At 35.5% G+C, this 72,089-nt stretch overlaps 2 protein-coding genes across 2 annotated transcripts; one reads left to right on the top strand and one right to left on the bottom strand.

Annotated features, from left to right (window-relative positions):
• The first annotated feature begins 2,795 nt into the window (after nucleotides 1-2,795).
• On the top strand, nucleotides 2,796-17,655 carry LOC121384629 (proprotein convertase subtilisin/kexin type 5-like). Its single transcript, XM_041515092.1, has 8 exons — nucleotides 2,796-2,840; nucleotides 3,531-3,735; nucleotides 4,619-4,772; nucleotides 8,209-8,334; nucleotides 9,277-9,552; nucleotides 11,993-12,136; nucleotides 15,113-15,226; nucleotides 17,132-17,655. The coding sequence occupies exons 3-7, from the start codon at nucleotides 4,643-4,645 to the stop codon at nucleotides 15,223-15,225; spliced, it is 789 nt and encodes a 262-aa protein (XP_041371026.1). The 5' UTR covers nucleotides 2,796-2,840; nucleotides 3,531-3,735; nucleotides 4,619-4,642; the 3' UTR covers nucleotide 15,226; nucleotides 17,132-17,655.
• Nucleotides 17,656-19,308: 1,653 nt separating this feature from the next.
• Nucleotides 19,309-71,832, bottom strand: LOC121383603 (A disintegrin and metalloproteinase with thrombospondin motifs 16-like). The gene is made up of 33 exons (XM_041513693.1): nucleotides 71,757-71,832; nucleotides 68,366-68,521; nucleotides 65,742-65,804; nucleotides 65,250-65,312; nucleotides 64,594-64,656; nucleotides 64,084-64,158; nucleotides 61,281-61,420; nucleotides 60,389-60,530; nucleotides 59,404-59,561; nucleotides 58,197-58,280; nucleotides 57,324-57,448; nucleotides 54,720-54,863; nucleotides 53,487-53,621; nucleotides 52,859-53,018; nucleotides 51,371-51,472; nucleotides 50,383-50,534; nucleotides 50,032-50,095; nucleotides 48,241-48,349; nucleotides 47,150-47,292; nucleotides 45,277-45,397; nucleotides 42,482-42,559; nucleotides 34,829-34,983; nucleotides 33,065-33,339; nucleotides 30,515-30,719; nucleotides 29,653-29,809; nucleotides 29,016-29,141; nucleotides 28,124-28,510; nucleotides 26,395-26,580; nucleotides 25,689-25,814; nucleotides 24,871-25,044; nucleotides 24,243-24,422; nucleotides 22,559-22,743; nucleotides 19,309-19,494 (listed from the first exon to the last, which is right to left on the bottom strand). The coding sequence occupies exons 1-33, from the start codon at nucleotides 71,830-71,832 to the stop codon at nucleotides 19,333-19,335; spliced, it is 4,671 nt and encodes a 1,556-aa protein (XP_041369627.1). The 3' UTR covers nucleotides 19,309-19,332.
• Between the last annotated feature and the right edge of the window lie 257 nt (nucleotides 71,833-72,089).

Below are 72,089 nucleotides of genomic sequence, written 5' to 3'. Positions count from 1 at the left end.
TCTTGCGGTAGCTGCAATATAGTGCCATCTATACCAGAAATAATGTCACATTGCCTGAAATAATAATATTGTGATGCACCATGACATTTTGGGTCCAAGCTTGAGGTCATATGGGGGTAAATTGAAGTAATAAAAGTTGCCTTATATTTATTATTAATTAATTAATTAAGTAGCTACATTGTATATGGAAAATGTGAAGGAACACATTTAGGGTATCAAGGCTAATGAGGGTGCACCATGGCCAATAAAGAGAGACCATAGCAGATGAGGACATAAACAAAATATATATACCCACCTTTTCTGTGCAATCCATGCTTTAAAAAAAAAAAAAAAAAAAAAATTCCAAAAGAAACCTGCATTGCCACATTAATTGTGGAACTTTGGTCTGATCAGAGACCGACCATATACATAATTTTTTTGCATAACCATGGCATCTGCATATCCATCACACGACAGAAGAGTAGTCTGTAATAGGTAGATAGCATCTGCATATCCATCACACGACAGAAGAGTAGTCTGTAATAGGTAGATAGCATCTGCATGTTCATCAACAGACAGAAGAGTAGTCTGTAATAAGTAGATAACATCTGCATGTTCATCAACAGACAGAAGAGTAGTCTGTAATAGGTAGATAGCATCTACATGTTCATCAACAGACAGAAGTGTAGTCTGCAATAGGTAGATAGCATAGCTGCCATCAAGTATTTCTGCACGCAGTCTGCTGTCAAGGAAACACCAATACGTGATCTATGATAAAGTTGTTGTTTCTTGCTTTAGGTGTACCGCCTGTACGGTGATGAATATGATGGAGTGAATCCCCAGGTCTCGTATGAATACTACGTTCCCAGTCAACAGTCGCGAGCTGCTGGGAACAGGTGGAAGACAGTCGATGGTGCTTGCAGTGTCACCTGTGGTCAGGGTAGGATGATGTAGCTTTGTCATACACATGTACATACCTGAACACTCAGGATAGTTAGAGAATAATTAACGAGCTATGAGGAGTTACAAATTATCTGTCCCGAGTGAATGAATGTTGTTGGCAAGGGTTATTACCACATACATTCACAAGGGACAGATAATTTGTAATTTCTCGTAGCGCATTAGATAGAGGATAATAAACGAGTTACGAGTTATTATCAAATTTATGTCCCGAGTGAAATAATTTTCAGTTGTCACGAGCTTTAGCGAGTAACAAATGAAAATTATTTCACGAGGGACATAAATTTAATAATAACTGGTACCGAGTTTGTTATTCTATTTATTACCTCAGCTACTTTTTCTTTAGACGCCTTTATTTTCGATGCACATGCACGAAAGGCCAACCTGTATAGAAACGATGTAAACCACTTTGCGCACTTTTCTGAGAATGGCTATAACTTTTTATTTAATTACATTCATAAATAATTTTAAAAAACCAAAAGTGTTCTTTATTCTGCTACAAAATCTATAAGGAATTGCATTAAAATGACATTTTGTTATAAATTTAACACCAAAAATAGAGAGCCGTAAACGCAAACTCTTTTAAACTACATGACGTCATTTTGTGTGTTTGCCAAATCGTGATGACGTCATATTTAGTACCGACAAGGTCATTGGTTTGTGAGCGTCAAATTGTCCAATAGTATTGTTCGTTAGACCAATGCAGAATATTTCCCACTGAGAAAATATGGAAAATATTTTCCCTTATGAGTGACCGCTGGGGTAATAATTCTTTTTATTACCCATTGTCATTTTAACTGCTTTTTAATATAAAAATTCCTCTGCTATTTACCATAAAGCCATAAGCCATTACATCATATAATCTTACGCGCTTTACATGATGTAATATAAGTGACATGGCATGATGCCATTCTTTTTACAGCCAAGTGTTTACAAAATAAAAATAATACAACTATGGTTGCATTAGACAATTTGTTTATTGGCTACTAAAGCCATTACTTATGAAAATATATCATTTCATGTGTATGAAACAAATGAGTCACATTTTTTCTGTAAATCTTTGTTGATCGTATAACTTATGTGTAATCCCACTCATGATTGGAAACATTATATGAATGAAAGGGAAGTCCTGACCATGACAACAACAAAAACATCGTGATTTTTAAGCCAGCCAATCAGTGGCTGTAGAAGCAATCTGCACACTGTGAAGAAGAGATCAAAAAAAATATTACCCCATACATTTGAGTCCAAAAGGGTAATAAAGATGAAATATGTTTTAATCATATTATATTCATTGTTCACAGAATAAATGAGCTTTAGCTATTATTAAAGCGTCATTCAGTGTTATGAGTGTATTTCATTTGTGATCTCTTTCACTAGCAGGGCCATACCTTGATAAAAATCCTAGCGGGGAACTACTTTTTATAACCAAATGAAACACTATACAAATTATAAATAAACCCTGAGATGTGTATACTATTTCTGGAGTAAAAAAAAAGAAGAAAAAAAGTGAGATTCTCAAGGGGGCAACTGCCCTCCTGCCACCCCCAGGAGGGTACGGCCCTGATGTGATGTAGATTACAAACCATAGCCAACGGATATCGAAGAATGGCAGGCAACAGTAAAAATTGGTTTTGGATCATCGATTCTAAACGAATACTAGTATATAATAACAATATACTCAAGATTGCAGGTTTAAACTATGTAATTTTGATATGCTAGTAAACACATAATGCAATGTTAATACTGAATACTAAAAGATTGTTTTCTCTAGGAATCCTGACGGTGGACGCAGTGTGTGTTAATCCATATGGAAGAGAGATTGATAGTTACCACTGTAACCTGCACAACAAACCCAGCACGTCTGGTAAACCTTGCAGCCGACCTGCTTGTCCTGCACAGTAAGTTCGTTCACTAATAATCACTGTTTAAAACACTAACATTGTCCAGATTTGTCAATAACCAGAATGCCATTCCATATTGTTACTTAAAGTTACATACCCCCCTCACACACACATGCACACATGCATGCACGCACGCACACCACGCATGCACACACAGGCATGCGCACACACACACACAAATATACGCATGCACACACACATAGACACGTGCACACACACACACACATGCAAACACATATATGAGTCATCAATTTTTTTCACTACAAACAGGTCAACTATAGTTCTTCCCACCAGGAATGCCTTTTATCATACTATGGAATTTACTACAAATTATTTATTTCTGAGCTGATTGTTTTCTAAATTGCACACATTTTTATAGGAGGATGGGATGGACTATAGATGCTACTACTATTACTCGGGGTTTAAGCTGGACCCAAAAAGGTGTTGGCAAATTTAGTATAAAAAAAATCTGGAGCCAAATTTTAATTTCAGTTTATCAAAAAAATATAATGAAATTAAGCCATTTAAAGAAAAGCATTTAACAATGAGGTTAACTTCAATTCAGATTTATCAATATGTCAAATGGCTGCTTAAACTCTGCTACTACTTTTATTGTGTTTAATTTTAACTCTATTTCTGGTTTATCAAGACAAGGTAAGTAAGTGATAATTGACTGTGATTCTGTAGGTGGGTTGCTGGTTCGTTCAGCGAGTGCTCCAAGTCATGTGGTGGGGGTGTGCAGACTCGACAGGTGCAGTGTGTCCAGGTGGCTGGAGGAACACAACACACTGTGGCGGCCAGCAGGTGTCCAGCTGCATCTAAACCACCACACAGCCAGACCTGTGGTACTGCGGCATGTGCTGGGGTGTGGAAGACTGGAGCCTGGTCTGCGGTAATTGGGGTCTAGTTAATATTTATTGTGCATCAGTTGTCATCAAGGGGGCAGGCGTGGTCAGCCTAGGGTCGATCCTCATCGGTGGGCCCATTAGGCTATATCTCATTCCAGCCAGTGCACCATGACTGGTATATCAAATGCCATGGTATGTGCTATCCTGCCTGTGGGATGGTGCATATAAAAGATCCCTTGCTACTAATGAAAAAGTGGCAGGTTTCTTCTCGAAGACCAGACATCAAAATGACCAAATATTTGACATCCAATAGCAAAGATTAATAAATCAGTGTGCTCTAGTGGTGTCGTTAAACAAAACAAACAAACAGTTGTCATCATCAGACTCGATCATATCAAAATGTGTGCAAGTGCGAATAATTTTGACATGCTCATATACCACTAGAGTTTCGAGCATGTCTGTCCTGGGGCCTGTCTCTGGATAGCCAGGGGCTTGTCCTGGGACAGATCATTACAATGGCTGTGCACACATGTACACTAATTCATTTAGCTCAGCCTGTCCTTGCTGTAATAACATATTTCTTAATAAGTTGACCTGGTCTAAATTCTTCCTTTGGCCAATACATTTCATTATATTTATAATCCACCATTCCTTCTGATGTCCTTCTATCAATGTTTGTTAATAATACTAAAGTAACAGCTCTAATGCAGGAGGGTGACTAAGGAACATGTTGTAGTTGAAGAAACTAGTTTCGAAGGACTGGCCAAAATTTTACATGTTTATAAATGCTGCCACTATTAAACAAAATCATATTAAAGGTTTAATTGAACAGCAAACTACCTAGTTTGTTTTAGAACACTGCCAATCATTCTCTTGTTTTTTTCTCCTAACTTAAAATGTTTTAGATATTTATTTTTAATCTTTTAGTGTTCTCAAACGTGTGCCCGAGGAATGAAAACTAGAACAGTAAAGTGCTATCAAGATGCAAGTTCCAATCAGGTCACGGAGTCATCATGTGTTGCATCTGAGAAACCTGTCACCAAAACAAGTTGTATAGCAGCTCCGTGCAACCCAGACATAAGTAAGTTATATAGGACTACTACACAACCCAGACATAAGTAAGTTATATAGGATTGCTACACAACCCAGACATAAGTAAGTTATATAGGATTGCTGCACAACCCAGACATAAGTAAGTTATATAGGATTGCTGCACAACCCAGACATAAGTAACTTATATAGGATTGCTGCACAACCCAGGCATAAGTAAGTTATATAGGATTGCTACACAACCCTAACATAAGTAAGTTATATAGGATTGCTGCACAACCCAGACATAAGTAAGTTATATAGGATTGCTACACAACCCAGACATAAGTAAGTTATATAGGATTGCTACCCAACCCAGACATAAGTCAACAGGACTGCTATGCAACCCAGACATATAAGTAAGTTATACATTGGATTACCATGCAACCCAGTCATAAGTAAGTTACATGGATATAGGATTGCTGTACAACTCCGACATATGTTACATGTATATATCATTGCTATACAACCCAGACATAAGTAAGTTATATAGGATTACCATGCAACCCAGTAATAAATAAGTTATATAGGATTGCTATACCACCCAGACATAAGTAAGTTACATGGATATAGGATTGCCATACAACTCAGACATATAAGTAAGTTATATATGATTGCTATATAACCCAGTCATAAGTAAGTTATGTAGGATTAATACACAACCCAGACATAAGTAAGTTATATACTACTCAAAAGAATTTAAGGGTCAGACGATATTTTCGACATTATTTTCTGAATGTCAATTATATTAGCTAGACCATAATGTCACGCATGGTATTGTTCCATTTTGACGAAAGTGGGTCTAAGCAACCCATAAATGAATTAAAATCCACTGTCATTGACACTGTCGACTAGTTCTAATGGCGAAAACATGCTTACATTTGCACATAAATTAGGGCGAAAGCGAAAGGTCTGCTAAGTGCCCATAACTTGCTTTTTCACAAAGCGCTTCATTTGCACGCTTTGCACGTGTATTCCATGTTCCCAATGCTGAACTTCCGTATAATTGGAGCTTGTGTTCGTGTACGGTGCACACTCCAAATTCGACAATGGTACGACTTCAACTGACTATCGAAGATCGAGGAAGGGCTATTGCTTGGCTTCAGGATGGCAATACGCAAAGAAATGTTGCTCTGAGACTTGGTGTCAGTCAGAGTGTCGTTGGCCGACTGTGGCAACGGTACCAAGCAACGAATTCTGTTCGAAATCGTCCACTTTCGGGAAGACCCCGAAGCACTACAAATAGAGAGGACCGCTACATCACCAATATGGCTCTACGTCAATGCACAACCACTGCACGCCGATTACGTGACAATCTGCGGACTGCGACTGGAACTCAAGTGTCTGATCAAACCATATGCAATCGTCTGAGAGCCAATAATCTACGCTGCCGTCGCCAGGCTGTTCGACCACCACTCCTACCATGTCACAGAACGGCCAGACGTCACTGGTGCACGCTTCATCTGCGGTGGCAACGTGTTCAGTGGGGTCGAGTGATGTTCACTGATGAGTCCAGGTTTAGTCTCCATTTCAACGACGGTCGGGTTCGTGTCTACAGACGTCCTGGGGAGCGCTTCGCTGACGTTAACGTTAGACAATGTCACCGGTTCAATGGTGGCAGCGTCATGGTGTGGGGCGGCATCTCTATCCACCACAGGACCCCCCTCTATGTGGTGGATGGCAATCTGAATGGAATCCGCTATCTGAATGAGATTATCCGGCCGTTGGTTCTCCCAGGCCTTCAGCAGATTGGCGGCGGGGCAGTTCTGCAGGATGACAATGCCAGACCCCACCGCGCCAGGGTGGTAACGGACTTTCTCAGACAACAAGGTATCGCCAGGATGGATTGGCCAGCATATTCGCCTGACTTGGCCCCAATAGAGAACGCCTGGGACGAATTAGGCAGGAGAGTTCGGGATAACCATGCCCCTCCGGCCAACCTTCATGATCTGGGTCAACTTCTTATGGCAGAGTTCTTCAGACGTCTGATCAACAGCATGAGGCAACGATGTGTCGAGTGTATTCGCGCCAGGGGTGGATTCACACACTATTAAACGAATGTTCTAATGTGTAAAATCCATGTTTGACAACCTTCAACTTTGACAGCATGTCATGTGACTTTCTTGTATAGTGACGTTTATTTGTGGTTTTTTGTAAATATGGAACAATAAATAAAAATGTTGGTGTAGTTTACATCATCAATCTAATACACTCTGAAACTTATTTGGTTATAAATTTTTGACCCTTAAATTCTTTTGAGTAGTATATATGGGATTACAAAACAGCCCAGACATAAGTCATATAGGATTGACATACAACCCAGACATAAGTAAGTTATATAGGATTACTATATAACCCAGACATAAGTAAGTTATATAGGATTACTATATAACCCAGACATAAGTAAGTTATATAGGATTACTATATAACCCAGACATAAGTAAGTTATATAGGATTACTATATAACCCAGACATAAGTAAGTTTTATAGGATCACTATACAACCGAGAAATAAGTAAGATATATAGGATTGCTATACAATCCAGACATAAGTAAGTTATATATAAGATTACTATACAATCCAGACATAAGTAAGTTATATATAAGATTACTATACAGCCCAGGCACAAGTAAGTTATATATAGGATTACTATACAATCCAGGCATAAGTAAGTTATATAGGACACAATTAAAATGTATAGCAGCAACATTGAACTAGACACCATGCAACCCAGACAATAATAAATATGTTACAACTCATTACAACCCAGATATTAGCTATATGCATATTGGTAGCCTTGTACATGTATTATAAACATAAACTTGCTGATTTGGAAACAAAAGGAGAACGAAATATATTTAAACTTTCAACCATAATAAATATGAAAAGATATGCATCCCATGACTGCACCTTAGGTCTGCATGAGACTATGAATTGCTGTCTGTCAACTTTGTTTATAAATTTCAACAATATATATATATATAAATCATGCAAATATAAAAATTAAATCATACATTTGTGAAAATGTTCTACACTAAATTGACACATGTATAAATCCTGAGTTAACAATCTACTGATATGTAATTCCTGCTATATCATCATTTTAGCCTTTTGGCAGCCAACCAAAAACCATAAACGTGCTCTGCTGAGAAAACGTACTTAACCTGGAAGTGTTACCCAAACATTTTCTGAAGGCCTTGGCATATAGAACAAGAAAATGTAAGTTAATTCTCTAAAAGAGAAATGTATGCGAACTATCCCCCAGAGCCTATACTACTATAGACCATGATGGGCTGTGAAATGGCAATACCAGTACTTTCATTTTCATTTATAATGATACCAATCCAAAAACGAACATTATAATCCATGCTACTCTGCTTTTAATATAAAGTCAAATAAACATTTTAAATGATGTGTTTATTTTTCAGCTGGAGATAAATGCAAGGACACCCAGGATTGCAAGGCATATGGCGACAATGTATGTTCAGAATATGGTGACTGGGCAAAACAGAACTGCCAGGAGTTTTGTGGATACTGTGTTAAGAAACCCTCTGGTTAGAACATTATCGCAAAATCTGATATAAACTCTCAAACTATTAGCAATTTACATTGTACTACACCGGACACTCATGAGACCAATTAAAAAGTCTGGTTATAAGGGTATCTGGTTTATAGCTATTTATAAAGGAACCGTGAAATATGTCAGGTTTTGAGGGAATTCCAGTTTAGAGGGCTTTCATTGTATTATGTTTGGGGGTTTTAATTTTAAATACTTAAAGTAAATCCAGTCAACCATTACTCAATATTGAAATAGTGTATGAATATATGATTTTGGGTCTTTTTCAATGGGAATGTCAGTATTGGAATGGCATCATTTTGCATATCCCTCTTTAATAATAAACTAGTGAATAACATTGTTTGTTTTCAGAATACTGGACAATTTCCAGTGTCAAATTGCTATTTTGTTTGTTTGATGACTGAATACATATGTCAATTCTAAATTATGTTTTCTTATATGTCAGTATACATGTAGGTAGTCCCATGATCTTATTAATATTTATCTAATTTGTAAAGTTATCAAATTCTGAAAGTCTATGATCTGAAAAATATCACATAATGTTATTTTACTGAATATGTTATCTGTTATATGGTAAATGCTTATAAGATATTAAATGAGCCTGTTTCGTATCATGTTTATTCACAAGGGACATAAACATGATACCAAATGGTAGCGAGTTTAATACCCTATTTATTACCCATAATTGATCTTAATTTATATCACTGAACTCATTTAGTTGACGTTCCTATATAATAAGTTTGTAGTGTGCCAATCAATGACATCATCATGTGATGTCAAAGTGTTATGTCTCATTTGGCGTTCTAGTGGGATGTATCACTTTGTACCAAGATATTTTTAATCATATGGATAATAAAATTTATTATGCTATAACACTACCGTGATACAGCACACAATACAACTGAAACACTTTATTCAGCAGGACAATCATCAACTGCCTGCAGTGATGTGGCTGACAACTGTGCTGGCTATGGAAAAGAAGCTTGCACTAAGTTCAAGGAATGGGCTCATGCCAACTGTGCTAGATACTGTGGTTTCTGCGGTAACACAATAGCCACAACAGCAGCTGCACCAGCTGCCGGCAGCACCTGTGTTGATGCTAAACCGGAATGTCACGCCTATGGTGACAATGTGTGTACACAGTACAAAGAATGGGCTGCACAAAACTGCAAAAAAAAGTGTGGTCTCTGTGAAGGTAAGACAAAAACTAGCAAGCTAGTAGTAAATAGTGCGACCACTTTGCCACTGCAAACCACTAAATCTAATTTCAATGAAAACTGCAAGGATCTGCAACCATGTGCTGCATATGGGGCAAATGTTTGCACAGCATATGGAGAATGGGCCAGAATCAATTGTAAAAAGCATTGTGGTTTGTGTAATAACAGAGACTTGACCCGTCACATTTTTATGGAACATTCTTCTTCTAACACCATGCACCAAACAAAGGTAAAATCCACGCAGCCCAATAATAATGTTGAAGTGGTGACCACCCTGCACATGTCGACAATGAGCACACACAGTTCTGACTGCGAGGATCATCAGGACTGTGCTCCATATGGTACAGGTATTTGTACACAGTACCGTGATTGGGCAAATCAAAACTGTCAGAGATTCTGCAATCTTTGTTCTTCAAAAAGTGTTGTAGTGACATCTACTGCTTCAAAACTGATTGACACTGATTGCAAGGATGAACAGGACTGTTCAGTCTATGGAACGCAGGTGTGCCAGGAGTACAGCCAGTGGGCAAGCATAAACTGCAAAAAAACATGTCACTTCTGCAGTGAGGTAACACTACCAGCCACTTCGGCCTTGCCCGACACAACAGCTAGTAAAGCCATGCTCACATCTGACAACACCCTATCCACAGCAAAACACACAAAATGCAATGATCTTAAGAATTGTACACTGTACGGAACTGGTGTTTGTCAACAGTACCGAAATTGGGCTCTTGAGAACTGTAAAAAGTTCTGTGGTTTCTGTTCTGAGATGACAAGTCTTGGCCAGACACCTGTCATCACTGAACCCACTAAACAACAGGCTATCCAAGATCCCAACTGTAAGGACACTAAAGACTGTACAGTCTATAGCAAGAAAATGTGTACACAGTACCAAGACTGGGCACATCAGAACTGCAAACAATACTGTGACCTCTGTGGACAAACTACAACAAGCCCTAGTAGCCTTGCAAAACATAAAATTACAACTGCATCATACACCTCGCCAGATAAGAACACTATCTGCAAGGATGTACTAGACTGTAAACCCTATGGCAAGACTGTGTGTACACTTCACATGGACTGGGCACTTAATAACTGTAAACAATACTGTGGATTCTGTGATAAACCCAAAAGTTCAAATAAACCTCCTGCATTTAAAGTTACATCACTGATGAATGCATCTATGATGACTTCATCCAAATTACTTGCATTTCTTATGGAAAACAACTGCAAAGATCTCCAGAATTGTGGTGATAATGGTAATAACATATGCCATCAACAATGGGCATTTCGTAACTGCAAAAAATCATGTAATTTTTGTAATAAGTCACTTTTATCCACCCTACCCATAGTCCAGCCAACCACAGGATCAAGAGGAATCCACAAAACCTGCACAGATCTCACAGATTGTTCTGCCTATGGTGAGAATGTTTGTGTCAAGTTTGACCAGTGGGCAAAGCAGAACTGTCAGAAACACTGTGGTTACTGCAGCTTGGCATACAGCAGCACAATGAAAGCTAAACTCCCTTGTAAAGATAGGGTTGACTGCAGTAAGTATGACATTGCAACCTGCCAGCAATACCCAGACTGGGCAAGACAAAACTGTCCATTCCACTGCAGCCTCTGTGAATCTGAGGAGAAAAGTACAGCGTTTTCACCAAACCCAACAGCTGTGGTGACGAGTGAACTGGTTGTATGCAAGGATAAACAGGACTGTTCTGCTTATGGTTCTAGTGTCTGTAAGGACTACAGTGACTGGGCATCACAGAACTGTAAAAAATATTGCAACCTTTGCAGTGTGGATAATAGTCAAAATGGTAAATATGGTGGCAGTGGTCTTAATGGTAATGGAAATGGAAATGGTCTTAATGGTAATGGAAATGGTCAGAATGGTAATGGTAATGGAAATGGTCAGAATGGGAATGGAGATGAACTTAATGGTAACGGAGATGGACTTAATGGAAATGGTCTTAATGGTAATGGAAATGGTGGAAATAGTATTAATTCAGGTGAGAACATATGAGCTACAATTTTACTATCATATCTTGTCCAGATAATGTTCTTACATTAAAATATTAAATATAAATGTTAATTATTATAAAACAGAGTAAGCTGTTAATGGTCAGATTACAGCATAGATATACATGTATATGCATTAAACTGTTTCATTATTTTCTTTTCTTAAATATTAGAAGTGGTTTGTATAATGTAGCTTAGAGGAATAGCACAAATGATATATTATAAGCTGAGATTTACTGCTGAAGATGGTAGCCACCAATTTAATATGTGTAATGTGATAAAATGGTGTTCAGAAGGCATTCCTTTCTTTACTTAAATATTGTGAAATTTGTTTTTACAGTGTGTTAAAGATTTGCGCAGTAAAATGGAAACATGTGTTGACCTGACAATTGTTTCTAGTTGCAGATGATGACTGCAAGGATGAGGTTGCATGCAATGGCCATCCCACTAGTGTGTGCACAGAATACAAGGACTGGTCAAAGCAAAACTGTAAAAAGAAATGTGGTCATTGTGGTGCAAATAAAGGTACACCAGCAAATAAAGGTAAAATAAATGTATTACAAAGCGAAGTTAATCAAATTAAAGATTTTAAAAAAACAAACTTTACAACATATATCTCTGGATGCAGATCTAAGGTTTCTCTATGGAACAAACTGTAATATGTAAATATTTTCATAACATATTCAATGATCTCTCATTTGCACACAGTATTTAATAGATTAATAAATATTACTTATTTGATGAAATTTTAATATCAATACTGCTGCTTGTATTGCAAATGTATATAATATACAGCAGAATCTCGTGTGGAACTCGGAAGGGTCGAATACACCACAAGGCTTGAACCAAAAATGAAGTCCTGAGTTACACATTGTTGACCCAATGGGTCGAATACTTTCTAGAGCACCCATGGGGTTCAAGCCAGTGAGATTCAACTGTATATATATATATATATATATATATATATATATATATATATATATATATATATATATATATATTTATTCCTATATATTGTCACAAAACTAATTATTTGTAAATAAGATCACAATCAAAATAGGAGAAAATTAATAATTAGGCTTCCAAAAAACTTTGTTTTTGGAAATGTGCTGAAACACATACTAGGTACTACTACATTCACCTCGATGAGTCCTGATAAAATGTTTTGACTGTACTATTTTTACCTGCATAATATTCACAAAAATCAATGAAGAAAAATTAGGTCAGCCTTATTTTCTGGGTAGATTCGGGTTCCTGGAAAAACAATTTGTTTTAGGCCTTCTACTATTTTACATTCTTACTAATAGAAGGATTTGTCACATTTTGTGATATAATTAGTAGCTTTCAACTTGTATTTCAGGAAACAATTGTTTTGATATAAAAGTCAACTGCCCAGCATATGGCAAAAATGTTTGCACAAAATATAAAAAATGGGGACAACTCAACTGTAAAAAATTCTGTGGATTTTGTTCAGGTTTTCAAATATTTATTCTATGTTTATTTATACCTTGGACTAACATTTGTTTAACTAAACCAGACTGGATAGCTGAAGGTCTTGGCACTAACACTTGGTAATGAGGTTTAAATCAGATATAATAACAATAACACTAATGTAGAGATTGTATCTTATTTTGGTGTGTCTCATATTATGTTATTTTACACTAACATCTTAACATTGGTTATTAGAATATTTAACTCCAGTGATATTAAGGCTAATTTAAACATATATTCTGCATGAAGTATATTACTAAACTAACTGCTTTTCTACAACTTTCACTACCTGAACTGGTAAATAGCCCCCCCAAAAAAAATCTTAATAAAATGATTACCACAGTGGTATGTATTAATGCAATGTATATTAACAATATCTTGGCACAAGAGTAGCTAGCAGTTCATTACTTAGCAATAATACTTGGCAAATAGTTTATTAATTTAGAGATTTTATTGTAATATGTCCAAGCAATGCAGTTTCTTGTGCAATCAATGATAGGTAAATTGGTCTCATTGTTTAGACAGTAGATGGCCAATACATGTACTACCTGATGCTTATAATGTCACATAGTATAGAAGATAGTATGTGTAGTCATGTGAAACAGAAGGCATGGTGAGACCTCTTGTCACCACTACATTATTTGTACAAGTGATTTTTATATATTCCAGCTCAGTGGAGCAACGCCACAGTATAATAATATAAAATAATTATATTAAAATTATAAGTCTTAGACTGATAGCACTAATAAATATTTTTGGGACTTGTCCATTTGTACATGTAGATGGTGTTTCTAACACTTTCTAAAGAAAACAATCTACAAAATAATTAATCTCAGAAAGTACTCTTATGTTCATGATAATAACATTTTGATAATCAGAGTTCTATTGTTAAGTCTTCTTTAATTAGTCCTTTTGAAAATTGATGTAAGTTCAAACCCAAGTATATGTTTCAATTTTTTTATGAAAAAAATCTATAATTGATTTATTATTGTTGTTATTATTATTATTACACATTGTGACAATATTTTACAGTTATGTCCCTTGTTTAACAGGTTTATACACATCACAAATTATAGCTGATAAATAAATAATATGCAGTATGTTCTTCTGTTAATTATGGTACGAGGAAAGTGTAAACTTTTTAGTACTTTAGTAAACTAATAACTGGATAATACATCATACACTATTTCTTCATGCTATAGAGTATTGAATTATGAAAAAGTAAAAGTAAAAGATTAAAACATTTTATGAGACTATGCATATTTATTTCTCATTTATGATTAAAATCACAAACTGAATGAATGTTTAATGACACTGCTGCACAAGAAGTACCTCTGAGCTATTGGGTGTCAAAAATCACAGATGACAAAACATATTGCACAAAATCTAATTAAGTCTGGAATTATTTTCACCAGCAACTATAAATGAGCCACCAATATCTGACTTATTGGTTCTGTCCCTTCAATACAGAGATAATGAAGTTTGACTGTATTACCTTTAGATGGTGATCACATTGAAGTCAGTCATATTTGTATAATCAATGTATTTGATTTTCTCTATCACATATATTTACATCTTATTGTGTGAATTCTGCCGTCATCTCACATGATGCACTTGTCGTTTATTGATTACATGATTTCAGATAATGTATTTTGTGCGAAAAATTGGTCATTTTTAAAAATGTTAATGAGATTGAAAAAACTGGCAACAAAAATAAATGTAAAATGCAATAAAAAAAAAAATCTTAATAAGCAATTCTCTTTTTATCAATTTTGTACCATGACCATTTATCTATTTAGACATCTAGCACTTTATCATGGTGATATCGTATTTAGTAAACTTTCTTCTTATTTTCATTAGTGATGGATAACACAATTCTTTCACTAAAGTTTTTCAGATATTTCATTGACCAGTATGTGTATATATGAACAGGTCATACACAAACATAACACACACTGCTCCATAATGAAATTGTTTTAACAGTAATGCTGCTGATTTTGTTATGAATGTTGTATTTTGGTTTTTCAGCCAACTGTAAAGACACGGCTAACTGTGCAGCCTATGGGGCCAACGTGTGCCAAGAATATGCGGAGTGGTCGAAACTAAACTGTAAAAAAACATGTAATCACTGCAGTAAATAAGGTAACACAAAACTTGTTGGAAAATATGCTTTAGCGCTCATTGTTATATCAGCTCATAATTATACTTATATCAGCAAAAGCAATGAAATAATTAATGCTTATATCATCTGTAATAATATTTATTGATTTCCCCCTGGTATAACATACAAAATAGTTAAATATCTAATGACTTAGCTTTTGCTACACGTTTTGATGATGATTTTAGTGAAGAATTAATAGAATTAGTGAAGGATAAAGGACTTTATTTATAGAAAGAAAAAAGAAAGAAGTGTTTTATTTAACGACGCACTCAACACATTTTATTTACGGTTATATGGCGTCAGACATATGGTTAAGGACCACACAGATTTTGAGAGGAAACCCGCTGTCGCCACTACATGGGCTACTCTTCCGATTAGCAGCAAGGGATCTTTTATTTGCACTTCCCACAGGCAAGATAGCACAAACCATGGCCTTTGTTGAACCAGTTATGGATCACTGGTCAGTGCAAGTGGTTTACACCTACCCATTGAGCCTTGCGGAGCACTCACTCAGGTTTTGGAGTCGGTATCTGGATTAAAAATCCCATGCCTTGACTGGGATCCGAACCCAGTACCTACCAGCCTGTAGACCGATGGCCTAACCACGACGCCACCGAGGCCGGTTTATCTATAGAAGCAAAAGTCATATTAATCTGCTAATTAAGTACATGCACATCTTCATAATTGGCCTCTGCACTATTCTTTACCTCAGACAGGATGTATCAGTTGATTTAAATATATGGTCATTTCTTTAGGTTGATGACAGACAGAATCCACACACTCATTCATACACAATAAATATAACATGTCTTACTGTAATTGCACTTTATATCCATATTTCATAAATGGTATGATTTTTGAAAATTACAATTATTTTAATCACACTTAGATGCATATGAATATTCTTCAAAGGAAACATTTCAAATAGCAATTTTGCCTTGAAAATTTTCCAGTACCGGTATTCTGAAAAAAACCCTGTAAATATCATGTATCCAGTTTATTGTTATTATAGGGCAATGCCAAGTGACATCATTAAAATATTGACATCATTAAAATTAGTATATAGTATGCTTCAACACATTAAAACCCCCGACCCAGCCTATTTACCTTCACCCTTATCAAAATAGTTCTGAGTTCCATATTAAGCAGACAATGCTGTTTACATGTCAATGTGTTTGTATTTCTCAGAATTGTAGATGAAGTTTAAGTTTAAAATGATGAAAGGGAAAAAAGTACCAATTGTCAAATATAACATTAAAAAATTACCATTGGAAATGTTATATTCATTGTGTATAAAGCCAAAATGTTGGTGCGGGAAGTGTCTGCTAATAAAAGTGCTATTGTTCTTAGTGCTATAAACCTTTCCAATATTTTAAAGTCATTCTGAAGAAAACATCACCAGTCCTAGGGGAAGATATTTTAATTTCATTTTGTCTACAAAGCAAAATTGTTGTTATTATTGTAACTTCTCTTACAATTTTTATTGCACTGCTTTGATATTTAATATGTCAGCATTTTTATATGAATGTGTTGTGTCAAAAACAGTAAACCATGAGTAGCTCTACTAGCAGGGCCGTAGCTAGTGGGGAGTGGGGAGTGGGGGGTGGGAGGGGCAGTTACCCCCCGGAAATAATCCGGACAAAATTATAGACACTTAAAGAAAATTCTCTTCTTAACCGTTTAAGGAGTTTTAGACTATTAACTACTCAGTTGCCCCCACCCCCCCCCACAAAAAATCCTAGCTACGGCCCTGTCTAGGCTGGTAACATTTACAACATTTGCTAAGGTCATCAGTAGATTTGATATGAGCCTGCATAACACGGTATCCAGGTGATCTTTCACCTTGAACTGTTATTCTCAATGTCTTTCATTCCTTTTTCTTGTAGAGGAGTCCAGCACACTACTAACAGTAAATGAGAAAACTCCCACTAGCTACTGATATCAGGAACACACTACACGGACACCACTACATTCGAGTGTTTCATTTGTTTCAGATCTGAATGAATACCACGTGGTAATGCATTGACAAGCCTGTATAAAGCAACAACCTACAAACAGAACCATGACATTTGTAAACCTACTTGTTTTATTATTCTAATAGTTTCCACATATAGTATTATTTTGTGAGAAAAGATGTGACTTAATATATATTTGTAATTATATTTACTTGTTTTCGGTTATTTCATATAATTTACTGTGATAATTATAATGAAATCTGAAAATAAGCTGACAAAAGGAAGAACCTTCCGTCAAGTTAAGATTGACATGAAATCACAGGTTGTGATTTTAAATAATTGATTATTGTATATTATATAGCTGGGATTTTTGTGTGTAACATATATATGTTGGACATGGCTCGGTTTGGGCAAAAGCTTAATATATGAAAAATAAAGAAGCTTCTTTGGTGAAATATTTTATCTTATTATTTATTAATATTTTGTCAACATGACCTCTCTACTGAATTACCTGCTTTCATCTTAAATATCCTAGAAAAATGCAATTACAGTGGAACCTCGTTAGTCCAATAGTCCGGAATCCTCACCTTACGGACGTTTTTTTTGCAAAACGAAACAACCACTCAGTAAAGTTATTCATTAATCCAGATATTCAGCTTCCGGAACCGGATGGTCATAATTCTGAACCAAATGTAAAAAGTAAAGGCAAATTGCTTCGTTTGACCGGTCGCTGCTGATTGAACATAAAAGTAATCCGCCAATTAAGGCAATTAACGCTCAAGGAATCGACAGAGATAAAATGGCTGCACGGGGTTTTACACCGCAGTTTATTTAACTATTCGCCTGTGTTTATTTAGTGTTAGTCGGATAGAGCACAAGTGTGTTGTTTTTTAAAATATAATTTCTTTGATCTATGACCAGACTGGCTGTTTTATTTTATGAGAAAAAGAAGAATATTTTATTTTTATCATACCCTACAGTACCCCATGACCTCGTTTTGTAACTACCCTCCTAACTTACCTGTATGATTTATTACTGAATATTGTTCATAATTGTTTTGGTGTCCAACTCAAGATTATTGCCAATCACCCAAAATAAAGACAAAGGAAACGTCTTTATATGTTATTGCTATCAAAACACTGGCTTGCTACTCTTTCACAAGTGGAACATTGCTCATTCAGTTTCACGCTGGTTTTGATAGTTGTATTTCTGTGCTAGGGACGGAGGGATGTATCATGTTGACGTTTATATTATATCAGTAGATATAGCAGAAATGAATTATAATTTCGCCATTTAATATGTTTAAAATATAATCTGTAAACGTAGAAACTTTAAACTAATAATGAATGTATATAACTGATAAACAATATATGCATTCCTCGACAATGTACCCACTTATTGGAAATGAACTCAACCACGTGGCCTAGATTTACAACATTAACTGGTACGACAAAACACGACTAATAAAATTTAAAACTTGTCGCTAGTAATCAAACATTTAGTATCAATAATGCAACATGTCTTAAACAGTATTTCATTTTATTTAATTGCATTTTCTAACTTTAAGACAAGCACCTGGCAGTACCTACACTACTGAATAGTAGACTGGCCTCACGGACATGCAAATAGTGCTTATTCACACCACAAGGCGAATCAACAGAACAAAACTGGTTGAAGAAATGTTTGGTTCTAAAAATCAAATGTGTCGTTTTTATTTTGTTTGTGAATCAAGGGAGGTTACTAATCACATACATTTCAGTAATCTGGAAATTCGTTAATCCGGACGGTTTTTTTAATAACCATACTGTCCGGACTAACGAGGTTCCACTGTATTACTATTTTCTGATGCTTTGTTAGGAACCCAAATTCAAATCTGACATACAAGTTTTTTTTAACTCACACAATCAGTTACTCGGTGGAAGTTAATTGTTAGTGTAATGGGATAGTTTAGGTAACTGACTTGTCATTTTGTAGAAACTACACTGGAATGTAAACATGACATTTTGCATCTGTGATAGCAAAGTTGATATATAACAAATATAAACAGTTATGCAAAATAAACCCAAGATTCGTGTCTTCCACAAATTCACATAAAACAACAACTCAAAAAATGACAATGTTTAATTCTAATCTTACATTTTTTCCATTATGGAGTAGGAAGCAGCAAAGCCTTTCCCTGAATTATTTCTGTCTGTAATAAATACTATTTTCACAAATGGACTTGATGACTCCCATATTACACTTTCTCTTTCTCCACAGAAGACAGCACTACCTCCAGCCTCCAAATCATACAACTGAAAATAAATATACTCTTTTAAGAGTTTCACAGTACACATCACTACCACTTGATCATACAACTGAAAATAAATATACTCAGGTAGGAGTGTTCACAATACACATCACTACCACTTGATCATACAACTGAAAATAAATATACTCCGGTAGGAGTGTTCACAATACACATCACTACCACTTGATCATACAACTGAAAATAAATATACTCAGGTAGGAGTGTTCACAATACACAGCACTACGACTTGCAGGGCTCACGCGACAGGGCGAAGTGAGCCCAAACTTCGCTCTCAGTGCAAGTCACCGTAAGGCGAAGTCTGTGTCGCCTTTTAAAAAATAGCCATCACTTGCAATGTACACATCATGAATGAATGGTGACAACTTGAGGAACACCTACAATGTATTCATAGATAATAATTAAGTGTGAAGTGTCTGAGAGTTTGAAAAAATCATGCGATAGGCTCACAGATACTGGTAGACTGTCTAGCTCAGACAACACCCGTGTCTGGCACTAATAGATGGCCTAAACGTGCTTCTGACTGTTGAAGCGTATTGTCAGGCGAATGTGCTGAAAATTGTACAAGGGTGGGGATCTAGACAATGGTGAATTATTTTTTAGGGAGTTTGGGTCATGCTCCACTGGAAAATACACTGAAAAAAAATATTCATTTGGAGCAGCAGACGTCAACGTAAAAAAAAAATGCAGGGAGTAATTGACTAGTTTTACGTACACTTTGTCATAATGAATAAATTCAACATACAAAATAAATGTCGAAATTATAAAATAATACAAGCAAACCTGTCCTAGTGGAGTTTTAATGTATATGCACTCATAATAAAAGGTAACCTGTCCTACACACCCAGCGGCCACCTAAACTGGATCTCCAAGTCGCTAATGTGCCTGTGTTAAGAGACCACGGTAAATTCTATAAAAAAAATGTTTTATGTTAAACAACAAGGAGCAGCAGATAAGCAATTTTCACACCTTCACGGATACTAGTCTAAAAACTCCACAGTGTATCAATTAAGAAACTGACTGTGGAACACATTTAATCTAAGCTTAACCACGGTAAATTAATCTACTGATTAATACTCTTAATAGATTAATACTCTGCATGGAGTAGTTATTAAATGAAATGAGAAGACAAACTTGTAAGAGAATGAATTCTAAATGGTTAAATTAGTGCTGTTCAATTACATTTCATTATTTCTAAAGAAGGCGACATGTGGAAAGGTGATTTAATTTTTAAACTATAGAGCACATATTCATCAATTAACAGTACAGACGGTAAAAAATAAATAAATAATAATAAAAAAAAATATAAAAAAAAAATATTAAAAATACAGATTGTAAAAGTTGAACCTGTATTAAGATAAATAATTTTTGCGTATTTTATTTTTAGGATTAAAACTTCAAGTCTCCCTGCTGTTAAAAACATCGCCCTCACTAAAGCTTGAGAGAGAAGTGACTTCGCTCTATGATTTTGACCTCGCGTGAGCCCTGCACTTGATCATACAACTGAAAATAATACACTAATATATACCCTATCACAGCCTCCACTAAACATGTTTTTGTCAATAATTTTTTTTATCATATAATAATTAGCATATCCATTGTAATCAAAGTATGTGATATTTTTCAGAACACATACTTTCAGAATTTTATAACTTTGCAAATTAGATGAAAATTAATTGAGGTCTTGGACACATCCACCAGGGAATCTCAGAGAATGTGCCCAAGAGAGTCATGCTTGAACTTTTAATGAGTGTAAGCACGAGTCAAATGGTTGATTGAATGAGGTCGCGGGACTATGTTTATTGACATTTAAGCAAATGTACTACGGTGACTGACACTCCATAATTGACATGCATTCATAGTCATCAAACAAAAACATGTCAATAGCAACTTTACACTGAATGCTGGCCAGTGTTAAAAAAACCCATTAAGCACTGTTTTATTTTTATGTAAGGATATTCAAAATGATGTCATTCAAGTTTGACGTTATTTCCATTCAAAAAGACGCCACATCACATATTCTTATGTCAATTGAATATTAAGTAATGGCTGACTGGAATTAAAGTTGCATGTACAGTTTACAAAAACATGTTGTATTAAGCTTAAGATTATATGACAAAGAGATTATTACCCTTGTATGTTTTGGAAGAATTTGGCCCTCCAAAAATTGCTTTCTCATTTATTTACCAAATATTTGGGCCAAAGACTAAAATAAATGTGCCTATGATTCCCCCACGGAATAACAAGCATTTTGCCAATGCAATACACGTCCCCTACCTGACACAAATTGTTTTTGTAACTCCTACATTCAAGGGCCAAACAGCTGTGAAAAGTGGGTAAATCACCCTGAAAGTTAAACTTGATCAGTAACAGATGATAAAGCTATATACACAATTTCAGTTCAATATCTCACGGCCTTCTAAAAAGGAAGTCTGGAAAACCAATTTTCACATTGCCTACGTTCAAGGGCCATAACTCCGTCAAAAATAGGTAAATCGCCATTAAAGTCAAATTTGATCTGTAACAGTACATGATAAAGTTACACACAAAATTTCAGCTCAATAACTCAAAGCCTTCTGCAAAAAATATCTGGAAAACATATCTGGGATTGACGGACAGAAGGACGGAGATGAAACCTATAGTTCCCTCCGGTTGGACTGGTAGGGGACTAAAAATAATGTAATGTATTTTAGTGGCGGCTGGGATGTGATATAAGTGTGTTTCATCATTTGTATTCCAATGCTGAATAATGTTTTCCACTACTGTAATCTTCAAGTTTTGATCATATACAGGAACCTGCATAATTTATAGCCCTTAAAGAGATTCTGTTCAACACATGTACATTTCTACTAACATTAAAAAGGTACATATATATCACTTCAGAATGGTTATGAAAACGTCTACTAACATTAAAAAGGTACATATATCACTTCTGAATTGGTATGAAAATGTCTACTAACATTAAAAGGTACATATATCACTTCTGAATGGGTATTGAAAATGGTGGTGACAATTATTTCCCAGTGGACACCACCCCACAAGCCACTTACAGCCACAAGGTCATGTCTGCAGTCCTTGTCATTTTTTTCCAGGGACAAGTCTTCAAATCTGATCTGGATTTTCTTGCCAGGTTCACCAGTGATGTAAACCTCACAGTGTTGATTGGGACTGTAACCGTGTGGGTAACCAGGGCTGGTCACCCTCCCTGAGGTAGCCGTCAGTTGATAGCTGCAAGCTGCAAACAGAAATAACGTGTGTTATTGAAAACACATCAGATGGATTCTCTTTTTAAGGTTATACACTGTTTACTGTGGTGTTGGCTCCTCTTTAATTGATAGCTTCTTGTTAATTCAGTGATGTAAAATCAGATCTTAAAGAGCAACACCTTTGAGTTAATCCAGTATGGTGGGAGTTATATGTATATACACTCATATCCCATGGAGCATAAATTGTGTGCATTTGTGACATTGAATAGTTCAAACTTTATATAAAAAGGATGTGAAAAACAAGAGAAAAAAAAAGAAGTTTGTTTTGTTTAACAACACCACTAGAGCATATTGATTAATTAATCATTGGCTATTGGATGTCAAATACTGTAAAACGGGTATTATACGCGAATGTGTAATTTTCACGTTTTTAATTTAGCCGCAAAAAAACACTTACGCAAATAATAAAATCCATTAAAACAAAAACAAAAACCCAACAACAAACAGTTTAGCAATTTTGGCATGCTGTTCTGCACCATACAGTCTATATTCACCGTGTTTTTGTTTATGATTTGTAGAAGTGTTCAATTTATCAACGACATCATTGGCGGCCTGTGTCGATTGAACTTCTATTGTTAAACACGTTGAAGGGTCAGGTAAACCAACAGTTTCAGGTTTGTCCACGCTTTTTTTAACCACTGCAAAATTTAACCTGCCATAACGCTGTTTTTGTGAAGAATGATAAATGTAGTTGATTTTTGGAACAGACATTCTTACTGGTATTGTTAAGCTGTGAATAAACATTTAGAAATTATTATAATAGCCATTTTTAATTGGCCAATCAAAATAAAGGACACAAATGGTTTCGTAAACTTCCGGAAAAACATAACCACAAGTGACAAAAACAAGAGGTGAGGACGTTTTTAACAACCGGTGTTTAAACATTAAAACAAGATTACTATTACAAGTATATGTCTTTATTTCACACTTTCTGGAGAGTTGATTGAACCACATCCTGGATTAATTTCATTAATTTCATTAATTGTACACACAGTGTGGTCGCAGCTGGACATGTGGCTGCAGTACTTAGCAGCGGAGTCGCTCAGAAAGGGATAATATTACGCATACCTCTGTTGACCACTCTAGTGTCAATTTGATGTTATGTACCAAAGTATAGTTTTGTATGTGTTAGTAATTTAAAAAACAAACAAACAAACCAAAAAACAAACAAAACATGACACCGCGAAAATTAAAAACCGCGAACTGCCTGCATTTTTGATATCGCGAAAAATTACTGCCGCGAATAATACCCGTTTTACAGTATTTGGTAATTATCACACATAGTCATCAGAGGAAACCCGCTACATTTTCTTAATGCAGAAAGGTATCTTTTATATGCAGTTTCCCACAGACAGGAAAGCACATAACATGACCTTTGACCAGTTGTGGGGATGTGAAATAAATACAAATACCAAAATAAATGGCTAAGTAATGTAAGCAGTTATTCAAAACTACAATGGATACATACCTGGTATAGGTTGGACAGATGAAAGCATTGTGTAGTTGAAGTAAACACCATGTCCGCGCCTGGCTACATGAAGGTTCACAATCACAGTATTACTGCTCGACACAAACTCAAATGGCTGCTTGTTTGTACATAGTTTCGTCAGTCTCGTGTCACCAACCTCAGATATTGTAAATGTGTCACCTGGTACAAACAGAGAAAATAACACTATTTAAAACACACACACACACTTATGGATTAAAGGTGACATTTGGTGATACAAGATATCTTAATTTAAGATAGGTTATGGAATCCTCATTTGATGTCAGATTATTGCAGTGATAAATAAAACATTAACCTGTACCCCAGCAGGGGAGGGTTTAGGGGGTTGAACCCCCACCTTAGGGTAAACTTTCTTTTTTACAATCATGACTTGACCCCTCCCACTATAAAATTCGCTCACCAGTCTAGACACCCCCTGCTAAATGTCTGCAAATATGCCTGCCTAGATAATGGGTGTAGGCCCTATTAAAAAAGATGAAAAACATAGGCATATTGCTACATACAAGAGGAGATGGGTATTTTGTTACTCAGTCTGTTTGTACATGTACTACGCAGTCTGTTTACATGTGTTTACATGCAGTCTGTTTACCTTTGATGCACTTTAAATTCATGTTGAGAATGTGCAGCTTGATGTGTTTTCCGAGAGGAGCTACAATAACTTGTTTACACTGCGTCCCTTCCAACAGCCTCTCTATGAGATCCACGGTCCCTGTGTCGGCAGTCAGCACTGTGTTGCAGAGTCTTCTCTGTGGGCGGACAGACCCTGGGTACAGTTCAAAATAACTACTGTGACAACAATTATCGTTTCTCTATATAGGCACCACTCGATCATTTGTTGTGTTTTTACTTGTTGTAGCAGCTTAATATAGTCCGGTTTAGAAGACAGTTCCTCATAAAAAAAATAAAAAAAATTCTGATGTGCCTTATAAAATCTTTCTTTGATGATTACAAGTAGGTTGATCTCTTGGTTTGAAGTTACTTGTAATATTTAGTACTAACGGATAACTGTGCAAGTGTAGTATAACAGCAACATGAGGCTGTGCTCTAACATGAGGGTGGCTAACTGAAAATGTTCATGGTTGATCTATGTTGATTTTGTGTAAAGTAGTTGTCAAGGGAGAGTAGGGGCCTACTCCCTAAAACTAGTAGTCACATGACCTTCTCAATGCTGTATTTTTTACAATATATTCTGATATAGAAATTGTACTGAACTGCAGTCTAAATCATCCAGTTTCAAACTATGTTCTATGTGTAAAATTGTTCTACAGCATTGTCTTATTCAAAATGCTCTTTTGGACAAGAGTTAATTAATTACATTAATTTTCAATGAATATTTAATATTATTTCAATTATCAGTTAATTAAATGTGCTACTTAATTCACAACTGTTTGGTATTCCAAGACTTACTTCTGGTTCTGTGTTTGCACAAATGACAGAATTTGGCACAATGTTCTGCTGCCCATTGTTTGTATTGAGAACAAACCACGTTTCCATACTGTTTGCAGTCTGACAGTTTGTCCTTGCAGTCAACTGCTGTAACAGAAGTACATACCATTTACCAAGAGTACAGTCACACACAGGATAAAACAACAATTAACATCATCAAGCAAATATCACTAGTTTAAAAAAATTAAACATTCACAAATGAACTCAGATGGAGTGTATACCTGGATTATTTGCTATTAGCATCTTTTATTGGACACCTCAGTTTCCTTTAATTGTCTTGATTTTACTACAGACATGAAGGAAGAATTGTTTATTTTAACAATGCACTGAAAACATTATAATTAAAAACCACACAGATAATGAAAGGAAACCTGCTGCCACGTGCTACTCTTTTTTTTTTTATTAAAGCAGCAAGAGATCTTTTATATGCACTATCACATAGACAGGACAGTACATACCATGGTCTTTGTTACACCAATTGTGAAGCACAGGCTGGAACGAGAAACAGCCCAACGGGCCAACAGACAGGGATCAATCCTTAGACCGACTGCGCACCAGGAGGGCACTTTACCACTGGGCTACATCCCATCCCTAATCATACTACAGTAACTGTATATTGTCATTACATTAAGAAAAAGCAACAAAGCCGATATTTGATTACAATTACCAGAAGAGGTAGTTCTTAGTCCTGTACAAAGACCACAGAACTGTGGGCAATGCTGCTTATTCCAGCCGAGGTATTCGGGCTTTGAGCAGACATCACTTCCATAGGCTGAACACTCAACTGTGTCCTGGCAGGCTGGGCTTTCAGCGGTACTGACAGTTACAGCTGGCCGAGACGTACTCACTTTACCTGCTCATCAATCATAAAGAAATACAGACATGATATCAACATCAATTAACATACAAAATATCTAACTTTATCGCCTCATAAAGAAATACAGACTTTGTAATATCAACACCAATTAATATACAACATATCTGACTTTACTAGCTGCTTTTAAAAAAATACAGACGTGAAATCAACACCAATTAATATAACAAAATATCAAACTTTACCTGCTCATAAAAAATACAGATGGTGTGATATCAACACCAATTAACATACAAAATATCAGATTTACCTGCTCATAAAGATGTACAGACAATATGAAATTAACACCAATTAACATACAAAATATCAGACTGCTTGCTCTTAATGAAATACAGATGATGTGAAATTAACACCTAAACAGAGTAGCTTTTAATTTAATATACAAAATACCTGATTTTACCTGCTTGCAGTGAAATAAAGACAATGTGAAATCAACACCAAAATGAAGTGGTTTTTATTTTAATATATCGTAAATCTTTGATAGAATAGAAGTCTAGACTTCTTTTTTTGTTTTTGCATGCAAAATGTTCTAACACAGGCTTGTTGTACAATCATCTTCTAATGTAGGCTTCCAAATCTTTTGTTTTACATATGAAAATATTTTCCTGTTGGTCTTGCTATTAACCTGACAAAGCTAGAATAGCACAAACCTTTCTTCTAATATATGGATAATGTATCTGAAGCATCAGCTATATAATTAGTTTCATAGTATAATTATATTATATACCTCACTAGAAATGGTCGTCAAACACGAAACCCCATAAAATTGGACCTTTAGTGAACTGGAATTCTATCAAAACTAGATGTTTCTCATGGTCCTATTATTTACCAATCTTTTAACAATAAATTTACTGCTCTCAACTGGAAACATCTTTAAACTGAACACCAGATGAATAATCCAGTCCCAATGTGCTTGTTTAATGGTAAACTGCATGTACCCCAAAAATCTGGATCCATCAGAAATGAAACATTTCATTTGTAGCAGGTTTTTTTTACAATTTTGTTACCGGTTACTTTTGTCATATTAGTACTGATAAATCCTTATACCACAAAGGCTTTTGCCTCAGTAACAAAACTCTGATCCCAAAATCATTTACTTTCATGGTAATAAGATATGTTACAACTAGTAAAACACCCTGAAAACTGGATGACCCTCACTACCAGACGTTTTAGTTGGTCCCTAGGGGTCCATGCAGTTTAGAGGGGTTTCATTTTATAGGTTTCTTCCATGGTCAAAGCCACTTCTTTAAGTTTGTGACTCAGTGAAATCAAGCTGATGTATATATATCCTCACCTACAGGTCACATCTAAGATAGAATGCCATAAGTTTAAAATCCACAAAGTCATAATCAGGACATAAGATGTCAATTTTCCCTAAAACAACCTTTGTATGTGACCTACATTGCAGAAGTTGAGTATCTATTCTAAATGTTTAAATATTACAATTGTAAAATGCACCTTTAAAGAGTCATAAAGCTAAAGTAAAGTAAAATGAACATTTTGAATCAATAAGTTGTCTTACCTTGACACAAATCACAGAATTTTTGACAGTTTTTTTTGGCCCAGTCTCCATATTTTCCACACACACTCTTGCCGTAAGACTGACAGTCTGTAGACTTGTCCACACACGTGGCTTGAGCTGTGTACTCCACCCCGTGATGATCCCCACACAGACGGCAGTGCTTCTCACAGTTCACCTTTGACCAGTCAGCATACTTGGTGCAGACATCTGACCCGTACTGTGAACAGTCCTGCCTATCTTGGCACTTGTCTTCACACCAGCCACAGAAGTGAGGGCAGTTTGTCTCACTCCAGCTAACATACTTCTGACAAACATCTTTACCATAGGAAGCACAGTCTGACAAATCTTTACACGCTGAGTATGTAGATGGGCGAACTGATGTCTTAACTATAAACAAAATTTAAAATACCGGTACTTCAAATTGCATTTATATTTTAATTTGTTTACTCAGTTCCAGATACAAAGATTCATCATGGATTTTTATTTGAAATGAATTAACCTTTTCTAAACATATACCTTTAGTATTTATTCAAATTCAAAGAGCAACCATTTCACATTAATATTGGACATTTACTTTGTTTTGTTTTCCAGTAGTGCTCAACAAAAAATGTCTATTTTATTGAAAATAAAATACTCCTCCCACCAAAAAACAACTTTTCATTTCAAGTAGTGGTTTGAATTTTTGAATTTCACACAGACATGAAATAAAATAAGAATAAATTATTTGTAACTAGAATTTAGAATTCAACTTAGAATTTGAATGAACAGGCTGAATGATTTTGTAAATCTGAACAACAAAACCATTATCACTTTCAAAATTATATCAAAAGGATGTTTTCTTAAAGTTTAACAGGAAATAAGATATAACTACATGTAAGTTAAGTGAACGAACCACTGCAGTGGTCAGAACAGTATCCACAGAAGGCTGGACAGTTGGACGTGGCCCAGTCAGGATATTCTATGCAAGATGTCTTCCCATAGGCTGAACAGTCCACTGTGTTGTTGCACATATGGCAACCTGTAAGCATGAGTCAACAGATAGCATACAACACTTGCAGGTCAAAGTTGACTATAGTTAAGTGTGTATCTCACATGAAAGACTTCTTCATCTGGGTGATTTCCCATCCCAACAAGTTACGAATCATTGTCTTTCACTCTGTCTACAGAAATGTGTAGGTACCTGTTAGGGTTTTTCAAAACGGGTCAGCTAATTTGTGTACTATATATGTTGTATGTCTCACTCAGCTGATCTCATCTACTGGGAAGTTGTTAAATAATATTTAATGGGTTTTAAGGTTTCTCTCCCATACTGTATGACCACAATTTCAACGTTCAAGGTTTAACAGGTCAGTGATCACTGCTCCAAATAAAAGTTAAATGTCATTAACAGCTATTATAAGTAATGGTATACAGAGTAATTCTAAAAAATTACTGTTAAAACATTTTGACATTACTTGAAACCATTTACAGGGTTTTAAATTCAGTAATTGTAATGAAATGTCTATTATCTATTACAAAACTATACTAACTGACATCTCCTAAGCAAACTGCAACCATGCAGTGTTCTTTCTCCACTGGTTTCATCGCAGCCACACACAGACTGTCCCTGACTTTCATGTTTGAGTGCTGGTCCTGGTGACAAACTACCTTCCTTGTCCTAACACCATAGCTACAAGACTTGGAACACTGCAATATGCAACACATCTTATAGTATTTGCTTTTAGATCATGAGAAGTGAAAATAATCTCACATGGAACATACATTTGATAGTAACTGGTAACGTTTATTTTTCTCTTATGTTGCACTGTTGTCTCAAAAAACATTAAACTTTAAAGTGGATGGGAGCAACATTTTGATGAATAAACCTTCGGTATTAGTTTTATGTAAATTTTAATGATAAAAATGTCTAAAATATTAGTTCTAAGAAACACAGCTTTCCAATACAACCTACAAACACAGCTTTTACACACAGTTTACAAACAGAACTTACATACACAAATTACAAACACAACTTACAAATGCAGCTTTCACACACAGTTTACAAACAGAACTTACAAACACAAATTACAAACACAACTTACAAATGCAGCTTTCACACACAGTTTACAAACAGAACTTACAAACACAAATTACAAACACAACTTACAAATGCAGCTTTCACACACAGTTTACAAACAGAACTTACAAACACAAATTACAAACACAACTTACAAATGCAGCTTTCACACACAGTTTACAAACAGAACTTACAAACACAAATTACAAACACAGCTTACAAATGCAGCTTTCACACACAGTTTACAAACAGCTTTCAAAGACAACTTAAAACACATACATATTCAAACACACACATATAGTAGCTGACACACACAACTCCCAAAGACGACTTACTGCGGACCATGGCGAAGTGGCCCAGACTCCGGGACAAGTGTCGGTGTTGCACTGAGAGGAGACCGGTGGTTTTGGCAGGTGTGCACACTGTTTGTTATCAACCACCTGCTTGATGTTTCTGTTTTCACGGGTACAGCGCACAGTGCGTGTCATCACTCCAGTACCACACGATCTTGAACATGTTCCATAGCTTCCCACCTGCCAGCTGTAAAACACAGAGATGTTATGGTGACTAAACTAGTAAATAATGTGATCATTACATGTACTCGCAACTACATGTATCTAGAGAGTGTTTTAATCACTAAAGCTCATCTGAAGTCTCATCTGAAGTCAGATGATAGGTTTGATATGCAAGAGATTTCCTTTTTAATTGCTTAAGTCAAACTTGTTCCATATGTCTCCAGTGTGTTAACTGTGAAACCACAATCATTATTTACCACAGTAAGGGATTATAATAATTCATTTGTCTTATCTTAAAAATATCATTAGCGTATGCATTGTGTTCCAGAAGGAAGTATGTAGTATCATGTGCACGTATGGTAAATATTTATAGTGGAACTATTCTAGATGAAAGCAGTGTGATGTTTATATATGTTAGAATTTTATATGTGGTAGAAAGTTAGTCAGGGAATGTTTGATACATGTGCAGTGTTTGATGTGTGTTTGATAATAGAAAGTTAGTCAGGGAATGTTTGATAATGAAGCAGTATATGTGTGGTAGAAAGTTAGTCAGGGAATGTTTGATAATGAAGCAGTATATGTGTGGTAGAAAGTTAGTCAGGGAATGTTTGATAATGAAGCAGTATATGTGTGGTAGAAAGTTAGTCAGGGAATGTTTGATAATGAAGCACTATATGTGTGGTAAGCAGTATATGTGTGGTAGAAAGTTAGTCAGGGAATGTTTGATAATGAAGCAGTATATGTGTGGTAGAAAGTTAGTCAGGGAATGTTTGATAATGAAGCAGTATATGTGTGGTAGAAAGTTAGTCAGGGAATGTTTGATAATGAAGCAGTATATGTGTGGTAGAAAGTTAGTCAGGGAATGTTTGATAATGAAGCAGTATACATGTATGTGTGATAGAAAGTTAGTCAGGGAATGTTTGATAATGAAGCAGTATATGTGTGGTAGAAAGTTAGTCAGGGAATGTTTGATAATGAAGCAGTATATGTGTGGTAGAAAGTTAGTCAGGGAATGTTTGATAATGAAGCAGTATATGTGTGGTAGAAAGTTAGTCAGGGAATGTTTGATAATGAAGCAGTATATGTGTGGTAGAAAGTTAGTCAGGGAATGTTTGATAATGAAGCAGTATATGTGTGGTAGAAAGTTAGTCAGGGAATGTTTGATAATGAAGCAGTATATGTGTGGTAGAAAGTTAGTCAGGGAATGTTTGATAAGGAAGCAGCTAGTAAGCAGTGTATGTGTGGTAGAAAGTTAGTCAGGGAATGTTTGATAATGAAGCAGTATATGTGTGGTAGAAAGTTAGTCAGGGAATGTTTGATAATGAAGCAGTATATGTGTGGTAGAAAGTTAGTCAGGGAATGTTTGATAATGAAGCAGTATATGTGTGGTAGAAAGTTAGTCAGGGAATGTTTGATAATGAAGCAGTATATGTGTGGTAGAAAGTTAGTCAGGGAATGTTTGATAATGAAGCAGTATATGTGTGGTAGAAAGTTAGTCAGGGAATGTTTGATAATGAAGCAGTATATGTGTGGTAGAAAGTTAGTCAGGGAATGTTAGTCAGGTAGAAAGTTAGTCAGGGAATGTTTGATAATGAAGCAGTATATGTGTGGTAGAAAGTTAGTCAGGGAATGTTTGATAATGAAGCAGTATATGTGTGGTAGAAAGTTAGTCAGGGAATGTTTGATAATGAAGCAGTATATGTGTAGTAGAAAGTTAGTCAGGGAATGTTTGATAATGAAGCAGTATATGTGTGGTAGAAAGTTAGTCAGGGAATGTTTGATAATGAAGCAGTATATGTGTGGTAGAAAGTTAGTCAGGGAATGTTTGATAATGAAGCAGTATATGTGTGGTAGAAAGTTAGTCAGGGAATGTTTGATAATGAAGCAGTATATGTGTGGTAGAAAGTTAGTCAGGGAATGTTTGATAATGAAGCAGTATACATGTATGTGTGGTAGAAAGTTAGTCAGGGAATGTTTGATAATGAAGCAGTATATGTGTGGTACAAAGTTAGTCAGGGAATGTTTGATAATGAAGCAGTATATGTGTAGCAGGGAATGTTTGATAATGAAGCAGTATATGTGTGGTAGAAAGTTAGTCAGGGAATGTTTGATAATGAAGCAGTATATATGTGTGGTAGAAAGTTAGTCAGGGAATGTTTGATAATGAAGCAGTATATGTGTAGTAGAAAGTTAGTCAGGGAATGTTTGATAATGAAGCAGTATATGTGTAGTAGAAAGTTAGTCAGGGAATGTTTGATAAGGAAGCAGTGTATGTGTGGTAGAAAGTTAGTCAGGCAATGTTCCAGTATGATGCAGTATATGTGTGGTACAAAGTTAATCAGGGAATGTGTGATGCAGGTAGATATTTACAATGGGGGACACAGGTTTGTGTTGCAAGGCTCGATCACAGCTGAAGGCTTCGTGCGGATGTCACAGAAATGGTCTTCGGCTGACCGTCCATCAACCGAGTGGGCACATGAAACAGTGGCTGCCCTCGATCCAGTGCCACATGTCTGACTGCACTGACCAGTGGTCACCTTCCAGACAAACTTGACACTTCTTGAAGCTAAATCTGGTTCATAGTACTCATAGGAGATTTCTGGTGACACATTCAGGTAGTCATCAGTACCATACACCTGCCATGTCTAGATCAAAAGCATAACAGACCACTATAAAAGAAGATTAATTATATAATAAAATTCAACTAATGTAGCTCATAATGGAAATAGGACAACTGCAAATGGGACAACAAACACCTTCCAATTACAATCCAGTCAACTGCCACCCAAGACATTTGCCTTCTAGGACAATTTGCTTCAATCATGACTGTTGGCTTATCACAGGATGTTTCAATCATGACTGTTGGCTTATCACAGGATGCTTCAATCATGACTGTTGGCTTATTATGGGATGTTTCAATCATGACTGTTGGCTTATCACAGGGGATGTTTCAATCATGACTATTGGCTTATCACAGGATGTTTCAATCATGACTGTTGGCTTATCACAGGATGTTTCAATCATGACTGTTGGCTTATCACAGGATGTTTCAATCATGACTGTTGGCTTATCACAGGATGTTTCAATCATGACTGTTGGCTTATCACAGAATATAGCCACGTGGTAACGTGTGTTAAATTGTATTTTTGAAAACCAACAATAACCAAATTAAAGTGTAAACACTTTATATAGATTGTTGAGCTTTTATGACGAGGTAATAATCTCATTCCCAATAAACACAGTGCACATGTTTATTTCTCTTACAAACTTGGGATAACGTAACTCAAAGTAACAGAGACTAATTAGAGTATTGTTTAACAGACACCCAAACACCGAGCATGCACATATCATCTGGTACTATCAGTAAGACCGCGACTTTGACACTGAATGGTATGGTCCAGACAGGCGACAACCTTTTTAAGTTTTTTATCGTTCAGTCTTCAGAGGTAAAATCTGTATTAAACAAATACAATGTGACTGGGTAATTGGTTCAGTATTCAGAGTTTCCTATCTTCAAGGATTAATTTCTGCAATGAAATCTGCGTAAAACACGGGAACATGAAATATGTTCGGTTTTGAGCAAATTCCGGTTTACTGAGGGTCCAGTTTAGAGAAGTTTCACTGTAATATATTAATTATTGTATTTAATCTACTCTTTTTTTCATTTATATTAAATATTGATTAAACATTTGGCAATTGTCTGCATCGTAATTGTTCAGCTTGGTTGTCATACATGGCTGTTGTCTGGGAGGCAATTGTCATTCTCACCTAAAACTGAAGAGATTAACTTTAAAAAGAAAACTAAACACAAGAAATCCATAGAATTAAATGTCTCATCTACCATAATATGTTTCAATAATCTATTATCTAGTCCTTAAATGTTTTTAAAATTTGATTTAAAAAAACCCTCATGATTTGTTTTTCTCCATGGGTCAAGTAAGCTTCCCACCAAATATTGGCATTTATGCTAGTTGAAATATAATGTGTGTTACAGTGGGCAGTGAGGTTTGTTTAAATGAGGGGCACAGTGTTTCACATCTCAGATTGACTTGCAGGAGTGTAGTCACTCGCACTTTCCAGAAACAAAAGTTTAAGCATGCATATACTTACACAGTGCCTGTAGATTTTAGTTACCTGCAGTTTTATATCTGTTGGCAAAGGACCATCTATTGTTATCTTCTCTGGTTTCCTCTGGTACAGAACTGTTATGTTATCTTTGCTGTAAGTGTTAGAAAGATCTCGACCATCTCCATCCTTGTTAAACAGACGCTGTCCATGCACTTCCACACCTAAAACAGTATGACACATAACACAAAATTAGAACATTTTCCAATGTATGAACATTTTGTACACAACACTATCTCAGTTTAAAATGTAATGAAACTGTCTGTTAAAACTAAAAGCATATTATCAATACATTTATACATGAAGACAATCATATACTAGGAACTACCAATATAAAAACCCACAGTATAAAATAAATAACATTTGGCCATGTGTGTAATGTATAGTGACATACATGTATGCATGTGGTAGTACAGGTAACACTCGTAAAAAGGTGTCACATACAAGTCTGAAGCAATATATGATGCAATAGCTGATGGAATTGCTTCAGACTCTTTTACTGTTAAGAAAGAAGTTTGTTTTGTTTAATGACACCACTAGAGCACATTGATGTATTAATCATCGGCTTTTGAATGTCAAACATTTGGTAATTTTTTACATATAGTCTCAGTAGAAACGGATCTTTTATATGCACCATCCCATAGATAGCACATACCATGTCAGTTTTAACTGTTAAAGACTGACAATTAAAAGAACCAATGTGCTATGAAGATGTTTTGGCAAAATGAACGACCTGAAAACTTTTCATCATGTCTTTCCATCATTCAACTCACAATATTAGGTGTAATTCAAGTAAAAATGCATAGTAATTAATTTGGAACCCTCTATAGTAGTTTGGTAGTAAGTAATGCAAATATGAATAAATGTTGTTATTATAGTATTGCCATACTACATATTATAGCACTGCCATACCACTTATTACAGTACTGCCATACCACTTATTATACTACTGCCATACCACTTATTACAGTACTGCCATACCACTTATTATAGTACTGCCATACCACTTATTATAGTACTGCCATACCACTTATTACAGTACTGCCATACCACTTATTATAGTACTGCCATACCACTTATTATAGTACTGCCATACCACTTATTATAGTACTGCCATACCACTTATTACAGTACTGCCATACCACTTATTACAGTACTGCCATACCACTTATTATAGTACTGCCATACCACTTATTACAGTACTGCCATACCACTTATTATAGTACTGCCATACCACTTATTACAGTACTGCCATACCACTTATTACAGTACTGCCATACCACTTATTATAGTACTGCCATACCACTTATTATAGTATTGCCATACTACTTATTATAGCACTGCCATACCACTTATTACAGTACTGCCATACTACATATTATAGCACTGCCATACCACTTATTATAGTACTGCCATACCACTTATTATAGTACTGTCATACCACTTATTATAGCACTGTTATACACTTATTATAGTACTGCCATACCACTTATTATAGTATACTGCCATACCATTTATTATAGTACTGCCATACCACTTATTATAGTACTGCCATACCACTTATTATAGTACTGCCATACCACTTATTATAGTACTGCCATACCACTTATTATAGTATACTGTCATACCACTTATTATAGTACTGCCATACCACTTATTATAGTATACTGCCATACCATTTATTATAGTACTGCCATACCACTTATTATAGTACTGCCATACCACTTATTATAGTACTGCCATACCACTTATTATAGTATACTGTCATACCACTTATTATAGTACTGCCATACCACTTATTATAGTATACTGCCATACCATTTATTATAGTACTGCCATACCACTTATTATAGTACTGCCATACCACTTATTATAGTACTGCCATACCACTTATTTTAGTACTGCCATACCACTTATTATAGTACTGCCATACCACTTATTATAGCACTGCCATACCACTTATTATAGTACTGCCATACCACTTATTATAGTACTGCCATACCACTTATTATAGTACTGCCATACCACTTATTTTAGTACTGCCATACCACTTATTATAGTACTGCCATACCACTTATTATAGCACTGCCATATCACTTATTATAGTATACTGCCATACCAGTTACTATAGTACTGCCATATCACTTATTATAGTACTGCCATACCACTTATTATAGTATATACTGCCATACCACTTATTATAGTACTGCCATACCACTTATTATAGCACTGCCATACCACTTATTATAGCACTGCCATACCACTTATTATAGCACTGCCATACCACTTATTATAGCACTGTCATACCACTTATTATAGCACTGCCATACCACTTATTATAGTACTGCCATACCACTTATTATAGTACTGCCATACCACTTATTATAGTACTGTCATACCACTTATTATAGTACACTGCCATACCACTTATTATAGTACTGCCATACCACTTATTATAGTACTGCCATACCACTTATTATAGTACTGTCATACCACTTATTATAGTACACTGCCATACCACTTATTATAGTACTGTCATACCATTAATTATAGTACACTGCCATACCACTTATTATAGTACTGCCATACCACTTATTATAGTACTGTCATACCACTTATTATATTATACTGCCATACCACTTATTATAGTACTGCCATACCACTTATTATAGTACTGCCATATCACTTATTATAGTACTGCCATACTACTTATTATAGTACTGCCATACCACTTATTATAGTACTGCCATACCACTTATTATAGTACTGCCATACCACTTATTATAGTACTGCCATACCACTTATTATAGTACTGCCATACCACTTATTTTAGTACTGCCATACCACTTATTATAGTACTGCCATACCACTTATTATAGCACTGTTATACCATTTATTATAGTACTGCCATACCACTTATTATAGTATACTGCCATACCATTTATTATAGTACTGCCATACCACTTATTATAGTACTGCCATACCACTTATTATAGTATACTGCCATACCACTTATTATAGTACTGCCATACCACTTATTATAGTACTGCCATACCACTTATTATAGTACTGCCATACCATTTATTATAGTATACTGTCATACCACTTATTATAGTACTGCCATACCACTTATTATAGTACTGCCATACCACTTATTATAGTATATACTGCCATATCACTTATTATAGTATACTGCCATACCAGTTACTATAGTACTGCCATATCACTTATTATAGTACTGCCATACCACTTATTATAGTATATACTGCCATACCACTTATTATAGTACTGCCATACCACTTATTATAGCACTGCCATACCACTTATTATAGCACTGCCATACCACTTATTATAGCACTGCCATACCACTTATTATAGCACTGTCATACCACTTATTATAGCACTGCCATACCACTTATTATAGTACTGCCATACCACTTATTATAGTACTGTCATACCACTTATTATAGTACACTGCCATACCACTTATTATAGTACTGCCATACCACTTATTATAGTACTGCCATACCACTTATTATAGTACTGCCATACCACTTATTATAGTACTGTCATACCACTTATTATAGTACACTGCCATACCACTTATTATAGTACTGTCATACCATTTATTATAGTACACTGCCATACCACTTATTATAGTACTGCCATACCACTTATTATAGTACTGTCATACCACTTATTATATTATACTGCCATACCACTTATTATAGTACTGCCATACCACTTATTATAGTACTGCCATATCACTTATTATAGTACTGCCATACTACTTATTATAGTACTGCCATACCACTTATTATAGTACTGCCATACCACTTATTATAGTACTGCCATACCACTTATTATAGTACTGCCATACCACTTATTATAGTACTGCCATACCACTTATTTTAGTACTGCCATACCACTTATTATAGTACTGCCATACCACTTATTATAGCACTGTTATACCATTTATTATAGTACTGCCATACCACTTATTATAGTATACTGCCATACCATTTATTATAGTACTGCCATACCACTTATTATAGTACTGCCATACCACTTATTATAGTATACTGTCATACCACTTATTATAGTACTGCCATACCACTTATTATAGTACTGCCATACCACTTATTATAGTACTGCCATACCATTTATTATAGTATACTGTCATACCACTTATTATAGTACTGCCATACCACTTATTATAGTACTGCCATACCACTTATTATAGTATATACTGCCATATCACTTATTATAGTATACTGCCATACCAGTTACTATAGTACTGCCATATCACTTATTATAGTACTGCCATACCACTTATTATAGCACTGCCATACCACTTATTATAGTACTGCCATACCACTTATTATAGCACTGCCATACCACTTATTATAGCACTGCCATACCACTTATTATAGCACTGCCATACCACTTATTATAGCACTGTCATACCACTTATTATAGCACTGCTATACCACTTATTATAGTACTGCCATACCACTTATTATAGTACTGCCATACCACTTATTATAGTACTGTCATACCACTTATTATAGTACACTGCCATACCACTTATTATAGTACTGCCATACCACTTATTATAGTACTGCCATACCACTTATTATAGTACTGCCATACCACTTATTATAGTACTGTCATACCACTTATTATAGTACACTGCCATACCACTTATTATAGTACTGTCATACCATTTATTATAGTACACTGCCATACCACTTATTATAGTACTGCCATACCACTTATTATAGTACTGTCATACCACTTATTATATTATACTGCCATACCACTTATTATAGTACTGCCATACCACTTATTATAGTACTGCCATATCACTTATTATAGTACTGCCATACCACTTATTACAGTATACTGCCATACCACTTATTATAGTACTGCCATACCACTTATTATAGTATACTGCCATACCACTTATTATAGTACTGCCATACCACTTATTACAGTACTGCCATACCACTTATTACAGTACTGCCATACCACTTATTATAGTACTGCCATACCACTTATTATAGTATACTGCCATACCCCTTATTATAGTACTGCCATACCACTTATTATAGTACTGCCATACCACTTATTATAGTACTGCCATACCACTTATTATAGTATACTGTCATACCACTTATTATAGTACTGCCATACCACTTATTATAGTACTGCCATACCACTTATTATAGTACTGCCATACCATTTATTATAGTATACTGTCATACCACTTATTATAGTACTGTCATACCACTTATTATAGTACTGCCATACCATTTATTATAGTATACTGCCATACCACTTATTATAGTACTGTCATACCATTTATATTAGTACTGCCATACCACTTATTATAGTACTGCCATACCATTTATATTAGTACTGCCATACCACTTATTATAGTACTGTCATACCACTTATTATAGTATACTGCCATACCACTTATTATAGTACTGCCATACCACTTACCGGGTATTATCGTACTGCAATACCACTTATTATAGTACTGCCATACCACTTATTATAGTACTGCCATACCACTTATTATAGTATACTGTCATACCACTTATTATAGTACTGCCATACCACTTATTATAGTACTGCCATACCACTTATTATAGTACTGCCATACCATTTATTATAGTATACTGTCATACCACTTATTATAGTACTGTCATACCACTTATTATAGTACTGCCATACCATTTATTATAGTATACTGCCATACCACTTATTATAGTACTGTCATACCATTTATATTAGTACTGCCATACCACTTATTATAGTACTGCCATACCATTTATATTAGTACTGCCATACCACTTATTATAGTACTGTCATACCACTTATTATAGTACTGCCATACCATTTATTATAGTATACTGCCATACCACTTATTATAGTACTGTCATACCATTTATATTAGTACTGCCATACCACTTATTATAGTACTGTCATACCATTTATATTAGTACTGCCATACCACTTATTATAGTACTGTCATACCATTTATATTAGTACTGCCATACCACTTATTATAGTACTGCCATACCACTTATCATAGCACTGCCATACCACTTATCTTAGCACTGCCATACTACTTAGTATAGTACTGCCATACCACTTACCGGGTATTATAGTACTGCAATACCACTTATTATAGTACTGCCATACCACTTATTATAGTACTGCCATACCACTTATTATAGTATACTGTCATACCACTTATTATAGTACTGCCATACCACTTATTATAGTACTGTCATACCACTTATTATAGTATACTGTCATACCACTTATTATAGTACTGCCATACCACTTATTATAGTACTGCCATACCACTTATTATAGTACTGTCATACCATTTATATTAGTACTGCCATACCACTTATTACAGTACTGCCATACCACTTATTATAGTATACTGCCATACCACTTATCATAGCACTGCCATACCACTTATCTTAGCACTGCCATACTACTTAGTATAGTACTGCCATACCACTTACCGGGTATTATAGTACTGCCATACCACTTACCGGGTATTATAGTACTGCCATACCACTTACCGGGTATTATAGTACTGCCATACCACTTATTATAGTACTGCCATACCACTTACCGGGTATTATTGTACTGCAATACCACTTATTATAGTACTGCCATACCACTTATTATAGTACTGCCATACCACTTATTATAGTATACTGTCATACCACTTATTATAGTACTGCCATACCACTTATTATAGTACTGCCATACCACTTATTATAGTACTGCCATACCATTTATTATAGTATACTGTCATACCACTTATTATAGTACTGCCATACCACTTATTATAGTACTGCCATACCACTTATTATAGTACTGCCATACCACTTATTATAGTATATACTGCCATATCACTTATTATAGTATACTGCCATACCACTTACTATAGTACTGCCATACCACTTATTATAGTACTGCCATACCACTTATTATAGTATATACTGCCATACCACTTATTATAGTACTGCCATACCACTTATTATAGCACTGCCATACCACTTATTATAGTACTGCCATACCACTTATTATAGTACTGCCATACCACTTATTATAGTATATACTGCCATACCACTTATTATAGTACTGCCATACCACTTATTATAGTACTGCCATACCACTTATTATAGTACTGCCATACCACTTATTATAGTATATACTGCCATACCACTTATTATAGTACTGCCATACCACTTATTATAGTACTGCCATACCACTTATTATAGTATATACTGCCATACCACTTATTATAGTACTGCCATACCACTTATTATAGTACTGCCATACCACTTATTATAGTACTGCCATACCACTTATTTAAGAGCAAGTATTGGGTACAATCCACTAAAGAGATATATATCAAGGGCCTAGCTTCCATATACACAGGTATGCAGCTGCATACCAACTGAGATTACAAATGGGTTTTTTAATCAAAATATATGATGTAACTGCTCTATATTTTATTCCATCGCTGAAAATGTCTGCGTACCACCTGATAATCCCAAGCTAGGCCCCTGTATATAAGTATATAGAATTTGTCTGTTGATTAAACCAATAAAATTGTGTACTTACTCATATGTGAGAATGCATTCTTATTTACTGTAGTTATTGATGTCGAGCCCTGAGGAATTTGTACAAAAGTAATGTATCCTGCAAGTACAAATGATATACATACAGTAATCTTTATAATAATGATATACATACAGTTAATCTTTATAATAATGATATACATACTGTAATCATTATAATAATGATATACATACAGTTAATCTTTATAATAATGATATACATACAGTTAATCTTTATAATAATGATATACATACTGTAATCTTTATAATAATGATATACATACTGTAATCATTATAATAATGATATACATACAGTTAATCTTTATAATAATGATATACATACAGTTAATCTTTATAATAATGATATACATACTGTAATCTTTATAATAATGATATACATACTGTAATCATTATAATAATGATATACATACAGTTAATCTTTATAATAATGATATACATACAGTTAATCTTTATAATAATGATATACATACAGTTAATCTTTATAATAATGATATACATACAGTTAATCTTTATAATAATGATATACATACTGTAATCATTATAATAATGATATACATACAGTTAATCTTTATAATAATGATATACATACAGTTAATCTTTATAATAATGATATACATACTGTAATCATTATAATAATGATATACATACAGTTAATCTTTATAATAATGATATACATACTGTAATCATTATAATAATGATATACATACAGTTAATCTTTATAATAATGATATACATACTGTAATCTTTATAATAATGATATACATACTGTAATCTTTATAATAATGATATACATACAGTTAATCTTTATAATAATGATATACATACAGTTAATCTTTATAATAATGATATACATACTGTAATCATTATAATAATGATATACATACAGTTAATCTTTATAATAATGATATACATACAGTTAATCTTTATAATAATGATATACATACTGTAATCTTTATAATAATGATATACATACAGTTAATCTTTATAATAATGATATACATACAGTTAATCTTTATAATAATGATATACATACTGTAATCATTATAATAATGATATACATACAGTTAATCTTTATAATAATGATATACATACTGTAATCATTATAATAATGATATACATACAGTTAATCTTTATAATAATGATATACATACAGTTAATCTTTATAATAATGATATACATACTGTAATCATTATAATGATATACATACAGTTAATCTTTATAATAATGATATACATACTGTAATCTTTATAATAATGATATACATACTGTAATCATTATAATAATGATATACATACTGTAATCTTTATAATAATGATATACATACTGTAATCTTTATAATAATGATATACATACTGTAATCTTTATAATAATGATATACATACTGTAATCATTATAATAATGATATACATACAGTTAATCTTTATAATAATGATATACATACTGTTAATCTTTATAATAATGATATACATACAGTTAATCTTTATAATAATGATATACATACTGTAATCATTATAATAATGATATACATACTGTAATCTTTATAATAATGATATACATACTGTAATCATTATAATAATGATATACATACTGTAATCTTTATAATAATGATATACATACTGTAATCTTTATAATAATGATATACATACTGTAATCTTTATAATAATGATATACATACTGTAATCATTATAATAATGATATACATACAGTTAATCTTTATAATAATGATATACATACTGTAATCTTTATAATAATGATATACATACAGTTAATCTTTATAATAATGATATACATACAGTTAATCTTTATAATAATGATATACATACAGTTAATCTTTATAATAATGATATACATACTGTAATCTTTATAATAATGATATACATACTGTAATCATTATAATAATGATATACATACAGTTAATCTTTATAATAATGATATACATACTGTAATCTTTATAATAATGATATACATACAGTTAATCTTTATAATAATGATATACATACAGTTAATCTTTATAATAATGATATACATACAGTTAATCTTTATAATAATGATATACATACTGTAATCATTATAATAATGATATACATACAGTTAATCTTTATAATAATGAACTGCTCGCTTGTTATGTTTTAATATGAACTGATGTACATGTAGTTGGAAGATATTGTTAAATATTAGTAATGCTCCAGAAATAGTAGATCAGATTGTTCATGTTGTGCTTTCCATGTTTATGCCATTCTTATTTGGTATACTTTGTCCCCCACCCCCCAACATCAATAATCTTGTGATTACTTAATCTCTTAAAATTCAGTTGGATTTACAATGTAGATTTTATCACACAGAAATGCATGGGATGCCATGGCTGACCTCCATTTTAAAATGCCAGAATGAGAAAACACAATGAGGCACTGTTTGTTTTTTGATAATGAAATAATATTCTATAGATATGACACAGCTTGCCCTGCATGGGTTCCTATTTTTGTTTGCAAAAGAATCTGCCAATCGTCAATTTCAGTCTAAATATGTATTCACCAACTACATTTTAGCAATACAGTCATAAGGTTTTATTTTCAATCTTGTGCTTTATGACAATAAAATATATGCTAAAATGTTTGAAATAAAATCTGTAAACTTTGAAAGTTTTAATTAATACTGATGTGAGAAACAATATCACCAACACACACACACACACACACACGCACACACACACAAATAAGACAAACACATTTAAGACAGACACACACACACTATATATATATATATAATTTGATGTCTTACTGTGTTTAGCTCCTTTGTTGTATGAGCCTGTGATCTTGTGACAGGAACTACCATTACCATTACACACCATACAAGCATCATAGTTTCTAGAGGAACCCATCTCCCCATCACAACCAAATGCCTGACAAAAACAGAAACACTATTACGCTCGGAACTACCATTACCATTACACACCACAAAAAGACAAAAAGATTTAACAAGAGCAAAAAAGAAATATATATTTAGGTCAAGCCCTAATCTTGCCGGAAAATGAGCATTTCGTCGAAAGTTGGCTCAAGTTGCCGAGTTATTACCAGTAGTGAGAAGTCGAAGTCGCCGTAATATTCTGGACCTATTCAGATCTCAAAACCGAAACCATAGAACAGACGTCAAAACCCTGACTTATTTATTGTCATAGCTCACTTGGCACCTTGTCGCCATATGTCGGACAGTGTTTTTACTTTGGCGCCAGACTGTTCTCAGTAATCGAGAACCAGCCTATAAATGGGAAATGGTTTCTGTGCATGTGCACTAATGTTTTACCATGTTAAATTTATTATCAAAATCAACAAACAGTATTGCTAATACTCATGCCAGTTTCTGTTGTGAAGAGATTAAATACATATCGTAGTCTAATGCTGACATTCATCAGATACACCCGTAAACCGGGCTATTGTTTTTCAAAGTGACGCGTGTCACGCCATGTACTGTGACCAGTCAAGCTTTGTTAATCCTCGGCCACATTCATTTCAGTAATGCCAGAAAATATGAATTAATACTTTAATTTTAACATAACGGCACATATTCAACTACTTAATAATATCACATTTTAACTGTTTTTAAATTTTATTACTCGAAGTAGTATTTTATATCAAAATATTACAATTAGAACCGAGTGTAAAATTCAGAATTTTTCCGATTGAACGCAAAAACTGGCAAAACATTACGAAATGTACCCATAAATGTTCATTTTGCCTATCTTTATCAAACTTTTCCCATTTCTGCTGGGAAGGCAGAAGTCACTTCTCCTACTTCTTCAATTGTAGATTAGGGCCTGTTAGGTACCCATCCAAAAATAGTAGCAAACCTAAATAATGCAATATTTTTTAAATGCTACAATTATTGACATACATATACATGTAGGATAATAAACGAGTTACCAGTTATTATCAAAATTATGTCTTGAGTGAAATGATTTTCAGTTGTGACAAGCTTTAGTGAGTGACAACTGAAAATTATTTCACGAGGGACATAAATTTGATAATAACTGGTGCCGAGTTTGTTATTCTATTTATTACCTGAGCTATTTTTTTTTCTCTAAAAGCCTTTATTTTCGACACTCATATACACATACATGTATAGAAATGATATAAACCACTTTACGCACTGTTCTGAGTATTGCTATAATTTTATAATTTAATCACGTTGATAGATCATTTTCAAAAACAAAAGTTCTCTTTATTCTGGTACAAAATCTATAATGAATTGCATTAAAATGACATTTTGTTATAAATTTAACACCAGAAACAGACAGCCGTAAATGCAAACTCTTTAAACTATATGACGTCATTGTGTGTGTTTGCCAAATCGTGATGATATCATATTTAGTACCAACAAGGTCATTGGTTTGTAAGCGTCAAATCATCCAATAGTATTGTTCGTTAGACCAATGCATGATAATTTCTCAGTGAGAAATTATGATTTTTATTTTCCCCATTATGAGTGCCTGCTGGGGTAATAAATTTATATAAGAGATGTTAACAGACTCCTAACAATGACGTGCAACCTTTAAGCTGGGTGATGAGTAATGACTTGGAGAAAGTCTTGCAGCATGCTGTAACATGACTGAGAGCACCGAGTGCCATGAGATCTGTGTTACAGGAGACCAGCCTACCGTGCACTTGCCACTCAAACACCTGAAGAACGATCCACGGCGCCTCTCAGCATGACAGACTGTCCCATCTGAAAACATCCGCCCCCGTCTCTGCAACATGTTCCCACTGACTGCCCGACACCAGAACTCACACTGACGATCATCTGCAAAAATATAGTCACTCAAAAGTCACTCATCAACTCAAGTCAAATAACTGACTGTATGACACCAAAACTAACACTGATGATCATCTGCAAAAATATAGTCACTCAAAAGTCAATCATCAAACCAAATCAAATCACTGACTGCATGACATCAAAACTAACACTGACGATCACCTATAAATATAGTCACAAGTTAGTAATCAAATAAAACCTTGCTTTCCCATGTTATTGTTAGCAAATAAATGACTCAAAATATATTAAACATTATACAAAGTATCATCTCTCAGAAACTGTCCATATTGCTGATACTACTAGTCATGATCAGAGCTCAAACTAGAACACATTTTGGTTTAGTTTAGCCAAAGACTAAATGTTGTAGCCACTTTATATAAAAATTAGCAATTGGCTAATTTGACCATTAACAGGGTGAGGCCTGATAATGACATGTAACTTGGTATTAAAATTAAAATCTTTTAGAATTTGTGATATTTCCAGATCGACAATAACTTGTCAAAAATAACATTCCTCATTGCTAAAAAATGAATTCTTCTTTTATAAAATTTGTTCTCAAATGTTATTCCTCATTGGTAAAACGTGTTAGTAAAAATGTATTCTTCATTTTTAAAATGTGTTCTGAAATGACAAAATTATTATTTCTCATTTAGGGTCATTATAACATAAATTCTACATTTTCATCCCTGCTTGCCTCAAAGTTAAAAGCCCAGCCCAGTTATTTTTCCTGCTGGTCAACTCCTGGCACCCCCACCCCATTCTTGATGTGTCACATTTCCAATTTCCTGAAAATAAAAGCTAAAAAAGAAAATTTTGAAAACATCTGGATGTAAATTTATCAAATAATATATAATGGCGTTAACATACAATGTATGAGTTTCGAAAACACTATAAGTAAATATATTCAGTAAATATTAACTGATTTCACCAATTTACCCGATAGTCCAGTATGTGGCACCCAATGGTGTTTGACTCCAAGCAAGGGTCTGCTATCCGTAGCTGCACACTGTTCTGCTGTAAATTCCACCTTACTTGCACTGCACACCTTAGTTTAAACAAGTGTGTAGTTAACATTATAGGCTATAAAACATTTGAAACCACAGTCTCTCAAAATATATTTGTAAGCATTTCTCAGTCCTAAATTCAGATCCCAAATGTTGCTATTACTGACTTTCATCTCTTATCTGTTATTAGTAACAAACAGTGTACATTTAATTTAACATTCAGAGTTCATTCTATGTAAAACATTTACACACTACATCATAATATGCTGTTTGCCAAATTCTATTCGTTATGTTTCTTAGCATAACAAATGTTTGAAATGTTAAATATTTTTTACCAAAAGTGCCTTCATTTAGTCTTTTAAAATGTTTACATTGTTACAGTTCTAAATACAAAGGGTTGATACCATGTTATGCACTAAATAGCTTTATTTCATATACGTTTGAAATGTAATGGAAAGTTATGATACAATATTATGCAAAGTGTGTCAATTATAGGGTGGTGTAAGTATGGTACTGTATAACACAGCGCCATTTTATTAAGTAAACTTCACCAGATATCCCGCAGTTTATCATTACATAGCATATACTAACTACCAGATTTTATTAAGTAAACTTCAACAGATATCCCACAGTTTATCATTACATAGCATATACTAACTACCAGATTTTATTAAGTAAACTTCAACAGATATCCCGCAGTTTATCATTACATAGCATATACTAACTACCAGATTTTATTAAGTAAACTCCCGCAGTTTAATTACATAGCATATACTAACTACCAGATTTTATTAAGTAAACTTCACCAGATATCCCGCAGTTTATCATTACATAGCATATACTAACTACCAGATTTTATTAAGTAAACTTCACCAGATATCCCACAGTTTATCATTACATAGCATATACTAACTACCAGATTTTATTAAGTAAACTTCACCAGATATCCCGCAGTTTATCATTACATAGCATATACTAACTACCAGATTTTATTAAGTAAACTTCACCAGATATCCCGCAGTTTATCATTACATAGCATATACTAACTACCAGATTTTATTAAGTAAACTTCACCAGATATCCCACAGTTTATCATTACATAGCATATACTAACTACCAGATTTTATTAAGTAAACTTCACCAGATATCCCAGTTTATCATTACATAGCATATACTAACTACCAGATTTTATTAAGTAAACTTCACCAGATATCCCAGTTTATCATTACATAGCATATACTAACTACCAGATTTTATTAAGTAAACTTCACCAGATATCCCACAGTTTATCATTACATAGCATATACTAACTACCAGATTTTATTAAGTAAACTTCACCAGATATCCCGCAGTTTATCCTTACATAGCATATACTAACTACCAGATTTTATTAAGTAAACTTCACCAGATATCCCGCAGTTTATCCTTACATAGCATATACTAACTACCAGATTTTATTAAGTAAACTTTATCCCACAGTTTATCATTACATAGCATATACTAACTACCAGATTTTATTAAGTAAACTTCACCAGATATCCCACAGTTTATCATTACATAGCATATACTAACTACCAGATTTTATTAAGTAAACTTCACCAGATATCCCACAGTTTATCATTACATAGCATATACTAACTACCAGATTTTATTAAGTAAACTTCACCAGATATCCCACAGTTTATCGCTACATAGCATATATTAACTATCCGGTGGTATTTACCTCTGTGTTACACAGCCTGGCCATGATATTTTCTCCTTCACACTGTTTTCCACCATACATTGGTCTACAAAGAAAAAGCATAAAAACCCCAAATTTAAATAGTATCTCCAGTCTTCATTTGTAAACACTGTACCTTTAGAAAGACAGACGGACAAGCAATGACAGGTAAATAACTGTATGGTACCCAAACCACCCACCGACTCATGCACACACACATGCATGTACGCACGCACACACACATGCATGTACGCACGCACACACACATGCATGTACGCACGCACACACACATGCATGTACGCACGCACACACACACATACACACACACCACCACCAGATTCAGTGGTTTCTTACTTGGGCTCACTGCACATTCTTCTCTTGTACTGAACACCTCCTCCACAAGTCCGTGAACAAAGGGACCAGTCATTGTCCCATTTTGACCAGCCACCATTAACTGCATCTGGACCATTTGTTCCATAGTCCACACACTGACCTCGAATACACCACTACATCACAAAGGGAATTATATCAGTTAACTACACCAATATATCAAAAAAGGAAGTGAGTCAATTAACTAAACTACTATATCAAAAAGAGAACTGTGTCGGTTAACTACATCAATATATCAAAACGGGATATGAGTTAGTTAACTAACCTATAAAACATCTATGCAACATGACTTGTCAATCATACATAATTTGAAATTTAAAACAGACTTGTTGGACAATGGGTTTTAATTAGAACATTCTACAAATCTTTCAATATTAAAATTACTACACATTTAAAATATTTTAAAACAAAACTGGTATTTCTAATGATTAGTCTCCTAAGTTATTTATTTTCTTATTAATTCCTTATAGCTGTTAGTAAAATGACACTGAATTAAGCTGTACTAAAGTAGATACAAGATCTATAAATTTATGTTTAACTACAACAGAAAAAATAGTAAACTATTGATCAATTAAACCAGGGAACCATCAGAAAAACATAACCAAAGTGATTGATTAGTGCATCATCATTAAATCGTTATATTGCATTTCATTTCAACTTTTTTTTTCTGTGCTTATATCAAATTAAGGTTCAAGCACCCTGTCCTGGGCACACACCTCAGCTATCTGGGCTGTCTGTCCAGGACAGTGAGTTAGTTGTTAGTTGGTTAGTGGTTAGTGAGAGAGAAGAGGCCTTACACCTACCTACTGAACCCTTAAGAACTCACTCTAGGCTGGAGCTGGTACCGGGCTGTGAACCCTGTACCTACCAGCCTGTAGTCTGATGGCTTAACCACTGCACCACCGAGGCTGGTATTATATTACATGTAACTATAGCTGAATTAATATCTCACCTTTTTATCCCCACATTCTGTTCCATCCATTCTGGGAGAGTTTGATGTCACACAGGTTGTTGGGTCTGTCGGACTGAAACACACTAGAATAGCACACTCATCCTGGCAAAGACAAAAACAAAATGGTTGCAAATAATATTTTACTTTTTAAAAATGAACAAAACATTCTTCCTCTTTTCATCTATTCTTAGCATTGCCTCCCACCTTCTCCACACTTTTAAAAAGTTTATATCTGAACATCCCAGTCAATTGCTAAACTGTTACAGTGTGTTATGGGTATCCATTTCTTTCTGCTCACTTGATGATCCCTTCCTTCTTCCATACAGTTTAGATGTGCTTAAGTGAGAAATTGGGTTAACGTATGAAAAGAAAATATGACACATATTTTGTGTTACTAAATTATTTATTTTATTGATACCATTTTTTCAATAAAGGTCAAAATCTAAAAGACGGTGTCTCATTACATACAATATTTCGTTTACAGTATAGAATTTGTATTATATTCACTTTGAAAATACATATCAGTCCTTTGCAAGGAATGGTTTATATACATGTAGATTTTCTGATATACTGGGAAAATGTTGGTTTACCTAGTCATCTATAAAAAAATTGTATCATGCAACCATGCTTCCTATTGACCTGATAACCCCTACCTGATAATTCAAAGTGCTATCATGTCACTAGAATGTGTTATCATGTTACTAGGAAATGAGTTGTGCGCATGACAAAATGTTTGCTCAATTTTCAGTTGATAGTTTTCTTATTTTTCAAACATCCATTTACAGCAATAATTGTTGAACTGCATAAATAAATATAACATTTACACTTCCTGTAACATCAAATTACCTCTTATTTTTCAATTCTCCATTATTCGCTCCCATTCAGAACTAGCCAGCATTTTTAATTAAACATTTTGAAACAAAAATGCAAGTAGCTTTCTGCAAAGAATGTTTATATTGGGAACAGCGTCTGATGTCAGTCACTAGCAGCCAGTGATGTAGATCTTCAGGTCACACATAAACTTGTAATATGACACAACAGACTTAAATATAATCAAAGTAGTTTACTTAAAATTTGGAAACACATATACTTTTAGGCTAGCTATGCCATTCCCAAGATGCTTTTGGGCACCTGCTATTGTCCAACTTCCGGAAGTAGTTTCTTAACAATAAAACTAATAGTTTCTATACTACTTTTGACTGAAACATATTACAAATATATAACTTGAAAAAGTATCAGGTTACTACGTTTTGATATCAAGTGGTTATTTGGCTTGGTTCGATAACGGTGTAATAGGCTTGTTGAAGCTCGCCTGTTACACCGTTATCTAAACCTCACCAAATAACCACGATATCAAAATGTAGTAACCTGATATTCTATATTTCTCTGTGTAAGCAAAATGTTTTTTTAAATTCACAACATATCACTATAATTATAACAAAACTGATTATAACATATTAATCATCTACAAGTTATTAAAACTGATACCCCATATCGCTGAGACAAGCTGGTTCCTTCACAAATATGAGAGTTATCTCCCCATACCAAACGACATTGATCATTGGCATCATACACTGATCCAGGTTTTTGGTTGCTCAACTTCAAACTTCTGACCGGAGCATCAAGAAGACAGCTGGAATCACTTCGTCTGTCAGTACAAGAGAGATCCGTCACTAAGTCAGTAAAACATGTATAGATATTGGGACGGTGACGGCTTACAAACGCAAAAGTCTAATGCTGGAATTAAAAACAAACGTTGACATTATCACTGCCACTGGAAAAGCAATATCTGAATCTCACCTTTTGACGTTGTCAAGTCAAGACAAAAATTATACTTGCTGACAATACTTAAGTGCTACTTTAGAAAACCACTATAAAAATAGAAATTACAAGTTATGTTACAAATATGTCTAACTAAACTAAATATTTTGGTTCTTAATTGTTATTTAAGGACTAAAAATGTATCATAAGTGTAGGAAAATGAAGTTCTCTTTGTTCCAACTATTGCAATGAAAGTCTCACTATATCAAATGCATGTCATCTACAAGTTTTAACATACCACCCTAAACCACAATAATGCTGAGCCATTCAGATTACAAAATATTTGTCTTTGAACCTTAACAATGCCTTGAGTTCCCTTGCACTGCAGCTGGACCACTGAAAGGCTGTGTGTCCCCAACTGCTGCTGGCAGCCATGATGTACTTGTCTGGTCGGCAGTGGTTTCCATCGCCATCATGGTGAATACCTAGGCTAAGATCAGAAAACACTTACAGCACAACTGAGCATTATGATATGGTAAACAAAAGCTGTTATTCTCCAGTATAGTCTATTTGCATCAAAATGGAAGCACTTAACTGACGTGTACCTCCACAACAAATAATGTTAAAGATCATATAAAAACATATTATTAAGTTTTAACCCCATCCTGTAACCTTTTTTTATATAAAACAAAATATCAGTGTAAATTTAGAAATTTGTTAAAAAAAATTACTAACAAATTGTACAGATTAAATTTCACTTTTAACAGAGAGATTAAGGCAAAATGTTGCAATTAGTAATTGTTATGCAGAACACAGACGAAAGTCTGAATTGCATGCACAGTTACCTAACATTGGCTGTTTCACCAATTACCCTTCATCGCTGAATGAAAAGGAAATTTAAACTGTGCAATTTGATGGTAAGATTTTGTTAAGTTACATATATTTAAAATATTTGGTAAACAATGTTACTAAGGTTGATATGGATTTAAAACTTAATAATATTTTTTATGAGTTTTAGCATTATAATTAATTACAGAGTTACATTCCAGTTCATTGGTTACCTTTTGATGCAAATGGGCTATAGTAAGGTATTTTATTAACAGACTGTTTAGATAATTCTATGTGTGTGTGTGTCCCAGGACAGCCTTATTATCATGTGATACAGAGTACATGGTCAGTAGTGTTGTCAATACACCCTGGAGTAAGAAGAATGAGAGATATTTAAACAGTATAATTCTATTAATGCTTATTTCTGCTAGCTATGGCCCTGGGTGCATCAGTGGGGAGGGGCAGTTTTGCTACATTTGTTGTTGTTGTTGTTGTTTTTTGTTTTTTTTAAATCTACTTGAAATTTTACATTTTTAAGCATTAGATTTTCCAGAAAGAAAACCTTGCTCACTGGGTTATCAGTTTGGTCTGTAATATGACTCATATCAGATGGTAAATGTTAAACTTGTGCACTGCCAATCATGTGACATGTATAATTGAATTTCTTGTATGAGGCATTACGAATTTGTTCCCATATCAAAATTAATGTTTAAAATGTGTCACATATCACATGTAGCTGCTAGATGATAAAGGGAAGTACCTGTGAGCAAGTTCATGAGCGACAGTCAAACCCAGATCTAGACCAGAGTCCTGAACCACAGAACACCGCTGCATGCGGCGACAGATTCCACCATAGTAGGCCAAACCAGATGTCGACTCACGTCCATGACTGGCAATATTGCGTCTGTATAATTTTTAAAATGTATACCATAAATAAAATAATATTACAGCAGTTATAAAGGAAAAGCTTTATAATGCATTCATAACATAATTATTAAATACATATTAGATGTATTTTTAAATACATGTATTAGACCCTAATCTACATGTAGAAATGAAAAAGTAAAAGTGACTTGTCCCTTCCCAGACGAAAGGGGAGAAGTTTGATAAAAATAGGTGAAGTGAATATTGGTACATTACATGTTTCACCATGTTTTGCGTTCATTCAGAAAAAATTCTGAATTATACACTGTTCTAATTATAATATTTTAATAAAATAATACCTCTAGTTCGGGTAACAATTGAATGTTTTATTAAAAATGTGATATTATTAAGTAGTTACCTTTTGACACAAATGGGCTATAGTGAGATATTTTATGAACAGACTGTTTAGACAATTCTATATTTCTGTGTGTCCCATGACAGCCTTATTAAAATGAAAGTAACAATTAGATTTTATGACATTACTCAAATTAATGTGGCCGAAAAAATGTGGCGTGGCATGCATTGGTATACAGTCTGGTGCCAAAGTAAAAACACAGACACACAAAGTGCCAAGTGAGCTATGACACTAAACAAGTTGGGGTTCTTTTTAAAAAAATTATTTATTCATTTTTTTAGTACATAATATCCACATTTAGAATAAAATAAAATTAGATAAGACACCAGTGTTAAAGATACATATTCTAAATATATGCATACATGTAACTAATACCCCAGCAGGCACGGTGAAAATAAAAATCATAATTTCTCACTGAGAAATTATCATGCATTGGTCTAATATACACTACTATTGGATGATTTGATGCTTACAAATCAATAATCTTGTCGGTACTAAATGTGACGTTATCACGATTTGGCAAACACACACAATGATGTCATATAGTTTAAAGAGTTTGCATTTATGGCTGTCTGTTTTTAGTGTTAAATTTATAACAAAGTGTCATTTTAATGCAATTCATTATAGATTTTGTACCAGAATAAAGAGAACTTTTGTTTTTGAAAATCATCTATGAATGTGATTAAATTACAAAGTTATAGCAACACTTAGAACAGTGCGTAAAGTGGTTTATATCGTTTCTATACATGTATGTGCATATGTGTCCAACACCAAGGCTTTTAGACAAAAAATAGCTGAGGTAATAAATAGAATAACAAACTCGGTACCAGTTATTATCAAATTTATGTCCCTCGTGAAATAATTTTCATTTGTCACTCGCAAAAGCTAGTGACAACTGAAAATTATTTCACTCGGGACATAAATTTGAAAATAACTGTTAACTCGTTTATTATCCTCTATTTATCACAAATATTAACTTTAGTAACAACTGTAACAATGTACTACCGGTACTACATGTATTCTTGTCAGTTGTATATGAATATAACTCACATCAGGCACATAAAAGAAAGTAGACCTTCAAACTTTTATATTAATAAAATCATTTTCCTTTACAAGACATTAAGGTGTGCAGCAATGGAGCTACATTGTAGCTCTGGGCAAGCAAATCATTTCTTCAAATTATTTGTTGAACATAAAAAAAATAGAGAAACCCAGTTATTTTCTCACAAAATATCAATTACCGGTATATCATGAAATTAAGTCAGGGTCTTGATTTCTGTTGTGTGATTTTGTTTTTTGAAATCAGATTAGGTCCAAAATATTATGGCAATTTCACCTTCTCACTACTGCTAATAACTTGGCGACTCGAGTAGACTTTTGGTAAAGAAAAAATTCATTTTGCTAGCTAGATTATGGCCTGATGTAATTATATACACCATATATCATGTATGTTTACAAATAGTTACTATTGCTGTCAAATGCAAAATAATTATTTAAATAGTTGGTTCCAGTCTCATCTTCACAATGGAATAAAAAATATATATTATTAAATTTGAACAAGAATTCTAGGGGGGATTTAAATGACTACCATAAACTTATTCTGTATCAATAATAGATTCATTACTGAAGAACTTATAGTCTGTGAGAAATGGACTTAAATACGAAACTTTAACATTAACCTTAAAGCAAAAGTTCACACCATTGCTGCCTCCTGAATAGTAAGTTTTTGTGTTTTGTTTAAAGACACCACTAGAGCACAATGATTTAAATAATCGGCTATTGGATGTCAAACATTTGGTAATTCTGACATAGTCACAACATTTTTACATTAGTAGCAAAGGATCTTTTATATGCACCATCCCACAGACAGGATAGCACATACCACAGCCTTTGATATACCAGTCATTGTGCACTGGCTGGAAAAAGCCTGAAAAGTAATACCTATACAATGTATCTCAGTTTTTACCTCCTTAAAGGCGAGACAAAAATGCAAAATGATATTTTTGTAGACTAATTGTGAAGAGGTGAAATGTTTAGAACCGTGTAAGCCTGAAGCTAGAATCGGTTCTGTAAGCCTTGACCAACCTGGTAATGAGCACCGCCCCATCAGCATGCTGAGGGTGTTCATCATCAGCTGGGTTGAAGCGCTCCTGCCACTCACAAAATGAATTCAGTGTAAAGTCAGCATCATTGGTTATTTCTAGATCTTTCTGCAAAATTACAGAGACATAATTACTATTTCATACATATGTGACCGATTTTACACTAATATTTTTATAGTGCATAGTGTACCATGCAAACATATGTGTATGTGCAACGTGTTATATTTTTAAATCGCTACACAAGTTTAATTATGATAGTAAAAAGTAATACAAAATCTGTGATCATTATGAGATTAGGAAAAAAGGTTTGTTTTCTTTAATGACACCATTAGATCACATTGATTTCTTTATCATTGGCTAAAGGATATCAAAAATTTCATAATTGATTTATATTCCATTCTCAACACTCAAAACAGTTTTTACATAGCCATATCCTTTCAAGGGTCAGACATGTCCCCTTGGCCCCTGTCTCTGGCATGGTAAGTGGGTTGGTCCAGGACAGAGGTACAATGATGGGGACAATATTGACCTACATGTAGTTTATAAATGGGGAAGTTGGGAATATGAAAAGAATCGGTCTAAAATAATCTTGTGGTATTTAATTTATTAGCAGCAAGGGATCTTTTATATGCATAGACAAGAAAGCACATAGCCCAGTCTTTGATATAGGCCTCCCAGTCATGGGCACTGGTTGGGATGAAACAAACCCAGAGGGTTCAAACCTACAACCAAAGCACCTGAGGTCAGCACCCTACTGACTGAGCTCAGTCTCACCCCACCATGACATTAGAATAAAAATGTTTATGAACTAAATTCAGTATTCATTCCATTGTTTTCTATTATTACATGTAGTTACCTGATCTTCATGCAGAATTGTCAGTGTTACAACTGATAAAATAATCTGGTCACCCAAGCTGCCATCCAGAAAACGAAGAGCAGCCTACAATAATAAACATTTAATGTATATGTCTTGGAAGTCATGATATTTGATGTCCAGTATAAAATAAATAATTATAACATTTTACAGGCAGTTGCGTGCATTTAATATACAGTCTTTTACACTGTTGTCATAGTAACAAAAAAATGGAAATGTTAAACAAAAAACAAAAAAACCTGTTATTAAAACAAGAAGTTTTATGACTTGAATAAATGCAAATACATCTGTGATGCTGTGTTTGTTAAATGTATGTCAAGTGTGATTGTAAAACATTGCAATTACTTCATGTCTGAACATTCTCTACAAATTACTTTTTCATGTTAGTTAATATTTTTATCTCAATTGCTTCCTAAAGTGTTTGCAATTTTGTTTAAAGACACAGACCCTAGTTTCAGCCCGTACAAATGGACTTTAAGTTTAGTGACTCGACAAACCTGCAACACACATTTGCATGAGGTTATAACAGAGATATACTGTCTAAAAATAACTAAAGGTTGTCTCGATAACTATTAATTCTCAGACAAATGTGCGTTTTTAAAATGATGAAAAATTCAGAACCAGAACCACTTCAGGTGTACCAAAATTAATATTGTAAATAATAAAATGTAAGTACTTCTCATTTAAATTAACAAAAACGGCTTTAATAGTGAAAAATACTTTGTAGTGTTTAACAACTAGGGTCTGTCACTTTAATTTGAATACCAAAACTCACAAGATTAAAAATTTGATCTGAATATAGTTTAATCTTGATATTTGTGATCAAGATGGTGAACTAATTATCATCTTTTAATCTTTTAATGTGGACTCGATTCCATGATATTAAAACATGTTATATGTTTATTAGCTTTCTTGGTCATTAACAGATATTCTAAAAAAATTATATTGTAGGCTAAATATTAACTTCTGACTGGTTAAGTAACTACAATGTTAACCAGACAGTTAAAAAAACATGTCTTTGTCTCTGTGTTAAATATTTGTGGTGTTTAAAAAAAAAAAAAAAAAACCCAGACAGTTAACCAAGTATTAAATGGCTCTCTGTGTACATTTTAACATTACACACAAGTCAAACAGTTGCTGTAATGTGAAGGTGAGTGACATGACATTATGGTTTATAAACAACACTCACTATGTTCACAGCTGTCAGTGTAAATCTCTGTGTGTCATTTCCATGCAATTTAAACATGTCTGCATCAACCACAACCAACAATTCCAAATATTTTTTATCACTCTGACGTCGAACCCTGTGACTTGCAATTCTGAATTCATCGTTCAGGACACCCAAATCTAAAACCAAGAAAAAAAAGATAATAATTATAGATATGGTCATGTAGCTCTGAAATAATAACCATACCTGATGTTTTCAAAATTGGAACAGAAAAAAGGCACTTTTAAAAATGGCACAAATCAATCATGTGCATGTGTGTGTGTGTGTGCACGCACGCACGCACGCACACACGCACGCACACACACACACACACACACACACGCAACAAAAGTCCCTAATAATGAGTGTTAACTTGTGATGCATAATTAATGGAAAATTATTGCTTAAAGTGAATAGATGCTTGATGATGAATATCAGAATAAATGTTTTATGTTAATATGCCATTTTTCTTCATTTTTGAGTTGACTTCTTTCTTTCAGAAGTCAAGGTATACATTTGATCTTGAAATAATTTTGACCAGTAAACATAATTAATTTAATTATTTTATACCGTATTAATACACTGTATTGCAAGTACCATGAATAAAGATGTAACATACATGTATGCAATACCAAATATCCATTTTAGATGGGTCCATCATCCTCACCCCTGAAATGACAGGTCTTTTTTCTAAAAATGTGCATTAACATTTTCGACAATGCATTTAAATGTAAAGTATTTGTATACTACATAAACACCAGTATTATATATACTGACAATGAAGGTGAATTAGGCTTCATCTGACTTGGCTGATCTCAAGAGGTTGTTATATTTTCACACACACCCCACCCTCAGTGAAAATCCTAGATCCACCCTTGAAGTAACCATGTTTGTACTACATTCTTAAACAATAAAAGCACACCCTCATATTAAAGCACAGTGTAAATGAGATTGACTTTGTTATCACCTGTCATGTGACAAGTTTTCCCACTGCCTGGACGTCTGTAGACAACATGGAGGTAGCTGTCTCGGTCACCAACATGGCCAGCGTGATCGGCTCTAATCGGCAGAATGACCAGTTCATGATCTGAAACGCTGATAATTCCATGCTGAAATCAATTATAATGTAAATGACTACATGTGATGATTTTGCAGAATAACAATGTGGATGCTTAAGACAAGTGACCACTAGGTTATCAAAGAGTACTTGGGCACGGGCCAAATCTAGCAAGACTAGAGACCATTCACAGGACTCGAGTACCCGTGCAAGGAAGAGCACTCTCATTTAATTAAAAAACATTTTACGTCATTTTGCCATATGGAGGAAAAACTAATTTAAAGTCGAATGTGTGGAATACAATACAATGGCATGATCTGGCATCCATGTTCAGCGCTGGAATTAATATGCATAATGCTAATTTACTTTATTCCTTAGTCTTAATATCATCTTGTGTCAGGTACTCGGGTCCGGGTCAAGTTTGACCCTCGAGTACTAGAGTCCAATATTTTGGACTCGTGGAGGCCTTAGTGACTACTTATCAAAGGTGACTTCTTGAGCAAGTCTATCTCTACATGTACACGTGTGAAGTATCTGTGCAGTTTTGTCTTACAGGCAGTTTGCAAATATAATTAGCTTCTGCCACTTTCAGCTGTACATGTATGTAAAAATTAGAATAATGTTGGGTTTTTTTAATATAATAGATCAAAGGCCACATAACTGTTTGTTGGCTATTCTCAACCCATCACAATTAATTAATTGTCACACACTAAATATTACTGTGAAAATAAATATCAAAACATTCAAGGATTAAATTGAATAAAACAGAAAATACAATTATTTAAAAACATTAATGGAATACCAAGCCTTTGCAAATGCTCATAGCAGCTTTAGACTCATTGTGAAGAAGTGATCTTCCAATGTAGTAACAGCTCTCCTCATTGGTTGTACAAGGTAAGACATTTCGGCTTCCATTGGCTGTTAATTTCTGAACAAGACAGCCTATAAATACAAGAACAAATTGTACATATAAAACTGTACTTGCGGCAAATGAGAAGAATTCTTTGAGGACTACTTACTCCAAAACTTTCATCCAAATACGTTTCATATCTCCACACGAGCTCGGCGGCTGGAAAAAACCAACTAAAGGGGTCATCTCTCATGACCCCAGCCTCTTGGCCATCACCTTATGGCCAAGATTTGGCCATCACCTTGTGGCCTATTTTATACAATGGTTGATACAACCAAAAACACACCTAGGTGTGTAACAGAGCCTTCAAAAGCTCACCATACTTCCACTGATCACCACTTGCCGGAATGGCCTCCCATGGCCGGAGGGAGGGGGGATGGGTATGCCAGAAATAGGGCGGTAGGGCGTTGGTGATTGGGAGTTAGTGTTAGGGCTAGGTTTGTCTGACCTCCCCTGCCCGCCTGCCACCCGCCGTGGGGGTCCGGCCCGGTGTGGTGGTGAAAATTCACACCAGGGTGTTGGATCACAAACCATGATTGGGCGCGAAGCCCACCCCGATCGTTAACCTTTCCTCCAGGGCTTAAATATAGTTTAATACTAAATAAAGTATAATATAAATTTAGAAAGCCTGGTCTAAAATAGTGTCAACTAAATACCATTAATTTAATAACACTTACAACATTTGTTCAGGCGGACACATCTAAAAATTTAAAATCCATTTTAATTTAGGTTAAACTTCCAAATTATCCCCTTATTTTTCAACCCCTCTCCCCCTGGTCGAATCGCTGGCCCTGCCAGGGATAAGACCAGGGGGGGACATGCCTGAACCCCAGTGTATATAGGCATGTAAAAACTGGTTTGAAGTTGAAGTACATATATAAGACGGACATAACAAGGATCGGTCACCATACAACCTAAGGGCCCTTTTAGCATAAACATTAATGTTAAGAACACTCCATTCCTTATTAACCTAATGAAACTATACTTTAGTAGACCCGATATTTTCTGCACAAATATTTTTCATCAACAATTTAGTGGTTCTTGATCAATAGATAGATAAAACTGAATCAAGAGTTCCTGGAGAATGGCATTCCATCTTACTCTAACATGATAACAACAGAAAATCTTTATGATGTACAGTAAGTGCAGAACTTGCAAGGGAAGGGAAGGGAACTCTTTTAACATGCATTAAGTTCAGGCACGCCCATCCCGGATTTAACCGCTGACCTTGCCAGTGGCCAATTCTGGGACAGGAAGAGGAAGGGGAAGTGGGAGGTGTAAGATGAGTGGGACAATTTAGAAATTATGGCCTAAATAGTATAAAAATAATAGTGGGAATTTATAATAAATTCGGGGTGCCATATAAAATATATATTATAATTAATATTGCTTTATTAGGTAATTAGTTGGTGCATATTTTCAGTCAGGCTAATGTAAACTTACATGTATAAATAATCTTAATTTTTCTTTTAGAGCCCTGGAGGAAAATGTTAGTCTTACATCCAATCCAGGATACATCCAAACATCCAGGCGGGCACCCACAGTCACTGGGTTGGATTTTCATGGGATCGATGCGCTGGTGGAGGGAGGCCTCCTAACCAGGCTCCCTATCGGTCAAAACTGCCTAAGCCCTACCCCACCCAAATAGCATCCTATCACAGTGTCGACCCCCCATCCCACCCACCCCCAGGTTATCCATACAGCATTCTGTGGGTGTACGTAATAATGTTGAGGATAAGGAAGGTAATAAGGTAAGGGTAGGGAGGGAAATGATAGGAATGGAAAGTTGGAATGATGGTGTTCATGAGTAGTCTGCATGTAACCAACAACAGGCACAGCTTCTAAAATAATTTCCAAGGGGGAGATCATTTTTGTGATATGACACAATCATCCTAAACATACGTCAGTAGAGTGTATTTATACAGTGTATTTTACCAACAGCTCACTATTACAGATGCGCATCAATATCTTAAAGGCCCACTATTTAATTTTTGGATGTAAATTTCAAAATGTCCCCTTAATTTTTTTTGTTCTGTCCCAGAGCAAGTCGCTGGCTATCCAGAGAGAGGCCCCGGGGCAGACATGCTCGAAACTCTAGTGGTATATGAGCATGTAAAAATTATTCAAACTCACACTCGCTCAGTATTTCTTTCTCTCTGGTTTTTTTTTTTTTTTTTGGGGGGGGGGGGGGGGGGGAGAGTGGATGCAGTATGTGCAAACTTTACTAATTTTGTAAATAGCCTACAAGATCTGTGTGGTTCATCAATACGGCTGAAACGTTTTGCAGCTACAACAAGCATCATCTCAGTATTAGACTCATTGTCAATATTAGATTTAATCATGTGATCCTGACAATACTGATGTAGGCCTACTAGGTTTGGACATGCAAATAAATATACATGTACACGTACTCCTCACCAAGGGCTTTCGCTGTGTACTGTTAACATACCTGGTGGCAGCAGGTCCTGGTTGTGGAACAGTTCCAAGTGGTACTCCTCACTAAGGGCTTTCACAATGCACAGTTAACCTACCTGGTGGCAGCAGGTCATCGTTGTGGAACAGTTCCAGGTGGTACTCCTCACTAAGGGCTTTCGATGTGTACAGTTAACATACCTGGTGGCAGCAGGTCCTGGTTGTGGAACAGTTCCAAGTGGTACTCCTCACTAAGGGCTTTCGCTGTGTACTGTTAACATACCTGGTGGCAGCAGGTCCTGGTTGTGGAGCAGGTCCTGGTTGTGGAACAGTTCCAAGTGGTACTCCTCACTAAGGGCTTTCGATGTGTACAGTTAACATACCTGGTGGCAGCAGGTCCTGGTTGTGGAACAGTTCCAGGTGGTACTCCTCACTAAGGGCTTTCACAATGTACTGTTAACATACCTGGTGGCAGCAGGTCCTGGTTGTGGAACAGTTCCAAGTGGTACTCCTCACTAAGGGCTTTCGCTGTGTACTGTTAACATACCTGGTGGCAGCAGGTCCTGGTTGTGGAACAGTTCCAGGTGGTACTCCTCACCAAGGGCTTTCGCTGTGTACTGTTAACATACCTGGTGGCAGCAGGTCCTGGTTGTGGAACAGTTCCAGGTGGTACTCCTCACCAAGGGCTTTCGCTGTGTACTGTTAACATACCTGGTGGCAACAGGTCCTGGTTGTGGAACAGTTCCAGGTGGTACTCCTCACCAAGGGCTTTCGCTGTGTACTGTTAACATACCTGGTGGCAGCAGGTCCTGGTTGTGGAACAGTTCCAGGTGGTACTCCTCACCAAGGGCTTTCGCTGTGTACTGTTAACATACCTGGTGGCAACAGGTCCTGGTTGTGGAACAGTTCCAAGTGGTACTCCTCACCAAGGGCTTTCACAATGTACTGTTAACATACCTGGTGGCAACAGGTCCTGGTTGTGGAACAGTTCCAGGTGGTACTCCTCACCAAGGGCTTTCGCTGTGTACTGTTAACATACCTGGTGGCAACAGGTCCTGGTTGTGGAACAGTTCCAAGTGGTACTCCTCACTAAGGGCTTTCACAATGTGCTGTTAACATACCTGGTGGCAGCAGGTCCTGGTTGTGGAACAGTTCCAAGTGGTACTCCTCACTAAGGGCTTTCGATGTGTACAGTTAACATACCTGGTGGCAGCAGGTCCTGGTTGTGGAACAGTTCCAGGTGGTACTCCTCACTAAGGGCTTTCACAATGTACTGTTAACATACCTGGTGGCAGCAGGTCCTGGTTGTGGAACAGTTCCAAGTGGTACTCCTCACTAAGGGCTTTCGCTGTGTACTGTTAACATACCTGGTGGCAGCAGGTCCTGGTTGTGGAACAGTTCCAGGTGGTACTCCTCACCAAGGGCTTTCGCTGTGTACTGTTAACATACCTGGTGGCAGCAGGTCCTGGTTGTGGAACAGTTCCAGGTGGTACTCCTCACCAAGGGCTTTCGCTGTGTACTGTTAACATACCTGGTGGCAACAGGTCCTGGTTGTGGAACAGTTCCAGGTGGTACTCCTCACCAAGGGCTTTCGCTGTGTACTGTTAACATACCTGGTGGCAGCAGGTCCTGGTTGTGGAACAGTTCCAGGTGGTACTCCTCACCAAGGGCTTTCGCTGTGTACTGTTAACATACCTGGTGGCAACAGGTCCTGGTTGTGGAACAGTTCCAAGTGGTACTCCTCACCAAGGGCTTTCACAATGTACTGTTAACATACCTGGTGGCAACAGGTCCTGGTTGTGGAACAGTTCCAGGTGGTACTCCTCACCAAGGGCTTTCGCTGTGTACTGTTAACATACCTGGTGGCAACAGGTCCTGGTTGTGGAACAGTTCCAAGTGGTACTCCTCACCAAGGGCTTTCGCTGTGTACTGTTAACATACCTGGTGGCAACAGGTCCTGGTTGTGGAACAGTTCCAGGTGGTACTCCTCACCAAGGGCTTTCGCTGTGTACTGTTAACATACCTGGTGGCAACAGGTCCTGGTTGTGGAACAGTTCCAAGTGGTACTCCTCACCAAGGGCTTTCACAATGTACTGTTAACATACCTGGTGGCAGCAGGTCCTGGTTGTGGAACAGTTCCAGGTGGTACTCGTCACTAAGGGCTTTCACAATGTGCTGTTAACATACCTGGTGGCAGCAGGTCCTGGTTGTGGAACAGTTCCAGGTGGTACTCCTCACTAAGGGCTTTCGCTGTGTACTGTTAACATACCTGGTGGCAACAGGTCCTGGTTGTGGAACAGTTCCAGGTGGTACTCCTCACTAAGGGCTTTCACAATGTACTGTTAACATACCTGGTGGCAACAGGTCCTGGTTGTGGAACAGTTCCAAGTGGTACTCCTCACTAAGGGCTTTCACAATGTACTGTTAACATACCTGGTGGCAACAGGTCCTGGTTGTGGAACAGTTCCAAGTGGTACTCCTCACTAAGGGCTTTCACAATGTACTGTTAACATACCTGGTGGCAACAGGTCCTGGTTGTGGAACAGTTCCAAGTGGTACTCCTCACTAAGGGCTTTCACAATGTGCTGTTAACATACCTGGTGGCAACAGGTCCTGGTTGTGGAACAGTTCCAAGTGGTACTCCTCACTAAGGGCTTTCACAATGTACTGTTAACATACCTGGTGGCAGCAGGTCCTGGTTGTGGAACAGTTCCAAGTGGTACTCCTCACTAAGGGCTTTCACAATGTACTGTTAACATACCTGGTGGCAACAGGTCCTGGTTGTGGAACAGTTCCAAGTGGTACTCCTCACTAAGGGCTTTCACAATGTGCTGTTAACATACCTGGTGGCAACAGGTCCTGGTTGTGGAACAGTTCCAAGTGGTACTCCTCACTAAGGGCTTTCACAATGTGCTGTTAACATACCTGGTGGCAACAGGTCATCGTTGTGGAACAGTTCCAGGTGGTACTCCTCACTAAGGGCTTTCACAATGTACTGTTAACATACCTGGTGGCAACAGGTCCTGGTTGTGGAACAGTTCCAAGTGGTACTCCTCACTAAGGGCTTTCACAATGTGCTGTTAACATACCTGGTGGCAACAGGTCCTGGTTGTGGAACAGTTCCAGGTGGTACTCCTCACTAAGGGCTTTCACAATGTACTGTTAACATACCTGGTGGCAACAGGTCCTGGTTGTGGAACAGTTCCAAGTGGTACTCCTCACTAAGGGCTTTCACAATGTGCTGTTAACATACCTGGTGGCAACAGATCCTGGTTGTGGAACAGTTCCAAGTGGTACTCCTCACTAAGGGCTTTCACAATGTGCTGTTAACATACCTGGTGGCAACAGGTCATCGTTGTGGAACAGTTCCAGGTGGTACTCCTCACTAAGGGCTTTCACAAGGTGCTGTTAACATACCTGGTGGCAACAGGTCATCGTTGTGGAACAGTTCCAGGTGGTACTCCTCACTAAGGGCTTTCACAATGTACTGTTAACATACCTGGTGGCAGCAGGTCCTGGTTGTGGAACAGTTCCAGGTGGTACTCCTCACTAAGGGCTTTCACAATGTACTGTTAACATACCTGGTGGCAGCAGGTCCTGGTTGTGGAACAGTTCCAGGTGGTACTCCTCACTAAGGGCTTTCACAATGTACTGTTAACATACCTGGTGGCAACAGGTCCTGGTTGTGGAACAGTTCCAAGTGGTACTCCTCACTAAGGGCTTTCACAATGTACTGTTAACATACCTGGTGGCAGCAGGTCCTGGTTGTGGAACAGTTCCAGGTGGTACTCGTCACTAAGGGCTTTCACAATGTGCTGTTAACATACCTGGTGGCAACAGGTCCTGGTTGTGGAACAGTTCCAAGTGGTACTCCTCACTAAGGGCTTTCACAATGTACTGTTAACATACCTGGTGGCAGCAGGTCCTGGTTGTGGAACAGTTCCAAGTGGTACTCCTCACTAAGGGCTTTCACAATGTACTGTTAACATACCTGGTGGCAACAGGTCCTGGTTGTGGAACAGTTCCAAGTGGTACTCCTCACTAAGGGCTTTCACAATGTGCTGTTAACATACCTGGTGGCAACAGGTCCTGGTTGTGGAACAGTTCCAGGTGGTACTCCTCACTAAGGGCTTTCACAATGTACTGTTAACATACCTGGTGGCAGCAGGTCCTGGTTGTGGAACAGTTCCAAGTGGTACTCCTCACTAAGGGCTTTCACAATGTACTGTTAACATACCTGGTGGCAACAGGTCCTGGTTGTGGAACAGTTCCAAGTGGTACTCCTCACTAAGGGCTTTCACAATGTGCTGTTAACATACCTGGTGGCAACAGGTCCTGGTTGTGGAACAGTTCCAAGTGGTACTCCTCACCAAGGGCTTTCACAATGTACAGTTAACCTACCTGGTGGCAGCAGGTCCTGGTTGTGGAACAGTTCCAGGTGGTACTCCTCACTAAGGGCTTTCACAATGTACTGTTAACATACCTGGTGGCAGCAGGTCCTGGTTGTGGAACAGTTCCAAGTGGTACTCCTCACTAAGGGCTTTCACAATGTACTGTTAACATACCTGGTGGCAGCAGGTCATCGTTGTGGAACAGTTCCAGGTGGTACTCCTCACCAAGGGCTTTCACTTTGAACTGTACTGCTTCCCGGGCTCCACTGGCCAGCCGTTTAAACCGATTTCCTTTCACATGAGTGGGCACAATAAGGCTGTAGTGTGCAACTGAATATATGAAATATGTTTGTTTTGTAAAAATGTTAACCTATCAAAAAATTACATCCTAGTTGGGTCAAGAAACTTGAATATAGAGTTTTCATGCTGGCTTTGCCACTGAACTATTACTATAACAATATAACATATGCAATTTCATATGATTATGTTACTAATCAATTTAACATAAAATATAACCAAAAATTTAAGTATTGTAATTTAAGGGTTGAAACTAGGGTCTAGGTGAAAAATATGCCTTAGTGTTTAAAAACTAGGATCTGTCCCTTTAATATGAGCACTAAAAGATGACGATAATAATAAGAAGAACAACAACAAGAAGAACAACAACAGTAATAACAACAGCAGCAATATTAGCAACAAATATTAGCATTTAGTCCTAACAGTTTTTATTTAAATTTTCCTAGTGAATAACATATTTTCCTACATGTAGCTGCATTCAGGTTATCTCAAGTTAATACATGGGAATATCTACACACAAGATGTTATAACTCCAAGGAGTTAACAAACCAAAAAGATATATGCATTTTTTCACAGCATTAATTAAAACCTTTTAGTGCCTCTTCTTATTTCCTTGAAACAGTACAAGAAGAATCTACACAAATGAGTCAACAGTATGATTATTTTGATAAACTCGATACTCCATCAAATATTTTAACTTACTGCAAAACTATAGGTACAGGTTTATCTTTTCTTTATAGGGACAGACATTAGTTTGTAAACACTAAGCCATGTTTTTCACTATTAGAGCCGTTTATGAGCACTGAAATCAAACATTTCTTATATTTTATTATTTAGATTATTCATTTCCGTACAACCGAAGTGTTTTTGGTCATCCTGGTGTTTGTATAACACCACAAAATGCATTTTTTATATTTTTATAAATGAATATAAATCTGAGAAGTAACAATTACGGGTATGGAGTCGCGATTTAGTCTATTTTTAAGGGTATTTCAATGTCACAGACTCTTGTTTCACTCTGTTGTATCCAAATTTGTTACACGATTATAAAGTAACCAAACTTAGTGTTAATTTTTATGGGTTGAAACTAGGGTCTAGGTGAAACTATGCCTTAGTGTTTAAAAACTAGGGTCTAGGTGAAACTATGCCTTAGTGTTTAAAAACTAGGGTCTAGGTGAAACTATGCCTTAGTGTTTAGAAACTAGGGTCTAGGTGAAACTATGCCTTACTGTTTAAAAACTAGGGTCTAGGTGAAACTATGCCTTACTGTTTAAAAACTAGGGTCTAGGTGAAACTATGCCGTAGTGTTTAAAAACTAGGGTCTAGGTGAAACTATGCCTTAGTGTTTAAAAACTAGGGTCTAGGTGAAACTATGCCGTAGTGTTTAAAAACTAGGGTCTAGGTGAAACTATGCCTTACTGTTTAAAAACTAGGGTCTAGGTGAAACTATGCTGTAGTGTTTAAAAACTAGGGTCTAGGTGAAACTATGCCTTACTGTTTAAAAACTAGGGTCTAGGTGAAACTATGCCTTACTGTTTAAAAACTAGGGTCTAGGTGAAACTATGCCTTACTGTTTAAAAACTAGGGTCTAGGTGAAACTATGCCTTAGTGTTTAAAAACTAGGGTCTAGGTGAAACTATGCCGTAGTGTTTAAAAACTAGGGTCTAGGTGAAACTATGCCTTAGTGTTTAAAAACTAGGGTCTAGGTGAAACTATGCCTTAGTGTTTAAAAACTAGGGTCTAGGTGAAACTATGCCTTACTGTTTAAAAACTAGGGTCTAGGTGAAACTATGCCTTACTGTTTAAAAACTAGGGTCTAGGTGAAACTATGCCTTAGTGTTTAAAAACTAGGGTCTAGGTGAAACTATGCCTTAGTGTTTAAAAACTAGGGTCTAGGTGAAACTATGCCTTAGTGTTTAAAAACTAGGGTCTAGGTGAAACTATGCCTTACTGTTTAAAAACTAGGGTCTAGGTGAAACTATGCCGTAGTGTTTAAAAACTAGGGTCTAGGTGAAACTATGCCGTAGTGTTTAAAAACTAGGGTCTAGGTGAAACTATGCCTTACTGTTTAAAAACTAGGGTCTAGGTGAAACTATGCCTTACTGTTTAAAAACTAGGGTCTAGGTGAAACTATGCCTTAGTGTTTAAAAACTAGGGTCTAGGTGAAACTATGCCTTAGTGTTTAAAAACTAGGGTCTAGGTGAAACTATGCCGTAGTGTTTAAAAACTAGGGTCTAGGTGAAACTATGCCTTAGTGTTTAAAAACTAGGGTCTAGGTGAAACTATGCCTTACTGTTTAAAAACTAGGGTCTAGGTGAAACTATGCCTTACTGTTTAAAAACTAGGGTCTAGGTGAAACTATGCCTTAGTGTTTAAAAACTAGGGTCTAGGTGAAACTATGCCTTACTGTTTAAAAACTAGGGTCTAGGTGAAACTATGCCTTAGTGTTTAAAAACTAGGGTCTAGGTGAAACTATGCCTTAGTGTTTAAAAACTAGGGTCTAGGTGAAACTATGCCTTACTGTTTAAAAACTAGGGTCTAGGTGAAACTATGCCTTACTGTTTAAAAACTAGGGTCTAGGTGAAACTATGCCATAGTGTTTAAAAACTAGGGTCTAGGTGAAACTATGCCTTACTGTTTAAAAACTAGGGTCTAGGTGAAACTATGCCTTAGTGTTTAAAAACTAGGGTCTAGGTGAAACTATGCCTTACTGTTTAAAAACTAGGGTCTAGGTGAAACTATGCCGTAGTGTTTAAAAACTAGGGTCTAGGTGAAACTATGCCGTAGTGTTTAAAAACTAGGGTCTAGGTGAAACTATGCCTTACTGTTTAAAAACTAGGGTCTAGGTGAAACTATGCCTTACTGTTTAAAAACTAGGGTCTAGGTGAAACTATGCCTTAGTGTTTAAAAACTAGGGTCTAGGTGAAACTATGCCTTAGTGTTTAAAAACTAGGGTCTAGGTGAAACTATGCCTTAGTGTTTAAAAACTAGGGTCTAGGTGAAACTATGCCTTAGTGTTTAAAAACTAGGGTCTAGGTGAAACTATGCCTTACTGTTTAAAAACTAGGGTCTGTCCCTTTAATCTGAGCACTAAAAGATGACGATAATGCCGATGATAATAATAAGAACAACGACAACAAGGAACACAACAACAGCAGCAATATTAGTAACAAATATTAGTATATAGTAATGTATATTTACTAAAATTCCAGTTATCTATACAAGTACATTTGAGTACTGTATATGTGTGTAAACATTGAACTCTCACCATCACGAGTGTCCGTCACTCCAAAATAGTACAAGAGCTCTTCTTCAGTTAGCTTTTCATGAAACTGAAAAACCATTGGACCAGGATCAGCAATGCATACCCAGTACATATACATGTATCTCACCAGTCTTTATTTTACTGTATTAATGATACATTTCCAATTTCCATGACATTTCAAATTATAGTGTAAAACCATCATCTAAGAATAGCTTAACGGTAGTTCAGACTTTATTTATACCCAAGGTACATTATGAACTTTTGTTTTATATATACATTTTTAGTACTTCAATAATGGGTACTTAATCAATTGAAAGTCATTATAATGAACAATGT

Source organism: Gigantopelta aegis, chromosome 10 (genome assembly GCF_016097555.1).
Source record: "Gigantopelta aegis isolate Gae_Host chromosome 10, Gae_host_genome, whole genome shotgun sequence".
In the NCBI taxonomy this organism is placed as follows: Eukaryota; Metazoa; Mollusca; class Gastropoda; order Neomphalida; family Peltospiridae; genus Gigantopelta; species Gigantopelta aegis.
Note: the sequence above shows the minus strand (reverse complement) of the source record. Positions and strands in the feature narration are given on the sequence as shown.

Bases quoted from the DNA above. Each gene is read 5' to 3' on its own strand.
- LOC121384629 (XM_041515092.1), top strand. From the start codon at position 4,643: ATGAAAACTAGAACAGTAAAGTGCTATCAAGATGCAAGTTCCAATCAG. The intron at 4,773-8,208 runs GTAAGTTATATA...TTTATTTTTCAG, and splicing joins TCCGTGCAACCCAGACATAA to CTGGAGATAAATGCAAGGAC. The intron at 9,553-11,992 runs GTAAGACAAAAA...AATTGTTTCTAG, and splicing joins AAAGTGTGGTCTCTGTGAAG to TTGCAGATGATGACTGCAAG.
- LOC121383603 (XM_041513693.1), bottom strand. From the start codon at position 71,832: ATGGTTTTTCAGTTTCATGAAAAGCTAACTGAAGAAGAGCTCTTGTAC. The intron at 42,560-45,276 runs GTAAGACATCAA...TTGTACTTGCAG, and splicing joins CAACAAAGGAGCTAAACACA to GATACATTACTTTTGTACAA. The intron at 34,984-42,481 runs GTAAGTACACAA...ATACTGTTTTAG, and splicing joins GAATGCATTCTCACATATGA to GTGTGGAAGTGCATGGACAG.